Genomic DNA, 62,433 nt, shown 5'->3' with positions numbered 1-62,433 from the left:
GAAACTGAGGCTTTGGGAACTTATTAATAATGAGGAACCCAGGTCTGTCTGACTCCAAAACTAGGGCTTTTTCTTATGTTGTTGTTGTTCAGCTGCTTAGTTGTGTCCAACCCTTTGTGACCCCATAGACTACAACACATCAGGCTTCACCAACTTCTGGGGTTTGCTCAAACTCATGTCCATTGAGTCAGTGATGCTGTTCAACCATCTTATCCTCTGTTGTCCCCTTCTCCTGACCTTGATCTTTCCCAACATCAGCTCTTTGCATCAGGTAGCCAAGGTATTGGAGTTTCAACTTCAGCATCAGTCCTTCCAATGAATATTTAGGGTAGATTTCCTTCAAACAAGGATTGACTTGTTTGATCTCCCTGCTGTCCAAGGGACTCTCAAGAGTCTTCTCCAACACCACATACGTGGACATGACTAAATCACAAATATTTACTACACGTTTTCTTCCTCCTTCCTTTCTTTCTTTTCTCCCCAAGCTAGCCAGTATGGGTCCACCATCACCTCAAACTCAGTTGCTACAAAAATAAGCTCGACAGTTTCACCTTCACCCTCCTCTGCTAAGTGTCCTGCCTTTGTCAAGGGCTGTGGTCTCCTCCCTAACAGTGTTCCATCCTCTGTCCTTCTAAAATACATCTGGAATAAAATAAGTAAAATAAAATAAATCCAGGAAGGCTGCTGAGGGCAATGGCCACAGGTGGCAGATGGGTGGTGGAAGGCTGTTTTGTCTGCTCCCTGCTGGCAGGCGGTGACCTGGCCCATGTTCTTCTAGATCCTCCAAAACCACCACCATCTCCTCGCCTGCACAGTCCCATGTCTCTCAATGCTCTTTGCTGTTCAGCGTGTTCTTCTAATGTAACTGCAAGGAACTAAATGGAATCCATTCTGTTTCCACACAGCAGGAATAAATTAAATGAGTCCTCCAGATGGACTGGATGGACGAAGAGCATGAACTCCAGAGCCTCACCCGAGGCTCCCTTGGGAAGCAGAGGGGGCAGGACTAAACCTCCAAAAGAATGCTGCCTAAGCTGTGATTGAGTAATTAGCTCTCCAAACTCCTTTGTTTCTGGGGAAGCAGGGGAAACAATTAATCCCTCCATAGAGTCACACAGTGTGACTGGGCCTAGAGTAATTGAAATGTAATGGTGCAGCAAGCATAGTTATTCTACCAGAAGCACAGAAGAAAAACCACTGGGGTTTCACACAGTTACGTTTTCGGGACATAATAGAGGATGAGTAGAGAATGACTTCCTAAAACCTGAATAAGAGGATCAGAGAGGGAACCGACTCAGGAAGGACTCAGGATGTCCCGTGAGTAGATTTCTCAGGGTTGGAGAGCCATTCACGGAAGATATGTGGATGGGAAGTTATGTTGTTGATGGTTACCAAGGACATATAAACTGTCTGAATAATTTTTCATTGACTAGAGAAACTAGAATTCAGTTTTGGCAAGGCTGGGATGCGAAAGGCAGAACTAGGAAGTGGGTGCTCTGTGTGTCTCTGGAAAAAAAGAGAAAACTTGAGACTGCACTTAAGAGTCCCTCGCTTGAAGCAACATTTGTGTGCATAGCCCTCTGCCTGCTTGCAGATATGGTCTGCCTAAGTTTGGCGAGTCAGTTGTTAAATGCAACCATTATTAAAAATAAAAGTATAAAAATTTACAATTAAATGAATTCTGCTGAGACACAGGAGATAAGCATTCAAAATTCACCCTATCCCAATTAGTCTGCTACAGTTCATGACTGTCTTAATTCTCGAGGTTATTTACTTCTGCAGAGATGGTGTGATAGTGTACATTTCTCCTGAGTCCACTGCAAGGACATCACATCGGCAGCCTGAAGTCAGCCATGGTGGGGGAGTTTACATCAGGGCAAAAGCAAATGATACACATTAGGGCCTTTTGGCCCCCTACACCCTCAACTTCGCTCCCAAAACCACTCGTAAACATTTACCACCATAAATGTTCTCCAATACTGACAAGGTTTCAAGCAGGAGAAATGAAAAAGCCCAGGGTGTCCCTGAAGCAAAACCTTCAGAACAGAAACTCCCATCCTTTCTCATCCAGAGGTGATGAGTGCAGTGATCATTTATTTCGGGATTTAGGAACTTCCTGGGCTTCCCTGTTGAGTCACCCTGCCGAAAGTTGTTTCCGAAGTCTCTCTAAAATCTCTTACTGCTTCTTAATGAGCTTTTCTTGCCAGCACCTTGTTGTTCTCACCCTTCAAAGGAAAGCTAAGTCTGAGCATGGCTCCCTGGTTCCTGGAATGGGGAAGATGATGTCATTCAACACAACCTGCACAGCTGGCTGCCTCTGTACCTCACTTCCTTGCAGGGAGCTGAGCTGGAGGGTCTCAGACTGGGAGAGCCCTCCCCAAGTCACCCTATTCAATCCCCAGCCTAAGGGCAAAAATGTGCCAGGCCCAGCATCCTACAGTTCTATGAACAAATCATCCTACAGGTGCTGTTAAATGTCTCCAAATAAATGAGGAAGAGATGGTTCCTGCAGTTCTCTGCTCCCCTCACTTAGTCCCCTTACTCCCTCCCATTGTGTCCCCATCCATCCTCAAGAATCCCCATCTCCCCCCCAACCCCACCCCCACTCTAAGACATCTCTCCCTGGCTCCGTCTGTTCCACCATCATCTCTCCTTTCTTTTGTTTTTCTTCAGGAGAAAATGTGAATGCAGTCCCCCCCCAGCACAAATTATGCCATCGAGTTTCCCACATTTGAGTAAATCACAGGGGCAGCACATTCCGAGTGCAATGGGTGAGCCTTGCCCTGGGAAATCCACCTTCATGATCACGGTGTCGCCCCTGCCAGGTAAGTGTCATCTCTCCTTTCTCTTCCCAAACTCTATCAAGGCAGAACCAGAGACGCCATTACCCTTTTGCAAGCACCCAAGCCAACAACAAGGGTTTCCTAGTTATGTACAACCAAGGAAGGTTTCAGGGCTTCCTCTATCAACAAACTCTGAGGTCCATCCATTCCCCACAGTTCACATGGCCACAGGGTAGAAGCAGAAAGACTTCAGGAGCCCAGCTTCTCCGTAAGAGAAAAAGAGGCAAAAAAAAAAAAAAAAGACAAAGAAAAGGAAGGCACCTCTCAGAGGCAGGTGGCTGGGCAGAAGCAGGTAGAGCAGAGTGACCTTGCAGTACTAATTATTGTCCTCAGAAGACCCTCAACCCCTAAACCAGGCACAGGTCCAGTCGCGTGCCTGTTGCAATCATCCAGTGTGGAGTACAGCCACTTGGTCCATTAGAGGCAGCTGAATTGAGAATGTGATGCTTAGGGCTCACGAAGAGTAGCACTTGGACCAAGGGATAAAAACAATACGGGGACCCAATTTGAGTTCAACAGGAGAAAGATATCTCTGACAGGCAGAGGCCAAACGGACTGATTTGGGAGGTGCCACTGCAGGTATTCAAGAGATTCATTTTGATATTTGGCAAAACTAATACAATTTTGTGACGTTTAAAAATAAAATTAAAAAAAAAAAAAGAAGAGGTTGAAATATCTTTTGTCAGGAATGTAGAAGAAGGAATTCAAATGTCAGGGAAACAGCATGATGTCTGAGAGTCAAACACGCCTGTTATTACCTGTGACCTTGGTTAAGATACTTAATACCTCTGAGCCTCAGTTGCTTCATCTATATAATGGGATACTGCACCTCACAGGATTAAATAAGACGAAATATCAGAAAGCACCTGGCATTCAGAGGGCGCCTGATAAATGTCAATCCCCTTTTCATTAAAAAGGGGGCTAGGTTAGATGAGTTTAGTCTTTCTACCCCAGAGTAGGGCTTTGAAACCCTAGTTGTTGAAAAGGATGGCATACATCTGGGAGAGATCAGGAAGTCAGGATTTGGTAGGTGAGAGGAGAAGGAAGAAAGATGCTGAGAATGGTCAAGGAATATTCAGAGAGGTCATGCCTGCCAGTTCCTTGTTTTCTCTTTTGATTTCTGGAATAAAAGAGAAAAGCAGGATTCTGGATTGAAAATCAAGCCTGAGGAGTCTCCGTTTCTCTATCTGCCTAGGGAAAGGGTAGGATTAGACAGCCCCTTCCAGCTCTGACTGCTCGCGATCAAGGAAGGTAAGGGGGACATGTTGAGGAAATGATACTGGACAACAGGAAGCAACGACCCCTCCCCTACCCTTGAGCATAGCCCACCACCCTGACCCCATGCCCAAACTTCCGTGGAACCACAGCCACCTCAGTCTCGAATCTTCCATTTTCTTTATTGTGCTAACACTGCTGCCTCGGAGCTCAGCTCTCACACTCACAATTCAGTCCAGATCCCCACCCACCCAGCCCCCGGGGCTCTCTGCCTTGGCTGGGGACATCGGCCACCGGCCTCATGCGCTCTCGGACTTCCTCTTTCCCTCTTCACGAGCCTGGGGCTCCAAGGATGAGAAGAGGGCCCGAATGGCCTTTCTCTGCCGTCTCCCGCCCTCTCCCACGTTTAGAGGAGGAGGCTCAGCCGTTCGACTCAGTTCCCGAGGGAAACGTCCTCAGCCCCCAGCCGCCGCGCGGCCGGGAGCAGCCGAGGTCGGCGCCGGCCGGAGCGCGTCACCAGCTGCGAGCAGAGAGCCCCGCGCCCCACTCCCAGCCGGGGCGCAGCCCAGCGGCGCGCGCTCACACCAGCAGACCGTCCTTTCTCTGCAGCGGCCCCTCGGCGGCGCTGCTGGCGGGCTCGGCGCTCTTGACCTGGACGTAGACCGGGGAGGGGCCCGCTTCGCAGGCGGCGGCCGCGGGGTCGGGGCGGGCCGCCAGGGCCACGTCCTCCGGGCCGCCGCAGGGCGGAGGCGCGTACTTGCGGCGCAGGGAGCGGCTGACGTTCTGCATCGGGTACCCCAGGAGGTGGGTGACGCGGTTGCCGCGCCCGCTGGCCTTGCACCCGGGGGCCACGGCGTCCTCTCTGTGGAAAACAACAGGCGGGCGGGTGAGCGGGCTCCTCCGCGGCGCGGCGTGGGCACGGCCTGGGCAGAGCCGGGGGCTCTTGGCAGTCTCTCCTTTCCCGCGCCTCCCTCCGCCTCCCCTCGCCTCTCAGCCTCAGCCTCGACCTACTCTCCTCTCTGCCCCTTCCTGACCCGCGGCTCCGCAGCGTTCCCGGAGCCACCGTCCCCATCCTCCTCCGGACGGGGCTTCTCCACACGTGTCCGGACAGCCCACGGCAGGGCAGGCCGCCCCATCTAGGCGCCCTCCTGTCCCCTTCTGATGTTTTCGCAGAACCACCGGCTCTGATAGAAAGGGAACCTTGGAGACCCAGAAGGAGCTGCTTTCCCTGACCTTCTTTCCTTCCTTAACCCTGACCTTGCCCTCTCTCTTCCTCTTTTCTCATCTCTCCTCTCTTAATCTTCTCCATCTTTTCTCCATCCCCAGGGCATTGCAGTCATTAGCACTACTAGTCTTGTTCTATTTTTATTTCTAGTTTGTTTCTAATATAAGTTGTTAGCACTATTCTTAATATTAATGAACTCTTCTTAAATAGGCATGTCCAAGAATTCTCACCGGCGCGATGCAAGGGAAAAGTGAAAAAAATAAATACAGGCCCTGCCCTCCAGGAGCTTACAGTCTAGACAAGACAGAGAGGTGCAAAGACGCGAGGGAGATGGAGGGCAGGAGAGCAGAAGTGAAGACTGGCAGGGGAAGAGCAAAGAGAAAAGCCATGCGATGAGTGGCCGGTTGACATGCTCTGGTCCCAGCACTCCGTGGCGATGGTAGGCAGGGTGGGGGTGGGGGTCCCAGCCGGCCGGTGGTAGGCAGGGGTGAGAGGGAGCAGGGCGCCGGTCCCCTGCCGCGCAGCAGCATGCAGCATGCATCAGGTTTTACCTGATCTCATTAGACAAGTCGCCGCAGGCCCCTCCGCCGACCCCGCCGCCGACCCCGCCGCCGTAGCCGAAGGTACCGCGGGAGCCGCCGCCGACCCCGGCGCCCCCGCAGCAGCAGCAGACGAGCCCCCAGATGCCCACCAAGAGGCAGCCCAGCGCGAGCAAAGAGCCCAGCACTGCGCCGATGATGATTCCTATGCGCCGGGTGTCTGGGGAGAGAAGTAGAGACTAGTCAGGCTTTCTGCAGCCTGGCAGGTGCTTGGCTAACCCGGAGTGGCAAGCACAGGACTTCTGTATGAAAAAGGACGGGGGCCCCAGGGGATTTCACGGCCCTTGGACACACAGGGAGGAATATATGGGGAGAAGCAAGTTAACTCCTCATATTTGCATGTTTCTCCCAGGGCTTCCTGGCTGACCTTGGCAGAGCTATATGCATTGATGAGACCCATAAGGCTGATCCTGCTGAGACTCCAAAATACAGCCCAGGTTCCTCCCGTCCAACCCTCCCAGCCAAGGAGCCATTGCCTGCACCCACCTGAGACCTTCACCTCCACCACACACACGCTGTAGCCCACGTGGTTGGCCACTGTGCACTGATACAGCCCATCATCCTTGTAGGTGATGTCCTTCAACACTAGGTCACCGTTGTTCAGGCCTGAAACTGAAGGAGCATCAGAGGACAATGGTGAGGCCAAGGCGCTTGGTGTTTGAGAGCTTGACCCCAGCCTAGACCACTGCAGGATGGCCCATGGAAGGAGGGTGTATGTACACACACAAGTCCACCCCACTGTGTCCAGGTGAGTCACCTTCCCCTGCTGAAAGAGAGGCAAGGAAGGCCCCTTTCCCAGCAACAGGAAAGAAACCATGATTTCACTCTCTGACCTTGGGGAAATATGCCCCCTCCCTGAGCCTCGGTCTCCTCATTTGTGCAGTGAGGACCGGGTTAGACCAGAGGAATTCTAAGGCTCCTTCCAGCTCTGATCGTCTTTGATTGTGAGTACCAGTCAGCATCTCTCTGTGCCAGCAGCTTTACACACCTCATCCCGTGTAATTCTCACACGCCCTTGGAGGATGGCCCTTAGCATTCCCTTCTCATGTACCGTAGAATGAAACCACGGCACAGAGAGGCCAAGCCACTTGCCTGAGCCTTGCTGCCAGTCACAGTCCAGCCAGAATGCAAACCCAGCTCTATCTGAAACCATGCTCTTTCCGAATTAGTCATGCTGCTTTCGACTGACTCTCCCCTTTTGCCTTCTCTTCTTCCCTCTATAGCAGCTTCTGGAACAGGCTCCGAGGAGGACTCTCCCACAGCTGGTGCCGCTGATGACCTAGGGGAGCCCCAGCGGGACCCAGCGTCCCCATCTTCCCCTCTCCCAAGGCCCCCTCACCTTGACTGATGGAGCTGTGGAAGGACTCGTGGTAGGAGACCTCAGAGTGGAAGCTGTGCTGAGAATGATAAGACCCGGCCCGGTAGGGGTGAGTATGCCCGCTGATCTTGGCCCACTTGTAGGTGAGAGGTGGGCTGCCCCCATTGGCGAAGCACTTCAGCACCACATCATTGCCGTGTGTAAAGTGGCCCTCAGACCAGCACAAGGGCACCGCAGGCCGCGCTACAGGGAAGAGGGTAGTTGTGAGCCAGGGCCCAGCCAAGAGGCAGAGCCAGGCTCAGGGTGGCCAGGCCACCCTTGATTCTGAAGTCTGGGGAAGGGGATCCCAGAGGAGCCTGCTCACACCTTGGACGGTGATAATGACCCTCCGGGTGGCCACAGTGGTCTTCTTCACCCGGCACTCATAGGTGGCTGTGTCAGAGACTTGCAGGTTCGAGAGGGTAATGGAGGCATCGTACTGGCTGGGGTCTGAGGCTGCAAAGCGCACCCTCTGCTGCAGATGGGGGAGGTTGCCATGGTTGATCCTCTTGTCCTGGTAACTAAGGAACTGTGAAGAGAAGAAAACAGAGATGGTGAGACAGGCAGAGCCAAGGAAGGCCTTGTGGATTGGCTGTCTGGGGCAATTCACTGAACTTCCCTGAGACTCAGCTTTCTTGGATGAAAAACAGGAATGATAATGCCTGATCCACTGACTTTTAACAGAATGTGTGAGATCATATGAAATCAGGCACTCTCTGCCTAATAGCTACCTCCCAGGGGCATGTGAGGATTAAATGGGATGAGATGAATAAAGCCACAGGCGCACAGAGAAGCTGGATGGTACTCAATCAAAGGCTATCTGAGCTGGAAGTGTAAGGTCGGGCCAGGACAGTGCCTGTCTTCCTTTTGGAATGGGGTGGGAGGAGGTGGCCTGACTGACTGGCTTGATTGGAAATTACACAGCGCCTCCCCATTGCCCCATTCTCTCGAGAAGCCTTGGGGAAAGTTCAAGGGCTGGGTTTTCTTATTTGCCCTGCAATGGGCTAGCTGCCCAACAAGTAAATACTATGAAGTGTGGAGTAAGGAGAATCACGTACCCAGAGAGAATCACTTACCACATTCTCCCGATGTGAGGGTTCTGAGTTGACCTGCTTCCATTCAATGTCCAGCCCGTTAGGACCGTAGTCCTCAGGGTCCAGGATGTAGGGGCAGCCCAGCCTCGCATTGTCACCTTCCGCCAGGTACAGGATCTCCTGGCCATCCCCGTTGATCCGTACAGCAGACAGCAGCGCTAGGATACAGGCAGGGCAGATGGGATAAGGGGAGCGGGACCAGGGCTTGGGATCAGCTTCAGCTCCCTTCTCTCCACCATTCCTTGTCAGTGGCAGCCCGGACCTCAGTGCGGGTTTCTCGGGGAGTAGGGCCTGCTCTGAGTGTGCATGATTTGATCCATGCATATGTGTGCTGACTTGTGTTAGCATGTCTGTATTCTATAACTGTGTAGAATTGCTGCTATACTGTTTGTATATTGTATATATATAGTTGTTAAGAATGCTTGTATATGGGACTTCTCTGGTGGTCCAGTGGTTAAGAATTCGCCCTCCAATGCAGAGGATGTGAGTGCGATACCTGGTCAAGGAACTAAGATCCTACACGCTGTGAGGCAACTAAGCCCATGCACCACGACTATTGAGCCAACACACTCTAGAGCCTACGCGCCACAACTCGAGAAAGCCCATGTTCTGCAGTGAAGACCCGGCACAGTCAAAATGAAAATAATAAAATTTTAAAATAAAATATGAACGCTTGTATGTATGCATGATTATATACGCATGTGTGGATATGTCCACATATGTACATTGTGTGTTTATCAGTGTTTGTGGCTGCTTATGTGCACTGTAGGGAGATTTATGCACATGACTAGGTAGAGTGTCTGCTTCTATATTTACATGACAGGACCTGTGGGTGTGAGCGTGTGTGTGCCTGTGTGTGCAGGCATGTGGAGCACGTCGAGTTGTTAAATGCTCTGATGGAAGCGACTGGCTGGTTAAAAGCCACATCTGTCTGGACCAAGTGAAGTGGTCGAGTCCAGAGGCAGGAGGATGGACCCCATGACCTCTGGAGTCCTTTGTGTGTCTGTGCGTGACAGTGCATGTCTGTGGCTGTGTGCCCGTGTGACGGTGTGTGCCTGGCTGTGTAAGTGCTCTGAGTGATAGTGTGTGCCTGTGTGCAGCTGTGACCAGGAGCTTGGCTGCATCCGTGTGTGACAATGCATGATGGCGCTGAGACCAAGGCCGCAGTCGTCTGTAGTATAGGACGGGCGAGCCTTGCGTGAAGGCATGTGGCATTGTGTGCTCTGCGTCATGCCCCCTGTGTGATCCTGTGGCTCAGGTACAGCCACCTTCACATGCTCGCTCCACTTGGGGCCCCTCCCGCTGCTACCAGCCCTAGCCTCACTGAGTCAGCCCCGGGTGAGGAGCCAGGATCTGGAAGCTCAGGACTGATCTCTCCCTCCCTCCCCTGAAGCCCCAGGCAAGTGCTAGCCCCAACCGGTTGGACCTACAGAGGAACATGAAGTTGGGAGGTCGGTTCCCAAAGGGCAGGAAGGTGGCTGAGCGGGCAGCACGCCACCTCCCAGTCTCCAGCCTCCCCCTCGCCCCCGGCCCCTTGCCCAGCCTGGCTCACTCTGCAAGAATCAGCAAGTCCTTTGGCATCTCAGCCTCTGGTCTCGGTTGCTCATCCTGCTTTTCTTCTCTGGCTCTCTCCCGGGACCACCTGCACACTTAGAGAGCGTCTCACACACACACACGATTACACACTGTCACAGCCAGAGACATCAACACCCAGACACACTCTTACACGCCTTCAAAATGCAGATACCTACCTATGGAGTCCCACCTTCCTATACACACAGACACTGTCAGATCCACACAGACACACAGTCATACAGACACAACTACACACAAACACAGGTACATATTAATCCAGAAGATACACCCACTGCATACACTGGCAATCCCCCATGTGCATTCATTCAAGACTAAGCTACAGACGCTTAGCCTGGTTCTTAGAGAGCCAGCAGGCGCCCTTTCAACATCCGCAGCACCACAGGCATCACTGAACCTGCCCCTCAGGATCCCAGCTGGGCCATCAGCCATGCCCTGAACCCGCCCCCCACCCCTGCTCAAGCCTCCAGGGTAACCCAGAGCAGGCAGACTAGCTGCTGGGGCTCTAACGGGACTTGGTGATGCCTTCTCTAGCCCCAGGCCATGCTAACACCAGCCCACTCCTGAGATAAAGATCCTAACACCATCTGCCAGGCCCTGGGCTGGCACAAGGCAAGCCAGAGATGAGCCAGAACTCAGTAGAGTGCAGAGGCTCCACCCTGGGGAAGCAACAAGAGAATGCTCTCCACACCCTGGGAGCCAGCCGGGCGGGAGGGTAAGTATTCTGGGCAGGGGGCTTGGGAGGGAGGGATGGACTGAAAGAGAGTGTCTCCACCCTGCACTAGGCAGAGTGTCTGCCTTTGTCCCAGGCCAGGGAGCCTCACCCTAGCCTTTTAGTCTCCCTAAATCTCTCTCAACCTCCTCCCAGCCTTTCTGCACCCTCTTGCACTCCTGGGGAAGTCACTCCTGGTGTCTCACCTTTACTCCTCTTGCTGTTGTGCTAAGGAAGTACCTCCAGGGAGTGTGAGAGGAGAGAGAAGCTGGGGGGATGGAAGAAGACCAGAGTGGGAGAGCAAGAGTTGGGTGCAGAGACTTGGAGGAGGGGCAGGGAAATCACGACAGGCTTGCCAAGGAAGAGGGCAGATGCCTCAAAAGCCGTGCCTACTCTCAGCTTGTAAGTCCTTTGTGAATTTGTAAGCTGCTTCCAGAACCATGAACCCTCCTTCTGCAGATAAGGGAGGAGAAGGGAAGGGAGGGGAGAAACGGCAGCCCCCACAAAAGGTACACACGACACACAGAGAGGGGCCAGGTCCCCACAGCACAGCTTCCACAGTAAGCTCAGCCAGGCCAGCTCCCACCAGACAGAGAAGGTGTTGCAGGCTTGCTGCCAGAAAGGCGGTCACTCACATGCTCCTCCCTCCCTGAGCTCCTCCCCTGTGCTCCCTCAGCCTGCACCCTGACCCCCAAAAGCATCTCAGCCATGTCCACCGATGCCCACACAGATGGGCTCTTGCTAGGACTTGCCCCATCCTGGGCAGGCGGCCTCGATGTCCAGTCCGGAGCCCTGCCCTCCAGGCATGTCCCAGGGAGGGGGCTCTGGGAGTCACCTTCCCCGCCCTCCCCAGGCTCACCCTGGACAGGCTGGGTGCTACCCTGGAGCTCTCGCAGAGCAGGGGCCCAGTCCTGCTGGAAGCAGCCCATTCATTCTCCACCAGCCCAAGGCTCTGCCCTCTCCAGGCAAGTAGGGTGGGTGGGAGGCCCTCCCACTGGGGATAGCACACAAACCAATGAAAAAGGGATCTTTCCAGGCTCCTCCTCAGCCCCCACCCCCAGTTCCCATAGTAACTCCCTGCGAGCCCTATGCTCCCATTCACAGCATGTACAAACGTGTGTGAGCCCCACAGGTTCACGGACACAATGAAGAGCCATCCAAAAACACATTCCCTAAACCTTCAAGTGCAGGGCTCTTCTGGGGAGAGGTCCCCTTGGCAACATCCAAATCCCAGCCCAGCAGGGCAAGGGTGGGCAGCACCCTGCCAGGGAATCCGAGCCCACCTTCCAGGCTCCTCTGTGAGCCCCTCATTGCCTTTCTCCTGTGCATCCGGCATCAGGTGGGCATCCCACCCCTGCCCAGCCCCATACCTGGGCTCAGGCACGCGAGCAGAAGGTGGAATGCTCCTCGGACTCCCATGTCTCTAGGTTCGGTGCTTCCTCCGCCGGGGCTAGGATCCCTGGGGCCGGTGGCTGCAGGCCGGCGGCTGTGTGTGTGGGGGGACAGGTGGAGGGAAGGGGAGCGGAGGGCCCAGACGCTGCCCGGGGGTGGCAGGAAGGTGCAGCAAGTGCCCTGCTGGGCAGCAGCCGGAGTTATTTCTACAGGAGGGAGGGGGCCTGGTCCCCGCCTTGGGGAGGAGTCCCAGGAGCCCTAATTAGCAGGGTGACAAAGAGTGGCCTACCCAGGCATCACCCAGCCCTTCCCCAAGCTCTTCCCTATCCTGAGAGAGGCGCAGGGTGGCCAGCGGGACTTGTAATTAGGCACCTGTTAAACTTCCACTTCCTCCTGGCCGCATCCTCTGGGTGACAACAGTCGCCCAATTTTACGGCGTCCACGGAGCACCCCTCACCACTCATTTGTTGCCTCTTCCCTCGGGGAAATGGAGAAGAGGAAGGGGAAGCCAGACTGGGGGTGCAGGGGTGACCAGGAGCTGAAGGCTGGCGCTGACCCCAGGGCACTGTGTTTGACACGCAGGTTTCCAAATCCCACGCCCTCCTCATTTCCCTGACCCTGCAGACCCCCTCCCACCCAGGTCAAGACCTGTGGGAAAGGGCACCAGAGAAGGGGATGCTGGGACTGGAGGGGAGGCCCCAGATGAAAGGGACCCAGGACTTCAAAGGGCGTCAGTCCTCCTGAGCTGAAAGGAGGCGAGGAGGGGTCTGTGGGGAATTGGGGTCTTCCCCTGGCTGCCCCCTCTGGAGCTGTGCCCTGCGCCTATACCTGAGGCAGGGTCACCCCCAGGTGCAGGGGATCCTGCAGAACCGGGTGTGTTACAGGGGATCCAGCCTCCCACCTTCCACACACAACCAAAACCAGTTCAGTGACGCCTAAGAGGAGAGGGCCCAGCGGGTGTAGAGGGAGTGAGGTGAGTGGACGGGTGGGTGAAGGGCTGCTGGGGAAATGAGCGCCAGGAAGGCAGGGGAAGGGGCATGCCTTTGTTCATGTACACCCCTCACCAGAGTGTCTGTTGAGTAGTACCAAGCCCCTCTTCACACCCTTCTTTTAGGGATAGAATGGTGCTCTTGCTTCTGTGCACAGGGAGACCAAGGACCCTCCTGATGTGGACGGTCATCAGGGTGACTAAGCCCCCACCATTCCAGGCAGGTTGGAGCTGGGATGAGAAGTCCTGCTGGGCACGGGGAGAAAATGGAGGGCCAGCCCTTGCTCATTGGTCCGGGGGGTGGGGGGTCCCAGAACAGGCCTTGGGCCTCCCCTAGACTCCAGGACTGCCCCATACACAGTGGTAGGGGCCCAGCCATGAGTGGCTTTATTCAACAATTCAACCCTCTCCAAAGGCTTAAGAGTCCTGCCCCATCGCTGACAGGGACACAGGAAGGGGATGGGGAAGAGTCTTGGAGAGAGTCACGGGGCTCAGGACACTGCCAGGGCCCACCCCTCTGGGAAAAATAAGACAGAACAATAAGGAAATACAAGGAGTCTACGCTGGAATCTCTGCATTCCAGCCCCACAGCTGCACTCCCAACAATAACAGGGTGCTCCGGGGCCCACGACTTGTACACTGTAAATGTCCTTATTTGCTTATTCACTTTAAGGATTATAGGATTGGCCTGCACACTCTGGAGAACACAGATCATTATTCCCACTTTACAGATGGGGAAATAGAGGTCTGGAAAAACACGAAGATTCAGTCTAGGTGATGCTGCTACAGCCTAAGTGGAGAATAAGCAGGCATCCTGACTCTCAGTCCAGAGTGGACCAAGAAAAGGGCATAGCAACCCTGTGGGTTACCAGACCCACTCTTGGGGAAAGGCAATGATAGGTGGAGGGGTGAACAGGTGGGGCCAGGAAGAGGGAGTCTGAAAAGAGAGGAGTAAGATTGTGGTTTCTTTAGACTGAAATGTAGGGCTGGAGTTTAACTGGATTCGGAATTTTAGCTACTGTTAGAGTTGGAGAGAAAACTGGAACCGAGATTAAGATTGAGGTTAGGTGGAATGAGGAACAAGGCTCAGGTCAGATTTGAGGTTGGGAAGAGAGTTAACATTAGGATTAAGGATAGAACTACAGCTAGAACTGAGGCTAGGCTTCATGGCTGGGATTCGTGTTTTGATAAGGAACAGGGTTTTAGTGTCATCTACAGCTTTGCCTGGGAATGCAATCGAAGGCAGGCTTGAGATTGACTTAGGATTGAATTTAGAGCTGGGTTAGACTTGAGTTTGGGATTTGACTTAGAATAGGCATGGGAAATAGATGGGAAAACAGTGGAAACAGTGTCAGACTTTATTTTTCTGGGCTCCAAAATCACTGCGGATGGTGACTGCAGCCATGAAATTAAAAGACGCTTACTCCTTGGAAGGAAAGTTATGACCAACATAGATAGCATATTCAAAAGCAGAGACATTACTTTGCCAACAAAGGTCTGTCTAGTCAAGGCTATGGTTTTTCCAGTGGTCATGTATGGATGCAAGAGTTGGACTGTGAAGAAAGCTGAGCACCGAAGAATTGATGCTTTTGAACTGTGGTGTTGGAGAAGACTCTTGAGAGTCCCTTGGACTGCAAGGAGATCCAACCAGTCCATTCTGAAGGAGATCAGTCCTGGGTGTTCATTGGAAGGAATGATGCTAAAGCTGAAACTCCAGTACTTTGGCCACCTCATGCGAAGAGTTGACTCATTGGAAAACACTCTGATGCTGGGAGGGATTGGGGGCAGGAGGAGAAGGGGATGACAGATGATGAGATGGCTGGATGGCATCACTGACTTGATGGACTTGAGTTTGAGTGAACTCCGGGAGTTGGTGATGGACAGGGAGGCCTGGCATGCTGCAGTTCATGGGGTCACAAAGAGTCAGACAAGACTGAGCTACTGAACTGAACTGAACTGAACTGAGGCTGTGGTTAGAGTTAAAACTTCGGTTACAGTTACATGGACAGAGGGTTCATGGGGATCAAAAATGAGGTTATATTTATGATATAGAAAGACCTCAGCCTTCATTCATTAAGTCTGACTTTGGCTAGAATTTTCATTCCTTTCTTCTGGGAGAATACCAGTGGCATATGTTCATTGGGGTTTCAAAATTTTGGAAAGAGTTCTAAATACATGTATGCCCATCTGAAAGAAATAAAGCAACTGAATCCCATAAGAAATACAACCTCTTAAATTCTGCTCCATGACCTAAGCTCACCATCTGGTCAAGCTCCCAGAAGGGCATTTGGGGAGGGGATGCAGGAAGTTATATCAGTGAGTGGGTCTCTGACACCAAATGGAACTGGACAATGGGGTCCATCAGAGGCAGTTTTACTTGGGTGAAGGGGTTCCTGGTTTTGAAGTCGAGGAGATTGGCTCTGGGGGAGACCAAGGGCCTAGATGCTCCTGGGAGAACAGCCACTTTTGAGGTCTTCATGCAGGGGCTCCTCAAAGTCTCAAAAGGCAGGACACATTGTTGCTCCCCTTTGACCCACTGAGGGCTAATTGCCACCTCCTTGCAATCTGGGGCCCATAAAAGAAGCTGTCGGCATTCCTGCCTTGCGCCCTGAGCCCTGCAGGGGTTTTGGGGAGTGGTATTGGAGTGATGGCACTGGGGCATCTGCTCAATTTTCAAAGCACAATTCCAGCCCAGGGCCCCTCCCTCTGGGACCAGCTCCCAGCCCTCCTTTCTCTGTGACTTTCATCCCGGGGGAGAACGCCCCCTCCCCCAATTCTTCCCTCCCTTTTCCCCATCAGTCTTCACCCCAAACATCCCATTGCCCCACCCACTTCCTTTTCAGGTCCTTTAAAGGTCTGGGCAGATCCAGTCAAGTACTGGGATTCCCTGTGTGCCCCCATAGAGAGAGAGAGATTGGGAGAGGCAGTGGTTAGTAAAGGGGCAGGGAAACAGATGCCATCCAGGTGGCCCACCCAGAAGCTGAGAGAGGGACAGGAGGCAGAGGATCCAAGCTACAGTCTGGAACAGAGTGCACCAATTTCCAAAAGGGCCCCTTGTTTTCTTTGAGAAATCTGTAGCTCCCTGGGGGAGAATGGCCCCTCTATCGCGCGCGCACACACACACACACACACACACCGCCAGACTGGGTTGTATTTGCTTCTCTTCTAAGGCAGAAACAGAAACTCAAAGACAGAAACTTGGAAAGGCGTGAACAGGAGTACAGAGGCAGAGAGAAGAGGCAGACAAGGACCTAGAGAGGCCCAGAGGCTGCTTCTGAGAGGAGGGGCAGCCCAACCCCAGAACATCGTGGGGAGGGACAGGCACTCCCCCCATCTGCCTGGACCTATCCCCAAGCCCTCCTCCCAGGCCTCCGAGGCTCAGCTTCAAGCTCCCCATCTCCCCTCCAGGGCCCAGGTTCACCCCTGTGACATCCAGGGAGCAAACAGCAGCCCTGGGAGTGCTGAGCAGAGAAAACCTCCGAGGAAAGGGTCTGGTGGCAGGAGAGCCATGGGGCAGACAGTCTCATGCTGAGAGAGGGCAAACAGAGGTGCCTGGTACACGGTCACAGAGAAGCCCAGGAACCCCAGCTCTCAGCGAAGGTTTGGTATCGGAGATCCACCAGGTGAGGTCCTGCTTGGACAAGAAGAATGGAGGTGCTGGGTGGTAGAGTGCTGTGATGGGAACATTTCGAGTTCGGACAAGGAAGAGTTACAGTTTAGAAAAGGCTTCCCAGGTGGCTCAGTGGTAAAGATTCCACCTGCCAATGCAGGAGACGCCAGAGATGCACGTTCAATCCCTGGGTCGGGAAGATCCCCTGGAGGAGACATGGCAACCCAGTCCCAGTATTCTTGCCTGGAGAATCCCATGAACAGAGGAGCCTGGTGGGCTACAGTCCATGGGGTCACAAAGAGTTGGACACAACTGAGTGATTGAGAACACAGAGAGAAGGATAAGATCCACGAATGAGGTTCAGTTTCAGAAACAAGATTAGGGTTCAGGGACTGAGGCCCCGGTCAAGGCTAGTGGGCAAGAGTTTCTGAGATATGAGACCCAGGGTCTCCTTATGCCTCAGCTCAGGCTTCCCAAGGCTCAGTGATTCCTGCTCATCCACTTCAGAAGAACGGGGACCCTAGGAGGTAGCCTGGATACAACCAGATTTCTGCCAGCAGGAGACATCCTGGAGCTGACCTAGAGTCAGAAGAGCAGACAGCCCCGAAATTGTCCCCATCGCTGAAAGGAGTGGTCTAACCTACTTTATCAGCAGAATGTCTTAGCAAAGTGAGGCTGCTTAAACACTGTAAACTGAATTGTTATCAAGGGAACAGTGGAGGAAAGAATTCACTTTGAAAGACTATGTGAATCCCTGATGACAAACCTGAAGAAGAATTAAGAGACCTTAAGGATAAAAGAGAACTCACCTCAACGAGATCAACCATTTCCTGCAGAACCTTCATCCATTCAACAAACCAGCTGGGCCTAGTGTCTAGGCCCTGGGGAAGCAACGGTTAACAAAATTCTGTCTTCTGGAGCGCTCAGTCTGGAGGGGGAGACAGACAAGGGAAGGGGCACCAGCTCCTATCACAGGCTGATGACCTCCCATCATATGTGGCAAGACCCTCTGGCATGTTGGAAATGACCTTTAAACACCGATCTGAAGGATAACTAAGGATGTACTTGGTTTGTCTGAGAGTGGAAAGAGGTAGCTGGCAGAGTATTTCAGTCCTTGAAAAATAAACCAGAGCCCTGGCAGACACAGCAGAGGAGAGAGTGAAGTTGGAAAAGACAGCTGATGGTATTTTTGGACTGAGAAGACACGATACTTGAGAACTGAACCTCTAGGGACCTTCTACCCTATCTGCCCGAGTGCCCCCTGGGGTCAGAGCCAGACCCCTGGGATAAACCAGGCAATGAAGATGGATCATCCTGGACCGTGTATGTTTGCATGCGGGGAGAGAGACCTTGTGATGATTACCCTACGTGTCCAATAGGACTTTGATCTTCGGTATCAGTATTTATACTTCGGTAAAATATAATTTTACTTTACAGAAGTAAAATTTGCCTTGGGTTCTGCCACCGGGATTCCCCAACACATATGCCCAGGGGGAGCTGTGCTTTCCCTTGCCGCTGCTCCTGTGTGGTTTCCGGTCTTGCCTTGTTTTCCTGGAATTTGCCAGGGAAGCTGTGGGGAGCCTTCAGGTAGCAGAGCAAAGCTGGGTGTGTGTCTGCTGCAAGGCCTTGCCCACTAAGCCCTTCCGACCAGCCTGCACTCTGCCTTCCCTGTTTGCTTCCTGTTGCCTGGACACTGGGAAAGCAGAAGGTGGTGCCAGAGGGGGTGGGGCTCAGAGGCAACAGAGCTTGGCCAGGGCTGCCTGGGGCGGTGGGAGTGTGAGCTGTCAGGAGAGCAACATGCCCAGCCCAAGGGATAAGTGGAAGGTTTCCCAGTTTCTCCCCTTCCCTCCCTCTGACATGCTTCTCTCTCCCCCTACCAAATGCTCAGAAGAACACTGCGTTCCCGAACTGCACACACTTTCCCTAGGGGGTCAGGCTGCACAGTAGCTGGGGTAGGAGATATCTGAAGGGGCATCATGAAGAAAACGTGGATTTGTCTCATGTGGTCCCAAGAAGCAGAACTAGGGCCCCTGGAGGATGGTCAGGAAGACATGTAGTGACTCCATGTTAAGAACTTTCTGAGCATTGGGGGTGCTCTAAGACAGTTTGGGTTTTGCTTTATGAGGTAATGAGCAGCCTGTCTCTTAGGGTGTGCAAGCTCAGATGGTCCAACCATTTGATTAGTTTACAAAGAAGTTTCCAGGGTAAAAGAGTCTCGGATGTCGTTTCCAGCATTGACCTTCTATGATTTGGTGCTCACTCCCACTAGCTCCGGGGACAAAGCAGTCTTTCCCAGGATCTGTACAAAAAAGCTCATGAGCTCTGGGCAGTTTCTCCGACTCCCCACTCCCACTCCGCCCCTTGACTCCTCTTTCCAGGGACCCTATTCCTGTCACAGTCTCAAAGTCATCCAAGTGCAGGGAGGTGATGGCTACCCTGCTCCCAAGAGAATGTGGAGAATGTGGGAAGAAATGCAGGGCTGGGAGGTTGGGAGCTTAGAGGGTGAGGACAGCGGGAAGGTCTAAGCTATTTAAAGCCAGTCAAATCAAGAATAACTCAGTCTTTTCTGGGACTCTAGATTTCTGTGATGTTGGAAATGAATTTCTCCCAGGTAACCTTGGTGCGATTTGCCAGGATGTCTCTCAGAGGGTGGGAGAGGGAGCGAAAGGGGAGCAGGCCACCTCGGCAGCAGCCTAGAATGTGAGAGAGACGTCTGGTCGGGAGTGAGCCACCCCTCCCCACAGTCCGCTCCCAGGCGCCTAGATCCCCAGAAGCAGCAGTGCGGGGGACGAGTGAGGAACCAGAGCGAGGCGCTCCATGGACTCTACACCCAGACTTCTTGTCTGAGCCTCCAGCGTCTCCCCTCCACTGTCACCTCCACAGCTGCCACCCTTCCTCACCCCAAACGCCCTGACTGGCTTTGAAATATCCTGAGCCCCTTTCATCTGAGCTTAATCAAAGTACTTTTATTGAGACCAATTAATGCCCAGAGGTGGCTAGAGTCACCGACGGGGATACTGAGGCTTTCAGGGGGTACTGGAGGACATCCCAGGACCCCACTGAGTCAGGGACAGCCTGGCTCAGCCACCAGAGCTGGCTGCTAAGTCGTGCCCCATTGGTGCTGCCTCTGCGGCAGGGGCAGAGGCTCTGAGACCGCCTCCAAGCACCAGTGCAGTGTGACACAGGCGATAGGCACACGTGCCCAGGAGGCAGCTGCCTGCAGACCTGGCTCATTGCTCTGTGGTGGCGTCCAGCCAGTGGATTTTCCAGGCTGCACCAGCCCAGTCTGACGTTGCAAGAACCAGAACACCCAAGGTTCAGAAGAAAGGGAGTTGGTCCTCATAGTCCATCAGACACTCAAAGTCAATCAGGTACTCATACGACAAAGTTAATAGCTTGGGCACTTTTTTTTTTTTCTTGCAAGGTTCTAACATCTGTACATCAACAAAGACAATGCACCAATGAGCGCTTCTTACCTACCCCCAGATTTCCTCCACGCTGAACCACAGCTTGGAATTTCACAGCCTCCCAGAGACCCCTAAGCTGATATAGCAGCTTGGAGGGGTACACAGAGTTCATTTCTACCCCTGAGCCCTAGGAGGGAAAGTTGAAGCCACCCCTAGGAGAAAACACTGCCCACCCAAAAGTCCGGCCTCAAGTATCAAGTCTGTGGCTGGTTGTTCCTGAATGGGGCAGGTGGGAAGCCGTGGGAGAAGATCCATTATGCTTTCAAAACACTTTCAGTTTTCTCTCTTTATCTCCATGTCCCACCCCCGCCCCCCCTGCAGTCTGGGCTTACTACAGTCCCTTGCTGGCTCTTCCACCATATCACGCAGCCTGAGCCCTCCAGCCCCCATTTAACACCAGGGAACCTTTCCCTGTAATTATCTCCCTTGCCATTCCTCAGTGAGAAAGGGGGAGGATTTATAAAAGGTGACCAGATGCAGCCAGCTGGCCTCAGATGACAGCTGCCTACCTGGCTGTCAGGAATGCTCCACTTCTAGGGATTAGATTCCTGCTGATGACTCAGGCCAGTCCTGAAGCCGCAGAAGCCTGTGTGGGGCTTCTAAGTTATCCAGAGAGAAGAAATCAAACCTCTCTCACATCACGGGGCAGCTCAGAGAATCCCTAGAGGGGACAACTCTGAGGGGAGAACTCTTAAGATTTCCCCCCGAACTATCTTCATGTGATCAGAGGTGGCTATATTCTCCAATCTCCAAAGCCAAACCCAGGTCATGTAACTTCTAGCTGCCCACCCCAGGCCATGTCAAGACGATCTCACTTTTAGGCTTTGGGATCTGTCAGGCTCCAATTTGGGGCTTCCCTGGTGGCTCAGACGGTAAAGTATTTGCCTGCAATGCAGGAGACCTGGATTCGATCCCTGAGTTGGGAAGATCTCATGGAGAAGGGCATGGCAACCCATTCCAGTATTCTTGCCTGGAGAATCCCCATGGACAGAGGAGCCTGGCAGGCTACAGTCCATGGGGTTGCAAAGAGTCGGACACTACTGAGCCACTAAGCACAGCACAATACAGGCTCCATTTCATCTGCAAAGAGTTCTCAAGAAGTGTTGGTCTTGCTTTTAACCCACAAAATTGGACCATCTTTCTCTACCTGGCTCAGAAGTTAACAATGGGCATGGAAGCCCTTTTCTTCTTGACCTTCACTCCAAGGGAGCTTGTTCCTCGCAGCCCTGAGCTGGATGACATAGGTAAGAAGCTGGGCAAACTCCAGGCACCCAAGGCCCTTTCTAACTTTCCCGTGAAGAAGGTCCCCTGGAACAAGTAAGGACCCACTCCTTGGTCCCTGCAGGCTTTATTAACTGTGCAGTAAAAGTGCTGCACTCAGTATGTCAGCAAATTCGGAAAACTCAGCTGTGGCCACAGGACTGGAAAAGGGCAGTTCTCATTCCAATCCCAAAGAACAGTAACGCCAAAGAATGTTCAAACTACCATACAAATTTCACTCATTTCACATAGTGCCTAATGCATTTGAGCAAAGTGATGCTCAAAACCTTTCAAGCCAGGCTTCAGCAGTACATGAACTGAGAACTTCCAGATGTACAAGCTGGGTTTCAAAGAAGCAGAGGAACCAAAGACCAAATTGCCAACATTCACTGGATCATGGAAAAAGCAAGGGAGTTCTGGAAAAACATCTGCTTCATTGACTGCTAAAGCCTTTGACTGTGTGGATCACAACAAACAGTGGAAAATTATTAAAGAATTTTATCTGTCTCCTGAGAAACCTGTACGCAGGTCAGGAAGCAACAGTTAGAACCAGACATGAAACAACTGGTTCAAAATTGGGAAAGGCGTAGAACAAGGCTGTATATTGCCACTCTGCTTATTTAACTTATATGCAGAGTACATCATGCGAAATGCCTGGCTGGAATCAAGATTTCCAGGAGAAATATTAACAACCTTAGATAAGCAGATGATACCACTCTAATGGCAGAAAATGAAGAGGAACTAAAGAGCCTTTTGATGTGGGTGAAAGAGGAGGGTGAGAATGCTGGCTTGAAACTCAGCATTAAGAAAACTAAGATCATGGCATCCAGTCCCATCACTTCATGGCAAATAGAAGGAGAAAAGGTGGAAGCAGTGACAGATTTTTTTTTTCTTGGGCTCCAAAAATCACTGCGGATGTTGACTGCAGCCATAAAATTTAAAGATGCTTGCTCCTTTGAAGGAAAGCTATGACAAACCTAGACAGCATTTTAAAAAGCAGAAACATCACTTTGCCGACAAAGGTCCAGGTAGTCAAAGCTATGGGTTTTCCAGTAGTCATGTATGGATATTAGAGTTGGACCATAAAGGCTGAGCACCGAAGAACTGATGCTTTCAAATTGTGGTGCTGGAGAAGACTCTTGAGGGTCCCTTGGATGGCAAGGAAATCTGACTGCAGTCCAAACAACTGACTAATTAGAAAAGACCCTGATGCTGGGAAAGATTGGAGGAGGAGGGGGGCACAGAGGATGAGATGGTTGAATGGCATCACTGGCTCAGTTGACATGAATTTGAGCAGACTCTGTGAGATAGTGGAGGACAGAGGAGCCTGGAGTGCCGCAGTCCGTGGGGTCACAGAGAGCTGGCGACTGAACAACAACTAGGAACACTTAGAACCTAAGCACGTTGGCCGGCGTCTCAGCGGCTGCCGTGTTGTCTCTCCCATCCCAGGCTGGGTACCACGTCTTTACAAGACCCGTGGGGAGGACGAGACCAACTTCTTCAGGTACGAGGGATGCACTTAGGGGAAGTGAAAGGGAGCAGGGAAGGTGAGAAAGCCTCTTCCTCACACTGCTGGTGAGGCTGCCCATCTGATTTAGGGAGGAAGGGGACAGCAGTCTTCCCTAGTGGGGATGGTGAGGAAGGAGCCTGGGGAAGATGCAGAGGCAGAGGCAGAGGCAGCACAGGAAGCAGCTTGCCCACTCTCCCTGGGTCCTAGAAATGAAGGACTCTTGCCCAAGGCCCTCGTAACCTGGTGCTGTAAACACCTGGGATGCGCCCGGCAGCTGTCCTCTGCCTCCTCTCAGCACAGGACCCACCAAAGGAGACAAGACCGGGCTCTGGATTGGAGAAATGAAACTGAGGAGGGGGGAGGTTGCCATAGTGATGGGAGTTGGATAGAGGCCCTTTCCCCGCAAAGGCATACAAAAATGGGGAACTGGCTCCATCTCTGGAAGCTAGTACACAGCCCAAAATGGGAGCCTGATCATCAAGTCCTTCTAAATAGGCTGCTGCTGCTGCTGCTGCTAAGTCACTTCAGTCGTATCCGACTCTGTGCGACCCCATAGATGGCAGCCCAACAGGCTCCCCCATCCCCGGGATTCTCCAGGCAAGAACACTGGAGTGGGGTGCCATTTCCTTCTCCAATGCATGAAAGTGAGAAGGGAAAGTGAAGTCACTCAATCGTGTCCGACTCTAGCGACCCCATGGACTGCAGCCTACCAGGCTCCTCCGTCCATGGGATTTTCCAGGCAAGAGTACTGGAGTGGGGTGCCATCGCCTTCTCCACTAAATAGGCTGAGACTCTTCTAAAGATACAAGAAATCTGGTGGAAAGCAAGAGCAGACTGACTGACACAGATGAGATGCTTCTCTGGGATTGGAACCAGGTTCACTGTGTTCACTGGAAATTTACTTCACTAGAAATGTACCTAGCATCTGGCAGGTACTCAGAGATACTTGGGCAAGTGAATGAATGAATGAAGAATATTTTGAGGAAGAGTGAGGCAAGCTAACATTGAGAAAGATGGCTTTGGGAAGCCGCACTTGTTGGAGTGAGGGGGACTAAAGAGAGCCGGCCACTTGAGTGAGGGGACAGCTGTGTTAGGTAAGGGGACCGGGCAGGCAGGGTGGTGCCCGGATGGGAGATGGGGCTGGTGCCTGTGCGGTGACACTAAGAGTTGAAAGGGCTCTGGCGGGAGAGGGCTGAGACAGGAGGGTGAGCCCCAGGTCCAAACATCACCCTCTCAACACTCATGGTCTGAGTCACAGGCATGTGCCTGTAAGAGCTCTGGCGCCTCCTTCCCCAGCCCTCGCCCCAGCCCCTCCCTGAGACAGCATCTCTAGCTCCTTGCCATGAAATGCCTCTGCTCTGGGCATGGAGTGGGGACAGACATCAGACTGAGCTGAAAGTGGACTTGAGGACAGCATGCCAGAGGGTCACCAAAGAAGCCAGGAGACCGCAGGACAAAGGGACCACCTGGCTTAGGAGGGTTGAGCATGAGAGAGAATCCTTCCATTTCTGTCTGCGACCATCATACTGCCCACAGCCCAGGGCCCCCATAACCTATTTTGTTCCCCATTTAGTCCAGAGCAGCCACATTCCCCACAGCAAGAAAGCTGGACTATCCCTTGGAGAAGTAGAATAGATTTAATCTATAACTCAGAACTGTCTAGATTAGCAGCAGTTATGGACATCGAGAGCTGGGGAGGAACCTGCCCCCCTTGAAGGCATCTTGAGGGGCAGAGGGGTTCCCTCAGTTCACAGAAGTGTTGACTGGGATGTTAGCTTTGCGCTCAGCTTCAATGCAGTACTTCTCAGGAAGGCCGGTGGCTCTGCAGGGAAAACAAAGGGTGGGCGTAAGGGGTGGGAAGGGTGGAGGGGGGGGACCAAAGAGACAGCTGCTGCTGCTGCTAAGTCGCTTCAGTCGTGAACGACTCTGTGCGACCCCATAGACGGCAGCTCACCAGGCTCCCCCGTCCCTGGGATTCTCCAGGCAAGAACACTGGAGTGGGCTGCCATTTCCTTCTCCAATGCATGAAAGTGAGAAGGGAAAGTGAAGTCACTCAATCGTGTCCGACTCTAGCGACCCCATGGACTGCAGCCTACCAGGCTCCTCCGTCCATGGGATTTTCCAGGCAAGAGTACTGGAGTGGGGTGCCATTGCCTTCTTTGAAGAGACAGCAGAAGCAGGCTTAAAGAACCTAGGGACCTGTATTCCTGAGCCTGGTCCCACCACCCATTCCCCAAACACATCCCTGTCAAGGCTCCAGCATCCTGCTAAGGAGTTCCCCAGAGAGCCAAGCAAGGAAGTCCCAGTTTCAGAACATTCTACAGGAACCCCCTTCAGAGGGCAACAGCCCATGTGAGCCTGGTGTCGGGCAGGAGGCCCTCCCCACGCCCCTATCACCGTCCCTTTGTTCCCCTAACCCTGCGCCTTCCGGGCTGCCTCCCTGGGGAAGGGGAGAGCAACGGGGGAGGAAGGGACCCCAGTGCACCTCAGCTCCTCGAGCTTTTTCCTCTTGATGTCTTCAATGCGCTCACGCCGCTTCTGGGCCTCCTCCTTGAGGCGCCGGCCCTCGTCGAAGGTGGCGATCCGGGCCTGCACCTGCTTCTGCTGGTTCTCCCGCACCTGGCGCCGGAGCTCATTGGCATGCTGTAAGCGCCCTGTAGCCTTTTTCTCTTCCTCCAGCCGCTCCTTTTCAATCTGCTCTCGCTGGGCCCTGAAGGAGGGACATGGGCTGTCGAATGGGCTAGGCTGAGTTGGCCCAACCCAGGGAAGGGTCTGGGGAAGTTCCTGGTTGGGCTCCTCTAGCAACATGCTTCAGAGACCAAAGCCCTCCCTTTCTGTGGCTCAGAGATCAAGCCCAAAGGCTGTTCCCAGCCAGTCCCAGGTTCAGGGGCGTGTGACTCTATGCCATGGGCATGTTTAGAAGGGCCCCTTGCTTGGTCTAAGTCTCTGCTATTTTAATTTTTGAACAAAGGGCTCTATATTCTCATTTTTCACCGGGCCCTATAGATTTTGTAGCTGGCCCTACACCCAGGATTTCACCCACGGGAAACTATTTATTTATTTATTTTTGGCTTTGCTGGGTCTTCATTGCTTCTCGGGCTTTTCCTCTCTTTTCTCTAGTTGCAGCAAGCAGGGGCTACTCTTCGGCTGTGGTTCACAGGCTTCTCACTGCAGTGGTTTCTTTTGTTGCCGAGCACAGGCTCTAGGGCGGGCAGGCTCCAACAACCGCGGCACATGGGCTCAGTACTTGCAGCTCCCAGGCTCTAGAGCGTGGACTCAGTAGTTGCAGCACCTGGGCTTACCTGCCCCGCGGCATGTGGGATCTTCCCAGACCAGGAATCGAACCCGAATCTCCTGCATTGGCAGGTGACTCTTTACCGCTGAGCCTCCAGGGAAGCCCCACTGGAAGCCACTGTCCTACTCTGCTCTCTGGTAACAATGCCCAACTCCTCTCCAGCTTGTTCTGAGATAATCTTTTCCCCTCTCCCTTACTTCCCTGCCATTATCAGTAATAATGACATTATCAAAACCAACAAAGAGGATGCTTAGGAAGTTCAAAGAAGTAAAATCTGTGATCTTGGCTCTCCTTAATTGCTGGAAGAAGAAGGAACTTTGCCTGTTATCTCTTACTTCTCTTCCTGCTGCAATTCTAAACTTCTTCCAGGAGCCTCTTCCACAAGAAAACTTAATTGAACCCTGACACCCAAGGGAAAATGGCTAATGTAGACCAGATATGTTCAGGAAAAAAAAAAAAGCTCAAATGAAATGCATTCACATCTCAGAGGAAATGCAATCATCATAGGCCATCTTGAGCTAACATCTTATTTCTTTCTCAGTGTAATCAAAAATAAAATGTAAAATCATCTTACGCCAGGATGTCTCAACTGAGGTCACTCATACCCTAACCAAGAGCACCACTTCCCTGACTCATTTCCTTCAGTCGTCTTCCAAGCCCCGCCATGCATGGCGTGTCCTCTCAACTCTGAGCAACTCTTTTTTGTTTTTTTAATTTACTTATTTGTCTGTGCCAAGTCTTAGTTGTGTATACAAGATCTACACTCTGGCGTGCAGGGTCTAGTTCCAATCAGGAATCAAACCAGGGCCCCCTGCTTTGGGAATGTGGAGTCTTAGCCACTGGACCACCAGGGAAGTCCCCCAGCAACTCTTTTACACCATGCAGATACCTCCCAAATGTCTATACCTTCTACAGAGGCTTCTCAGTTTACCAAAAGAAAACTGCTGACACATCTGTGAAAGCAGAAAACTCTTCCCCTTGCCTTGCCATCATGTTCCTACATAGAAAACAGTTTTCTATCATTTCACATGATGTGAAACAGGGTGGAAATGGGGGACCTGTATGTGTCACCAGAGAGCCCCTGAGGTGGCATGCAATTGGAAACCTGAACAGGAAGGGTCTAGTTATTCCACAGGATTGGGGCTAGGATCCTGGAGCCTGGCTACATTACCATCATCTGGGGACTTTCAAAACTGTTGGTGCCTGGGCCTCACCCCAGACCTGTTCAGTGAGAGTCTCTGGCAGTGGTCCCTGGGCACCAGTACCTTTTGAAAGCTGCCAGGCATTTCCAAGAACCACTGAGTAGGGTAGGTCAGCTATTTATGCTTAGTCAACAGGCTGACAGTTAAAGGCTTCCCTCTATCCAGAAGCAGGAAGTCCATATATAGGCCATAGAGGAGGCCATGGTTTTGAAGTAGGAAAAGCTCAATTGCTGACCATGGCATAGACGCTCCTAGCACTTGGAGACACCCACCATGGTGATCACGTGGCCCTGGAGACACTAGGTCTGGATGCTAACCTAGAACAAATGGTGAGATTGAACTTCTCCAAAGGGCTGGTCTAGCTTTAATAACTGACTAGTCCATGTGCTCCAGGCAAACAAAGCAAAGAAGGGACAAATGGGTCAGTGGCAACAGGAGGGCTTTAATTTCTTTCCATTAACATGTGTTAGTGACTGCTAATCTGAGAAGAATTGATGCTTTTGAACTGTGGTGTTGGAAAAGACTCTTGAGAGTCCCTTGGACTGCAAGGAGATCCAACCAGTCCATTCTGAAGGAGATCAGCCCTGAGATTTCTTTGGAAGGAATGATGCTAAAGCTGAAACTCCAGTACTTTGGCCACCTCATGCGAGAGTTGACTCATTGGAAAAGACCCTGATGCTGGGAGGGATTGGGGGCAGGAGGAGAAGGGGACGACAGAGGATGAGATGGCTGGATGGCATCACTGACTCGATGGATGTGAGTCTGAGTGAACTCCGGGAGTTGGTGATGGACAGGGAGGCCTGGCGTGCTGCGATTCACGAGGTCGCAAACAACTGAGCAACTGAACTGAACTGAATCCAAGAAGGCAATGGCAACCCACTCCAGTACTCTTGCCTGGAGAATCCCATGGACAGAGGAGCCTGGTAGGCTGTAGTCCATGGGGTTGCTAAGAGTCGGACACGACTGAGTGACTTCGCTTTCACTTTTCGCTTTCATGCATTGGAGAAGGAAATGGCAACCCACTCCAGTTTTCTTGCCTGGCGAATCCCAGGGATAGGGGAGCCTAGTGGGCTGCCATCTATGGGGTCGCACAGAGTCGGACACAACTGAAGCAACTTAGCAACAGCAGCAGCAGTGACTGCTAAAGGCGACCCAGATGTCCAAGAGCACAGAGGCTGGGGAGGGCACATATCTAAAAGGCGACCTGGAGTCCAGGGGCAGAAGCTTTGGGGCCATTAAGGAAACTGCCATCTTTATCAGGTATCTGGAGAACATGGCATGACCCTTGAGGGCAAGGAGAGCTACAAAGCCAAAGGACATCACAGCCAATGGAGGTAGGCTAAGGGTCCACAGTCCCATACAAGTCCAAGAACTTGGCTCCAGCAAGGACAACGATTCCTATAGACTGTTCTGTCTCTGCCCAGGGATCCAGGGGCCTGGTCTGGCATGCAACTAACTGGGGCAGTAGCAAGAAGGACTAAGAGCATGTAGACCAAGAAAGCTGGGCTGCTCCACTCAATCTCTACCTGCTGCTACTGCTGCTAAGTCGCTTCAGTCGTGTCCGACTCTGTGCGACCCCATAGATGGAAGCCCACCAGGCTCCCCCGTCCTTGGGATTCTCCAGGCAAGAACACTGGAGTGGGTTGCCATTTCCTTCTCCAATCTCTACCTATCTGAGCATAATTTCGGGCTGCTCCACTCAATCTCTACCTATCTGAGCATAATTTCTGCAATTTGTACCCAATTCAAATTTCGTTTGTTTCCTTTATTTGTTTAATTTTTTTGGTTTAAGCTTGGCTGCACTTCACAGCATGCAGGATCTTAATTCCCCAACAAGGCACTGAAGTGCTGAGTCCTAACCACTGGACCACCAGGGAATTCCCCAGTTTGTCTCCTTTATTTATTATTATTATTATTATTATTATTTTTAATCTTATAGAGTCTGAAGCAGAGTAAAAAGAGAGTCTTTCCAAGTTAGGCCAAAACAGTTAGAGCTAGGAGAACACTGCAGGGGCCCAGTCTGGTGGTGGCAGATATAACTAGTAGAAAGTAGAGCCACTGAGACTGCTGGCTGCCTTGGGGGAGGAGGAGGGAGACAGAGACAGTGAGAGATGTGAACACTTAACTTCCACTTACAGCTGGAATCATCACTGAGCCAACAGAGAGAACAAAAGTAAAAGCATAATGAGCTGGCAAGACAGGAAAGATGCATGCATACAGGTGAGGTCCATCCAGATATGAGTCTGTAACATCCTTCCTACATGAATGGGCAAGGATGGTGTTTCATTCATCTCTAACATCAAGACCACAGCATCCAGCACAGAGCCTTGAATTTACGTGCTTAATATATATTTGTCAAATGAATGGCAAAGACCTCCCTTAAAGTCCTGCTCTGATGACTTGCAACCCAGAGCGTGTGAGTTCTTTCTCTGTCCTCAACCTCTCCTGCTGCAGTTTCAGCCCAAACTTGCTGAGGAACATGGAGACAGAGACGGCAGAAGGGCCCAGAGTTGTATCTTTATTCATACTTTTAATGCTCCTGGGTTCAGTTCAGTTCAGTCGCTCAGTCGTGTCCGACTCTTTGTGACCCCATGAATCGCGGCACGCCAAGCCTCCCTGTCTATCACCATCTCCCGGAGTTCACTGAAACTCACGTCCATCGAGTCAGTGATGCCATCCAGCCATCTATCTCATCCTCTGTCGGCCCTTTCTCCTCCTGCCCCCAATCCCTCCCAGAATCAGAGTATTTTCCAATGATTCAACTCTTCCCATGAGGTGGCCAAAATACTGGAGTTTCAGCTTTAGTATCATTCCTTCCAAAGAACACCCAGGGCTGATCTCCTTCAGAATGGACTGGTTGTATCTCCTTGCAGTCCAAGGGACTCTCAAGAGTCTTTTCCAACACCACAGTTCAAAAGCATCAATTCTTCAGTGCTCAGCCTTCTTCACAGTCCAACTCTCACATCCATACATGACCACAGGAAAAACCATACCCTTGACTAGACGGATCTTTGTTGGCAAAGTAATGTCTCTGCTTTTCAATAAGCTATCTAGGTTGGTCATAACTTTTCTTCCAAGGAGTAAGCGTCTTTTAATTTCATGGCTGCAATCACCATCTGCAGTGATTTTGGAGCCCAAAAAAATAAAGTCTGAAACTGTTTCCACAGTTTCCCCATCTATTTCCCATGAAGTGATGGGACCAGATGCCATGATCTTCATTTTCTGAATGTTGAGCTTTAAGCCAACTTTTTCACTCTCCTGTTTCACTTTCATCAAGAGGCTTTTGAGCTCCTCTTCACTTTCTGCCATAAGGCTGATGTCATCTGCATATCTGAGGCTATTCCAGCACAAGCTGGAATCAAGATTGCTGGAAGAAATATCAATAACCTCAGATATGCTCTTGGGTAAATAATCCCAACAGCCCCCAATTCCTTTAACACTTCCAGGTGCTATTAATATATTTCCATTCTCTAATAAAATTCTTGGCTCAAGTGTCTTTGAAATATTTCAATCACCCATCTAGGTAGAATGCCCCGCATGACCGCGGTCAAGGTGGCTGTGCATCTGTCTATGGACATGCCAGAAAGCACCTGTCCGCCCAGTACGGACCGTCCCTGCCACAGTACTCGGAAAGGAAGCCAGGGTCCCTGCCCCTCCTACCGGAGAATCCTCTCGAACTCATCCCGGTCCCGTTGCACCTGGACAGCCAGAGCGTGCTCCTTGAAAGCCACCTGTTCTAGTCGACTTTTCCGCAGCTTGGCCTCTGTTTCCATCTTCTTCTGTGCGTTTTCCTTTTCCTTTCTGCGCCACTCTCTGTCAGCAACCTCCTGATTGCGCTTGGCCCGCAGGGCATCCTGGGAAAGGAGAGGGTAGGGGAGGCCAGTGAGGGCGCAAACACCCTCAGGTCCCTTTAGGAAGACGCCTGCTCCAGCTGACCCAGCCTGCTTCGAGAAGCCTCCGGAATTTCTCTAGCAACAAGGTTATGCTACGAGAGAACAAACGGAAACCTGTCATAGAACTTTCAGGTCAGAAGACACCCTGAAGGGTCATCTTGTCCTTTCCCCCCACCACCACCAGCTTATCCCAGTTCTTTCCCTATACCTCAAACACCTCCAGGCAGTCCTGCGATTGCTTCTAATTTTAAAAACTGCTAATGATGGAGATGCCACAGTTTCCTCCTCCCGTGACACATTTCAATAGTTAAGGTTGAAAGTTCTTTATGTGGCAGCCAAAAACTTTCTCTTGGATGTTAGGCAGGTAATGCAGTCCTCAATGCTTGCTGCCATAGGTCTGGGAGCAGGCCCACCCCTCCATCCTCAAACTGCTGAAGTCGAGGCACCTTGCATCCTCTCTTCTTCCCTCACCCTCGAGGCCATTTTACAGGCTGTCAAAGGAGTAGTTAAGGGGGTGTGAGGGGCTGAGGGAAGCCAAGGTGGAACAGGTACCTGCTCTGCCTGGTAATCCTGGGCTTTCTCCTGCATGGCCCTCAGGCGGGCGATCTCCTTCTCTTTCTCCCTCCGGATTCTCTCCTGCTCAGCCTCAAACTCTGCTTCTCGGGCCTGCCAGGAAGAAAAGACCTCATAGAATGGCTCCCATCTGCCCCAGCCTTGCAGAAAGAAACTGAGCCCCTGTCTGTTCAGTATGCCCCCTACCCCTCCCTGACTCCGTTTTTTAAAATTTATTTATTTTTAATTGAAGGATAATTGCTTTTTAATTAAAGGATAATTGTGTGACTCCTTTTAATGTAGGGCAACATGACTAGCAATGCATAGCTATGAAACTAATCAGCATTTGTAAGAAGCTTCACTGCTTACAAAATGTCTTCTCCTGGTAATATCCCAGAGAGTTCTCACAATGGCTCATGAGATAGATATTCGATATGAAGAAACTAATGCTCATAAAATTCAAGGGTCCGGTCCAAGACTGCACAGCTTGTAAACCACCAGACAGATTCACCTACAGATGAGCCCAGACTTCATGCTCTGTCCTCTACTTCACAATTTCCAAGTTGCAAGGCCTCTGGGCCAAGTTTTTAGAAATAATAACTGTGGCTTCCTGCCTGGCTTATAAAGTACAGCAGGTGGAAGTTATCTCATTAGTCCTTGGGCAAATGGCCAGCCATGTGATGTCCGGTCCCCCAGTGGTTGGCAGTTACCTAAGGACTGAGCCATCAAAATTAGTTCCCTTTGCCACTTCTCTGAAAGAGCAGACATATCCCTAAAAGCTTTCCATATGCAGCTTCCCAACTACCATTCTGGGGTAGTCATAAGACGAATGGCTTCAGTTGGGTGGAAATGTGATCATCCCATAGAGAATCTTCCTTAGCCTTGTTCTACCTGTCTAGACTTCTGTGCACCGCAGTGAGTTATCTGCTGTGAAGTGTGCATGGCTGGATGTGTGTCAAGCTGGTCTCTTTGCTCAGCATTGCCGTGTATGGCAGGGCAGGGAACTCTGGAGGCTTCCATCAGCAATCTCTGCCTTCGGGGCAGCCTTTAGGGGCAGCCTCAGCTGTAAGAGTGGAGACTACGGTGAGGTCAGGGAGGAGCTTGTGATATCCCTGGAGACTTATGGTGGGTTGTGGTCATGCCCAAGTGCCCAATCCCTTTGCCAGTCTCCACCTCTCTCAGCTCCTTCTGCTAATGACCTTTCCAGGTATGAAGGTCATACATTGTCCTCTCCTGATCAGAAATCTAGGGCAGTTCCTCATCATTCCACACTTGCAAGGTCCAAGGCCTCCCCAACAACTGCTCTCAGCTCTCCATCATCTCACCACCTCATTTCCCATCACAACCACCAGAGACTCTCTGCTGCAGCCAATAGACCTGTTCACAACTCCTACACGTGATTGGCTTATTATCACCACCATTATCCACTCAGGAACAGTTGCTGACGTCCATATGAGGTACATGGTATTATTCTAGGTATGTTCAGCCTAGTCTGATAACTGGACACTCTGAGGCATTTAGGATCTTTTCCATCACTCAGTTACTAGGTTGCAAGAAGTGAGTGATTAGATGAGACAATACACACAAAGCACTTAGCAGAGAGCCCGTGCACAGACTAAGCACTTGATAAATGGTTAGCGGTATGACCGTTATTATGCAGAAACCCATGTTCCGAGTCTTGCATTCTCACTGTTCCCTGCATATACCTGGCATTCAGTGAAGAAGCCAGAACCAATAAACAAACTTTGTTGAGCTTCATTTTCTGTGGTTTGCATTTGGAGTATTGAGGTATATCAAAGATGCCTTTTCCAATTGTACCTACGCCCTCCCCCAGTAAGGCTTCCTTAGAGAAGTGTGGCGTCATCACAGAATCTCAAAGCTAGGAGGGAAGACAGGACTACCACATGAGGAATTGAGGAACTTTCCTCCCTTGTCTTCTGACAGAAATCCATGTTCACTCCATCTAGACCATGTCTAAAAGCTTTTCTTTGCCCTCCATTCCTCATAGACTCCAATCATGCCATCGCCCCAGAAAGAATCAACGCATTCACGAGCTGCATATCTCCCTGGAACTGTTCTCATGCATTGCTCTCTGCTCCACAGTGTGGTTGAAGGCTCTGCTTTCCAAATCTAACACCAAGTAAAGGATGCCCAAGATAGGAATCTTCACAAGAAATTTACAGGGTAGCTGACTCATAATTACTGGAGATATAATTATCCAGGTCATAAGGAATCCACAAAATCTTCACTTTCACCAATATTTTTAATTTTCTTCCCTGCCTGAACCTGACCCTCATCCCAACTTCCAATCAAAGGTGTTAACAAGGATAACACACTAATTAGGGTGTCCTTTGCAGGCTATTCTCTGGTAATGAACAAGGAGACTAGCCAGGTAGAAAGGGAAAAAGAAGGCAGGCCCTTGAACTAAGGATGCAAATTTTCAGGCTGATGACGTGGTTGCCTTATATTGAGTTCACTCAGGACTCACGTCTGCCCCTCCCTGAGACAGACAGTCCATTCCTGCTCAGAAGTCCCTGGCATCAGAAGGCAGGTCCCTACCATCTTCTTCTTGGTGAACTCCATCACCATCTGGTCGGCCAGCTTCTCCTGAGCCAGCAGCTCTGCTTTCTGCCTCTGGTTTTCATCGTTGATGCGTTTGATCTCAGCCTGCATCTTCAGCTTTTGCTGGTGCCTCTGTTCCAGGTCCTGCCACCAAAGGGAGAGAGCCTCAGAGGAAAAGAAGAAGAGAGACAGAAAGATATTGGCCTACCAGGATGGAGAGACACGGATGGAGGCAGGGAGAGAGATGCATGCTCTGCAGTCTAGCTCTCATTACTGGCCTTGATTCAAACTATTCTTTCTAGGATCATAAATGACCTTTCTAGGATCATAAATGTTCTAGCCAAACAGCCCTTGATGATCTTTATCCACCTTGACTTTGTGGCAGTCTTGACACTATTGATCTCTATTCAGTCTCAAGGAGTAAAGGCTCTTAAAATTCTACTCAGTGTCTCCCACATGTCAAGCAAAATCCTATCACTTGTTCATGTTTTCCTCTTGCCTTCAATTCCCTTCTCCTATTCTAACCCAAACTTTTGGTCTCTGTTCAATAATGATAATTAAAATAATAAAGTATGACACTAATTGAGTACCCTTTTTTGGCCATGCCACAGTATCTTAGTTTCCCGACCAGGGAGGGAAACCTTGCCCCCTGTAGTGGAAGTGCAGAGTCTTAACCACTGAACCACCAGGGAAGTCTCAGGGAAGTCTATTCTTATGAATAAAAAGTACTTTATATAACTTTATATAACCTACCTCTAATACCTAAGTGTACCCCCAAACCCTGAAAATTAGGTCTTGTTACTGGGTGTTCTTTAGAAGGACTGATGCTAAATCTGAAACTCCAATACTTTGGCCACCTTATGCGAAGAGTTGACTCATTGGAAAAGACCCTGATGCTGGGAGGGATTGGGGGCAGGAGGAGAAGGGGATGACAGAGGATGAGATGGCTGGATGACATCACCAACTCGATGGACATGAGTTTGAGTGAACTCCGGGAGTTGGTGATGGACAGGGTGGCCTGGCATGCTGCAATGCATGGGGTCGCAAAGAGTCAGACACAACTGAGCGACTGAACTGAACTGAACTGAACTGATCTTTCTCATGCAAATGGAAAAACTGAGGCCCAGAGTTTAAGTGACTTGCCCAGGACCATAGAACTAATAAACTCCAGAGCCCAGAATTTTGGAACCCGGTCTATCTTAATTAAAGTTCCAACTGTCTCTGGAACTCTGACTTGATTGCCCCAAGTTTTCATTCTCTCTGCATTTCTGAATTCCCTTTGCACCTAGGATGGTGATAGACCTCCTGGGATTTGATTAGATGCTGCTTTGTGGGGCCCACGCACTTCCTGAGTGTTCATTCTGTCCCAGCCAGAGGACAGGGACCACGTGTCACATGTCTTCTCTTTCCCAATACTGAGAGGAAAACAGCAAATACTCAATAATGAGGCAGGGAAGATGGGGAAGAAGGTGAGAGGCAAGTGAGAAAGGGAAAAAAAATCTCAGAAGCACAATGAGTAATGGAGATCAGAGTCCTCATCATCATGAGTGATAAGAGCCCTTCTAAGAAATGAGCTGGAGCCTTTGAAAGCTCCCAGCAGTCAGACCACTTCTGAGCACATCCCCAGGCCCTGATGCAGGGGGGCACTGGGATCGTGTGCTGGGTCCTCCCTATCCTCTCAAACTTGGACTCCTTGCTTCAAACTCTCATACCCATCAACTCACCCCACCTCCCACACTGCTCCCAGCCGCCTCCACTTCTTCGAAGACTAACCCCCACTAGTCTTCCCAGTTTCTGCCCTAACGCATCCCAGGCAACGCTGCTGGCCCTCCCCCAGCTTGGCTCGCTGCCCTGTTCAGGGCCCTTCCTCCAGGGAGCCTCCTGAACAGAAAAGCACAGTGCTGTCTGCCTCCTTCCAGGTCCGTGTGGTGCCTGAGTCATGACTGCCAGATTCCCTCAGTCTCCACGCACCAGCCTCCTGGCTCACTCCACAGTCCCTGTCCTCTGCTCCAACTCCCACAGCCTTTCTTCCTCATCTCCCTTTCTTCCTTTCCTTCTTACCTTTTTTTTCCCCATCAGTTTTAGGCCTGACATTGGTATTCAGAGTGAAAGCAAAAGTGTTAATCCTTCGTCTGACTCTTGCAATTCCATGGACTGCAGCCCACCAGGCTCCTCTGTCTATGGGACTATCCAGGCAAGGATCCTGGAGTGCGTTTCCATTCCCTTCTCCAGGGCATCTTCCCAACTCAGGGATCGAACCCATGTCCCTTAGGTCTACCTGCATTGGCAGGTGGGTTCTTTACCATCTGAAGGCAGTATTTAAACCCACTGACCCTCAAAGCTAGAAAAGCTGCTGACTTCTGATCTATGACATACATAGAATCATGTATTCATTTACTTACTTCTTTGCTTATTTACTTTTTTTGGTTTGTTTTTGTGGGATCATTTCATTTTCAAGAAACCGAAGAACTTTCCCTGTTTCTCATCTTTGAAGCCATTGCGAAGCAACCCCACACTGACTCCCGACACTCTCTCCATCTTGCTAGCAAGCTGGGAAAAACTGCCCCTGCACCACCAGGGGGCTTCACTGGTGGCTCAGCTGGTAAAGAATCCACCTGCAACGTGGGAGACCTGGGTTTGACCCCTGGGTTGGGAAGATGCCCTGGAGAAGGGAAAGGCTACCCACTCCAGTATTCTGGCCTGGAGAATTCCATGCACTGTTCGCAAAGAGTTAATGCCGTTCTAAACTGGTGAGGCAGAGGTTTCTATCTCTGCCCCATAATACTTCCTGGAGACTCAGGGAGTGCCTAGAAGGACAGGAAAAGGACAATGACATAACACCTGAGTAACTGTTGACTCAGTGACACCTGGAACTCTCTCAATGAGCCCGTGCGTGTGTTCTCAGTCGCTTTAGTTGTGTCCGACTCTGTGCAACCCTATAGACCGTAGCCTGCCGGGTTCCTCTGTCCATGGGATTCTCCAAGGCAAAAATACTGGAGTGGGTTGCCATGCCCTCCTCCAGGGGATTTTCCCAACCCGGGGATCGAACCTGTGGCATCACTTGCATCTTCTGCATCGCAGGCGGATTCTTTACCACTGAGCCACCTGGAAAGCCCCCTCAATGAGCCCACTGGAGAATTTGGATTCTCCAGTATTCTGCATGTCTACCCTAGACCCGTCCTTTCTGGCCCTTTCCTGAACCAGGAGCTTGGCCAGGTCTTGTCTGTCTTCTTGGCCTTGTTGGTCCCCTTCTCAAGCAGCTCACAAAGTTGCCTGCCCCTCATCTCCCCTAGCCATCCAGTGATCTGCCTCCCACTTCTCACACTGTACCTTAGCCTGCAGGTGCTCTGAGACGCCTTCATAATTATGAGGTCCCCAAGAGACCCATCTGGGCCCCCTGTCACTCCTCACCATCAAGTGCGCTGGGAGATGACAACTCAGCCATCATAAACACGGGGGAAGAGGAGAACAATAAAAGAATACATGGTCCGTGGGTTAAATGCACCATTAGGCAATAACCTGGCAAATCAGAATGTGGGGCATTCTTCAAATCAGCTGGCCTGAGTACTTCACAATATCAGTGTTATTAAAATTAATGAATGGATAAGGAAACTCTGCCAGATCAAAAGAGACTTAGGTGAATACAGTGTGTGAATCCTGAAGATTCAATCCCTGACTGAATCCTGGTTTGGAAGGGAGAAAACCATGGAAAATACATTTTTGGAACTGGGTAAATTTGAATATAGATTAAATATTAAATAATATTGTAGAATCGTCAGACTCAAAATTTTGATGGGGGGATGTGATAATGGTACTGTTGACAAGTAAGCCAATGTCTTTGTTCTTCAGAAATACAAGTTGAAGCATTCAGGCAAAGTGTCAAGATATGGGAAACTTACTTTCAAATAGCTTAATAATAGCAAAATATGTATATACATCTAAAAGAGACAAGCAGCTCCATGGAATTAACAATCATTAAATATAGGTGAAGCACTGATGGGTGTGGTACAGTTCTTTCAACATGTCTGTGTGTGCAAAATTTTTCAAAAGTAAAAAATTAAGGGGGAAAAGAATAAATGCTCCGGATGCTGGCCATGTACCTCCTCTCTGAGCCAGGGGCTTTCGTATATTGCAAAAGATCCAATAAGGCCAACAGAAGGGGATTTTTTTAAGCCTACTTGGTTTGAGTAGCTATGTTATTTATTTCTTATGCAATGGAGATGCCTACTAATTTTAGTTAGGCTAACAGGAAAAAAGTTTCGGCTTGTCCATACAATTAATGACACTGGGATGCAACATACCTTGGGTGAGGCAACAGCAGGCAGCCTGGAACTAAAAGACAGCTGCTGTTCATGTACAAAGTGTACAATATCCCAAGATAATTGAGGGAAGACAATAAAACATCCCTATGTTTATTTGTGCAAAGCATGCAGCAATATCTTTCCTTGGTGTGTCCATTCACACAGATATGTCAGTCCTGGACCCCAAGTCCCCGAAAGGCAGGGACAGTATCCAAATCACTGCTCATCTCCATGAGGCCTCAGCCAAACAAGTGTTTCATATGGCAATAAAAAGTTGACGGTGATGATGTTGTGAAACGAACATGTGTCTGACGGAACATCAGCCCACACGCTCCAACCCCACAGTGTCGGAGGGCTTTGTTGCTGTTGCTGGCAGAACTTGGCATGATCTGTGCAGCCCAGTTACCCTTAGATCCTCCTCTTGGAGCTTTTCCATGTATTCCAGCATCTGCTCCTTCTCCTGTTCCTGCTGTTCAGCAAGCAGCGATCGCTCCTCCTGGTTCTTTTCCATCTGTTCCACAATGTGCCGTCTTCCTCTGAGAAGAAACAGTGCCACGGTGTCTTAGAAACCAAGAGTCCAGGTCTCTGTTTTAACCTCCACCCAAATAACACCCACGATGGGAGGTATTGTAGGGACAACGTGATGAGTGCCCCCTAAATACCACTATGTTTCATGAGCGGGGTCAGTCCTTTCTCTTCCGAGCTCCTAATTCTGGGGCTCACCCTTTGTGAGATTCCCACCCTGCATTTGTTTGTCCAAGAGTGTGCCCATATCATAAGACACCTTCTCCTTTCAGTACCTGAGGTTTTCTGAAATCCTACCACCTCCCAAAACGTCCCAGAGTAATCAGAGGGAGCTACCTTCCCAAGCTGATTTCCCAGAGTTAAGAAGCCCACAGTAACTCCTTTCTCCGGAGCATCTGCTCTCAACCAGTGTATCTTGTCATCCCACTCCATCTACCATGCCTAGTTAGCTAACTGTCCTTCTTATATCCAATCTCATATTTTAAGACCATCGGCTGCTGGTGTACGGGGCTGAGTCTGAGGAATTCTCTACACTCAGCAGCACCCTTGCTCAACAATAGAAAGCAGAGAAGCCAGATTCTAGAGTCAGTGCAGCCAGTGACTCCCTCTGCGTTATTGGGATGTCAACAACCTTGGAAGCATCTAGATCCCATGGTCTCTGGGTAAAGGCTGGGAGAGTGGGAGAAGACGCAGAGGAGGACAAGTATCTACGGGAAGGGGTATGACACTGACATTCAGATAGCACTGTTGAATGGCTTCCTGACTCCAAATGAAACACACTAGAGCAACAAGCAGAAAGGGTTACATGGAAGCAGGTTTAGACTCAGTATAAGGACCAGGTCAAATCATTAGAGCTGCCTAAGAAGGCAGGGATTTCCCCTTTATTGAAACTGTTCATGCAAAAGACGAAGAGCCATTTAGCCATGAAATGAGCTTTTCATGGGAGCCTACTGTATGGACCAGGTACCTGCTAGCGGTCCACAGATGAATGGCCCGAGAGAACAGAATACAAATGGGGAGACAGAGCTGCCACTCAGCGTGGTACAAGGACTGTTTATGGGGGTAATTCTTGTATTATATGGTTGGCATTCTAAATCTGGGACACTATGATTCTATAATTTATCTGCTTTGGGACTTGTCCTCTCCTGCAAACTGGAGGGGATTGAATTTATTCATTCTAACTTGTATTAGGCATTTGCTGCAGGCCAAACATTCTGGTAGGTCAGAAGCCGAAGAAACAAGACAGGGACCCTGCCCTCAGGGAGCATACAGCCTGGTGAGGGTCAGGGAGCCACAGCGCAAGGAGGGGCGTGGCAGACCACTAACACAGTGTAGGGGGCCCAGAGCAGGGAGGCTCGAAGCTCGCCCAGTGGAGTCAGGGAAGTTTCTCAGGGGAGGGGATAGCAAGGCCACATTATGAAGGAAGAGAGAGCATTTTCCGGGGTGGGAGAAGAAAAAAGGAAAGAGAGGGTATTCAAAGCCGAGGGAACAACAAAAAATAATGAGATCATATGAAGACCTGGCATGCTGGGGGGACATGAAGGAAAGCCTCCTAGAATGGATGGCAAGAAATGATGCAAAATGAGGGTGAATAAGGGCCGTATTGTGAAACACCTGTTGTGATCTTAGAAACAAGCTTTAAGACGTTCTACAGTTGTTTGGGATTGGACATGTACACACCACTGTGTTTAAAATGGATACCCAACAAGGACCTCCCATATAGCACATGGAACTCTGCTGAGTGTTATGTGGCAGCCTGGATGCAAGGAGAGTTTAGGGGAGAATGGATACATGTACATGTATGACTGAGTCCCTTCGTAGTTCACCTGAAACTATCACAACATTGTTTGTTAATTGGCTATACTTCAATAAACAATAAAAATTAAAAAAAAAAAAAAGAAGTTCTGTGTCTTTCTGAATCATTCCATAAAAGTTTTGTGATAATAACAAAGGATGATAATGACCATTTCTCATGTCCTTCTTCTCTGCAAGGCTATATGGACCTAAAGACACATGGAAAAGACTTAGAGAGGGAAATGTCAAAACCACCTCTTTACCGGATTCTCTCCTCCCTCCTCTTTCTGTCTAGCTCCTCCTGCCTTTGAACAGATTTCTGCCGCTCCACCTCCATCATCTGATCCAACCGCTTCTCCTCTGCATCCAGTTCTTTTTGGATCAGCTGCTTCTCCAGAATTTGGGCATCCCGGATGGCATGACACTTGGCATTGAGGATGATCTGGAGAGTGGAATTGAACTTGTGGTACTAGGTCTGGGAGTAAGGATGGGGATGGTTGGGGGGTGGAGTGATGTACCACAGGGATGTGGAAGCTGGAGTGGGGAGAAATGGGAGCAGAATCCCATTAAGAGTGCTCACAAGCCCAGAAAAGCAATAGCATCTTTCAGGGTATTGGGTCTAGTGTTTGGGGCAGAGGTGGGGGGTCATGGATCACTCTTTGGGAATAAGATGAAAGCTATGGGTCTTCTCCTCCATAAAATTCACTTACATCTATACACACAAACTTTCCATAAAACTTTAGAAGTTCATGGTCCCCTTAGGGACCCCTGAACCTCAAATGAAGACCCCCCCCCCCATTCTACTCTTCAGGAAAATAAACATTCTTGCAGAGGCCAAGCCACTAGATTTTTAAGCTAGAAGAGCACAACCTGACACATAGGAGATGAAAAAATCACGAGCAATCAATAAGAGCTGTGGAGTAAAAGCTTTGGAAAATAAAAGGAAGCATTAAGGAGAGAAGATTTACCTGAGAAACAGAAACTCTGGATGAAGAGGCTGGGGAGTCAGCATTTTTCATTTGGCCAGGAAGTGAACCACATGCAAATGAGCAACACAATAGAATTCAAATGAGCCTCTGGTCTTTATGCTCTGGCTAAAGGAAGCACTTTGAGCACAACAAAAACAACCCCATTGTCTGCACCATCCTATGTGGCCAGAATTGAACTAGCAGGATAAAGATACAAGTAACATGTATTTTTCAACCCGCAGTTCGCAACAAAGTATCTCCCATATATTAGCATATTTCATCCTAATAATGCTGCTTAGTAGTTTCGCCACCCTCATTTCACAAACAAAGAAAGTTTGGCTCAGTGAGTGCAAGTGACTTGCTGAAGGTCACACAGCCCGCACTGCACTCCGTAGGTGCAGCTCTCCCCGACCCAGTCTACTCCATTCGCCTGCCAAGGCCAGCCCCTCACCTTTCAACCCTGCACCCCATCTCTAGCCCATGCTTTCAGGCATGTGAATAACAGATAAGAGGAGGGAGGGATTCCCTGGTGGGCCAGTGCTCAGGACTCTGTTCTTCCACTGCACGCGGCATGAATTCAGTCCCTGGTTAGAGAACTAAGATCCTGCACACTGAGAGGCAAGGTCAAAAAAGAGAGATAGATGAGTGGAGGGAAGGAGAATGGAGAGCCCACCTTTTTCATATCCTTCAGCTCTTCCTCCTGCTCCATCCGCAGCTGGTTGGCTCTCTGCAGAAGGTTCTGGGCCCTCTCCTTGGCTACCTCCTCCAGGTCGCTGAGCTTCCTGTTGTTCCTCCAAACCATTTCCTTCTGTTTCATGATCTTCTTGCGTGTGGTCACTGTGTCCTACGGGAGCCACGCTGGAATCAGCGGGGACTTACTCTAGTGCTCCGTGCCCTGGGCACTAGCTTGGCTGCCGTAGGTGACCTCAGATGAGTTTCACATCACCCCATCACACTGTCATAGCCCAGAGGTTCCCCAGCCTGGCGTCCTCACCCCTCCCCTGGCCCCACAGTTGCTCCCACCAGATCTTTATTCTGTAACACATCTTTAGCACTTTCACACCTTACTTCAGTGTCCCCTAACTAAAGCTCCCAGTCTTGTGGGAGGCCGGCCTCTCCCCAGCCCTTTTCTTCAACCCCCACTCTGCAAAGATGGGGTCGGGGGTAGGTACCACAATGGCTTCCTTCTCCTTCTTGAAGGCCTGCTCCCTGGCCTCGAGTTCTTCTTTGGTTAGGACATGGGATGCCCATTTAATCCGCTCAAATTCCTCAGGGCTCATGATAAGGGACTGCCCGGAAGGGTCCTTGGTGGGAATGCTGACACAAAGAATGAATAAAATTAGGCAGGGGGTGTGGCGGGGGAGCTCTTAGCACTACTCTGCAGGCTGCTCTGCTCTCTACCCCACCCCCATCACTGCCCATCCTGCCTCAGAGAATCGGGCAGGAGAGACAGCGGTCTCAGCCAAGGGCAGAGTAGCATCACCGGCTTAAAAAAGGAACATTTTAAGGACTTTGTCTAAAATGTCCAGCTCACACGTTACCTCCTCTGCACCCGCCCCCATGTACCCATACACACCCACCTCCTCCCCTCCGCTGTCCCTGCCTGTGTTGTGGGCAATGTCTGTTTGCCTTGCTAGATCACAAGCTCCTGTGGGATTCAGGCTCTGTCGTAACCCCATGGGCAGCCCGGTCTCTGGCCCAGCACTGGGCACAGAGTGAGGACTCAAAATAAAGCTGCCGCGTTGAACTTTTAAAACAGATGATTCCTCGAGAATGACATAAAAAGGGCAAGGGCACGCCCGGCGAGGATGAAGTGGAGGCCAGTGAGAAACGAAACCATCCCTGTGCCTCCAGCCCAGAGGGAAGCTTTGAACCCTAAATATTAATTAAAATCAACAATAGCCAGAGACATGTCTACAGACTTTTCTAGCTGCCCAACGCATTCAACAAACCAATAGGTAATTATAATGATTACAAACAGATGACATACATTGGAGATGGAGCAGGGGAGTGGGCATCAAGCTGCTTCTGGGTGAGGCGTCTAACAGGCACATGGCAGACAGACGCAGATGGTCTGAGGCAGGAAGTGAAACCTCATCCCATAAAACCGGCTGGGGAGAGGTGTCCAGGAGGTGGACACATGAGTAAGTGGGCTTGAGGCTTAGCCAAGACCTTGTGTTCCCCTGGGTGCTGTGGCCCCAAACAGCCTGTGATCTGGAGTGACCAGGAATGATGTGAATCTGAGACAGCATCTCGAGCTTTTCTCAGAACCCTGACAAGTTACCCGAGACTTCACCTCCAACGTGTTTTTAGGACTGGACCAGTCCAAGAAGGAGCCCTTGGGACTTCTCTGGTCGTCCAGTGATTAAGAATCTGCTTTGGCTTAGTAACAACCTAGAGGGGTGGGACGGGGAGGGAGGTGAGAGGGATGTTTAAGTGGGAGAGGCCATACGTAAACCTATAGCTGATTCATGTGGATGTTTGGTAGAAACCAATGCAATACTGTAAAGCAATTATCCTTCAATCAACAATAAATTAAAAAAAAAATAAAAAAAGACTCTGCCTTGCAATGCAGGGGACGCTGGTTCCTTCCCTGGCTGGGAACTATGATCCCACATTTGGCAGGGGAACTAAGCCAGCACACCACAACTACTGAGCCTGCGCACGCTGGAACCTGACATCCCTCAGGACTCAAGGAAGATCCCGTGTGCCGCTACTAACGCCCGACACAGCTAGATACACAAATAAATAAATAAAGGGAAGGAGCCCTTTCTTGGGCCACAGGCGTGTCTGCAGGGCCGCTACCGCATCTGGCCCTTCAACGCCAGAGCTGATTAGACGGTGCTCTTGGACCTGTGGACCAGCCGTGCCTCCCCAGATCGCGACACAGGATACATTTTCTGGGATTTCAAGTTTTTAGTGAGTGGAGCCATAGTTGGAAGAACAGTTTAGAGAATGGAGCACCAGCAGAAGAGCTAAACCTCTGAGTGGCAGGGTTGGCTCCCTTCGTGTGACTGAGCTGGGCCTAACCCCACATGAGGGGCCCAAGCAAGCGGGCTGCTCCAATCAGGAAGCCGTGCTGAGCTAATCCCAAAGGAACCCCAGAGCTTTGGGGAATTTCCTCTTCTGGCCTCAGAGCCTGGGAAGAAGCCCTGGGACTAATTAGGCATCTGGTCAGTTTTTCCTTTGCTTCAGATTCTTGATTCGGCCAGAAGGAAGTGACTCATCTGGACATTTCCCCGACCAAGTGCACTATTCGGGGCTCAGAAGGGACCCCCCACCCAAGCATCTACCCTCTACCAGCCCCATAGAACCCACAGTAGCCAGTAGCTGGGAATCAAGGGCAGTGGCAGTAATAGATACAAGGCGGGGAGAAGCAGGTCAAAATGGAGAAGAAACAGGAACCAAGAAACCAAAGGCAGGAAATGGATAGGAAAGAGGTGGGGTCCACAGTGACAGGACGAGACCAGGTGGGCCCCCCGTCCCCCCACACAGGTCCTCACAGAAGGGCTCCGTGCCCTGGGTACTCACATTAGCTCCCGGACCATGTCCCGGGTGATGAGCTGGATGGTCTCCGGCTTGTGGTCCAAGCCCAGCGCCGTGAGTGTTTTCCGAATGGCATGCTTATCTCGGAGCAGCACAATGGGGCTGTCACTCCGGGTCAGGGGCTGGGGGGTCAGGAAGGGCAGCTTAGAAGCTGGTCACCCCACTTCTTGCTGGTTACCGGAGGGTGGCATCTCCACCCCATCCAGCGTCAGGGGAAATCAGCTGGAGCCCAGACTGCAGGAGCACCCAGAGTAGCCAGGGCACTGAGCAAGCAGTGTGGCGGCCAGATGTGCTCTGTAGCGACCGGCTCTTCTGAAAGCAAGGCTTCTCTATAACTCGTGCAGATACTCCCAGAGGGATAGAGGCCCAGGGAGAGGTTTGCTAGTGTGTGTCCATTCCTAACCTGAAACCATCAGGAATGAAAATTTGGGGTCTCTTCGTTCTTCTCCCTCCATCATTTACAAAACAAAAACTAATTAGCTCTCTTGGACCGCATCGAGGGTCTTTAGCATACAGTTCCTTAGGGACACATTCAATCTATGATATTTGTTATTTTTAATCCTTTCTAATTCATTTACTTTGATTCCCCCCCACCAAAAAGCCCTATGGGGTAAGTTAGAAATATGGTCCAGTGGATCTGTCTTTAAATCTAATATGGTGAGGCAGTCAGCGAGTTAGAATTCAGCAAAGAAAACACAAATTAGATACATGAGTTTTTTTCAACTTTCTGACCGTGAAGGAGTTAGATAACAAGAAAATGAAATCATTTGTTTCAGGGAATTGTTAACACAGGAGAGGATTTCATTTATCAGGAACACAGTGTCTGCGATCCTGAGCGGAGGCAGGGGCATGGCTTAGGTGGAGGTCCGTCCTGTCTGGAGGCCGGCACAGTGCACACCCGTTCCCGGAAAGCTGCTGCCACCTGGCGCCCATCTCTGCCTCCAAGCAGCTCAACTCAGTCAGGTCACAGGCCACTTCTGCCCTCTGCTGCCGGCTGGGAGGCTTCCGAGACTCTGGTCCAACAATAAGCCCAAAAGACTGAGCCAGGAACAGGCTGCGTGTCAGCCGCCCCCTCTGGCAAGCCGGCAGGACTAAATCTGGAGAAGTCGGCCATTTCCAAACCTGTCTTCACTTTAGCTAGAAGAGTCCCCATGGACTCAAGACAAATCAACAACATGACTGTAAGCGAAATTGAATTGCTTTGATTCTTTCCCTTGTCAATAGGAAACAGCTTCTAAAGGCAGAAAGACACTCATCTGGAACAATCTGGAAAGTCCTTTTTAATTCACAGTGAGAAGAGTGAAGGGTAAGGGTAGACATCAGAAAGACCCTGATGCTGGGAAAGATTGAGGCCAGGAGGAGGAGGCAACAGAGGATGAGATGGTTGGATGGCATCACTGACTCAATGGACATGAGTTTGAGCAAACGCCCGGAGATAGTAAGGGACAAGGAAGCCTGGTGTGCTGCAGTCCGTGGGGTCACAAAGAATTGGACATAACTTAGCAACTGAACTGCAACAAAGGGGAGACATCACCTCTTCTCTCCCTGGTCCGCCTACAGCCAGTGGTGTTCACGCCAGTGCTTAGACCACTACTGGTGTCTTTCTTCTTTTTCCCTTCCCTCTATTTTTTTCTCTCTTTTTTCTCCCTTCCAGTTGTATTGGGACAAAGTTGACCTACTGTTTCAGTTCAGTTCAGTCGCTCAGTCGTGTCCGACTCTTTGCGACCCCATGAACCACAGCATGCCAGGCCTCCCTGTCCATCACCAACTCCCAGAGTTCTGTCCATTGAGTCGGTGATGCCATCCAGCCATCTCATCCTCTGTCGTCCCCTTCTCCTCCTGCCCCCAGTCCCTCCCAACATCAGGGTCTTTTCCAATGAGTCGACTCTTCGCATGAGGTGGCCAAAGTATTGGAGTTTCAGCTTTAGCATCAGTCCTTCCAAAGAACACCCAGGACTGATCTCCTTTAGGATGGACTGGTTGGATCTCCTTGCAGTCCAAGGGACTCTCAAGAGTCTTCTCCAACACCACAGTTCAAAAGCATCAATTCTTCAGCGCTCAGCTTTCTTTACAGTCCATCTCTCACATCCATACATAACCACTGGAAAAACCATAGCCTTGACTAGACGACCCTACTGTTTAGGTTTAAGGTATAGCATAACTATTTGATTTGCCATAATGAAGTGATAATCATAGTAAGTTTAGAGAACAGCCATCATATCAATACAAAATTTTAAAAAACAGACAAAATTTTTCTGTGCTGAGAACTCTTAGGATTTACTCTCTTAACGGCTCCAGTGTTTTTCTTTCTCAATCTCTCACCGTTCTCTCTACATCTCATTCTCTTTCTCTCCTCCCTTCCCACCTTCTGAATGTCATGTGTAACCAAGATCACTCCAAGTAACTTTCTGGCTCTCCTTCTCTAGTCATCAGCCTCTTAGACTGGCTGATATTTGCAAATAAATATTTACTTGCTCATTTTCCAAAGCAAAGTAATTGTTTTAGCTGAGCAACTGGGAAAGAAGGATGATTTGTGTTCTACTCTGCACTGTTCTTGGATGGAGGGGGGATTATGTTGAACAACAATTATGTCGTTCTATATCTGGAAGCCTGGGCCACTGGCACTCAAACGTTTCCATCACAGGGCGTTCGCTGAGCAAAGAGCAGACACTGAGGGTTCAGCAGTTGAGCCTCCCTTCAGCATTATAACAGATCTTCAAATGCTGCACAGATGTAAAGATCTCAAGGGCGGAGGAAGCCAGGTGGCCTGTTTACATGGGCCCCACAAAGTGTCTGAGCTTGTCCACTGGAGCCGCAGAAACCCCCACTGCCCTCAGTCTGAGAGTTCTCTGGGAGAGAGGGTGACCTGTCCAGAGCTAGCTTTGTTCAGGTCACCGCCTCCTGGTGACAGCTCCCTGGAGGGACTGAGGGACGGTTACCTTGATAGCTCCAAAAAGGCTCTCATCCACCTCGGAGCTCAGGGCTTTGGTCCGATAGCGAGGCCTATTCCTTGACCTGTTGGAAGCAGTAGAGGCAGAGCTCAGCACGCCAGCTGTGCTTAATGGCTGCAGGGAGAGGCAGAAATTTGGGCTCATCAGTACCGACCGCCATCTGCACCCCAGGCAAGGTAGACGCTTCGCCAGCCCGTGCCGAGGGAAAGTTGGGTGGGTGTATGGGAAAGCACCTGGGTAAATCCTGAAACACAGGAGATGCCCTACAGGAGCAGTGGCTTCCCTGGACACCAGCCCAGCAAGAAGGAGGACTTCTGAGGTTTCTGAGCTGAAGAAGTCCAAGCCCTTGCACAGCAGGGAAGGAAGGCGGGCAGGAGGATGATTCAGTGTCAGCCCAGTTCTCGTTTCCCACAAGCAGTCTCTTGTGAGGCCACATGGGCTGTCCTCTCCAGAAATGCACAGTGTCGTCACCTCCAACCTCGTCATCTGAACAGCAAGCCCCCTTCACAGCTGATGCTACCATCTGACCTCCTCCATGTCCCCACCATCTCACAAGGTTACGGTTGGGACCCGAGGACACTAATGCTGAAAAGTACCTTGCACACAGCCGGCAGGTGGTTGATGCCTGATAAACTTCAGTGAATGAACGACTGCCAGCTACAATCAGGCAAACAGGTTCACCCTGAAGCTGTGTCCACCATGAGGCTCTTTCACTCTCAGGACTGCTTGAACGTGCATATGCGTGCATGCATGCTCAGACACTTCACTCATATTCGACTCTTTGCGACCCCATGGACTGTAGCCCGCCAGGCTACACTCGATTTTCCCAGCAAGAATACTGGAGTGGGTTGCCATGCCCTCCTCCAGGGGAACCTCCTGACGCAGTGATCGAACCCACGTCTCCCGCATTGCAAGCAGATTCTTTACCACTGAGCTACTGGGGGAACCCCTTGAACATGCATGAGTCAGTTTTTAGCCATCCAGTACTCTTCTAGGTTGGATCCTTGTCTCTCCCATCTAATGAGCTGAAGGAGACAGGGATCATCTCCGAGCGTAGAAGCTGAAAACCTCAGACAGCTGCCTTCCAAGCCTGGGCAAAGGACCTAGGTGAGCCATCAGATCTCCCAAGCCTGACAATGAATAGAAAACTAATGATGTAAGAAGGGGAACATGGAAACCCCTTCTGACAAAGGCAGCAGTGGCAGTCACTCCCTGTGTCTGGGGCAATGCTGACAAGGGCACCAAGAGCAGCTGCCGTGATTAAGTGCCAGCTCCAGGGGTGGCATCAAGGGTCTTTGCCAGGCCAGTGCCGGGTTGTGATCTGGGCCTCAGTTCTGGCTGCAGTTCCTGTGTGTTTTCATTCTCCAAGCCTAGCTGCCCAGCCTTGGCGTGAACTCTGGGCACTCTCCAAAATCCTCTCCATACATTCCCTTCTCCCTAAATTGGAGTTCTGGCTCTGTTGTTTATAACCAAGAACCCTGACTAACACAACCTCCATTCCCCAAGGTCAGTCCCGCTTCAGCTCAGCCTAAAGAGAAGTCTGTCTCCAGGGGGCGGTTTCTGTGAGGACTCCAGGGTTACCCTAAATCTCATTCCTGAGGAGCCCCCATCTCCTGCAGTTCTCGGAGCTGGAAGACCCTGGTGCAAAGAGCTGGACACGTCAGGTCAACCAAGCCTGGGAATGAGCAGCCGTCAAGGGGACAGGGTGGACAGGGAAATGACCGTGCATTCCAGGTCACTAAACACTGGACGATATGTTTTGAATGCTCTCTCTAATCTGCCATGACCACAGAGAACTCCCTGCAGCACCTGTTCCACCTGTGGCAGGTTTTCGCACCAAATCGGGCAATTATTCCCCGGCTGGCTCCATTCCATACAACAAGCATGGCTGTGTGTGCCCTTCCCTCCCAGCCTGGCACAGCCAGCAAAAGGCTCACAGAGGGCGCCTTGCTTTACAGCCTCTGTCAGCCCCAATACAGCAGAGCAGAAAAGCCTGAATTCGTGAAAAGTAAATACAGGAGCCCCAAGGATGTCTAATAACAGACTCTGAAGGGTTATTACATGGAGAGTGGGGAGCAACAGCTCCCCTTTCCACCAAAAATAGAATAAGAAGGAATGACTAGAATCCACAACAGGTGGGACTGAGGCAAAGCTTTAGGAATAACCTGAAAAGATGAGGGCATCGGATCACAAGAGATGGTGTCAGTTCCAAGGGGAAAGGTGCAGAGTCTGGATGTAGCAGGACCTCAATATGCATTTGCTGAAGAACGAATGAACGAAACCAAGCAAGATGACCTCTTGGGGTCTGCAGACCAGACTGAGACAGAAGCCTTTCCAGAATACACCACCACTCCACATTTTCCACATCACGTATGTGGTCTGCGCTGGGGAAAATAACGTATGTGAAAGGCTTTGGAGCACAGATGGAAAGCATTATTGCTGTTTTGCGTTTGTTTTCCTGCTTCTTTCCAAGGGCTCCTGCAGCCTTCCCCTCAGGCTCGGGTGCCCACCAGACTGTAGGATCCTCCCGCACTGGGACTGTGTCACCTCCCTCCAACGCCCTTGGCACCCAGGTCAAGAGGAAGTCACACAAGAAATACTCGACTGCCTGAGCCTCGAAGTCAGAACAGAGGAAGGAAAACAGATGATGACCACAGAAAAGCAGCCGCTGGGCAGAGCAGAAGGAAGCGTTGAGCTCTGGGGTTGGGTGGCTGAGAAACCTCACTGGGGAAATGCTGACTTTGAAGCCACAAGCCTTACACCAGGGTTAGAATAACCAGTTTTGCCAAAAGCAACAAGAAGGATTAGGGAGGTCACTGTGTAAAAGTACTAGAAAAAATGAAGGAACAAGCAGAAATGGAAAGTTAGATTCCTCTGGGCCAGAGGCAGTAGCCAAGAGGTTCTTCCAGGAGGTGAAGGGCTGGTTTTATTTCTTGCATGACTTAACAAATTATAAATATCCCCAAGAAGCTGAGCTGTGCCTAGAGTGCTCATCTTCCTTGAGGGAAGGCATCTCTGGTAGGGAAGGAAAGACCTTTGAGGAGACAAGGATGATTGGGGAAGAAGAGGATTGGGACAGAAAAAGATGCCAGCCCTAACCTTTATATTTTCCTTTTGGTGACCTAGCTGCCTCCTTATCTCTTCAAATAGCATCCCATCCTATGTCTGTAAGAATTCAGCCCCTGCTGGGGGCTCCAGGAGAGATTCTGATGCAGAAATATTAACTGGTTAACCAGAATATGATTTTCACATCATTATAGATGCAGGGTGATCTCCTTAATGTATCAAGTTTAAAAAAAAGTAGACTATATGAAATATGCAAGTATTGCAATAAAAACACTCCTATGAAACCGAAATGTGTCACTGAAAGAAGTTCACAAAATGTTTAACAGTAATTTCAGGTGAGCATTAGCATCTTAAGGTATTTCTCATTTTGAATAATGATCTGCATTGAAAAGGTAACTCTCTTTATGGCTGAGATAGGGGAAGGGAGCACTATTTTTACAAAACAAAGCAGTGGACCTGGTGCCCTGACTCTGAACACAGAGAGTGCAGCCCTTAAAAAGCTACAGTGCCAGATGTCCTGAAATCTGGGATGTTCAGCTCAATTCCAACAAGACAGAGCTGGATCGGGGCTGGAACAGAGCGGTGTGGAGTTTCCCTGATGTAACTGTAACACCTGTCAACTGAACAAAGACGAAGACCTGTCCTTTCCCGGGTGTGCTCTCCACTCAGGGATCTTGTTTCTTTCACACATAGGTTCACCACCGGCTTCACGCTCTTGACCTGATTCTACCTCCTTTTCTGTAGACTTTGGTTACAAAGAAGGTGGGGATGCCCATGTACCAGGCATCTTGCCTTTCACTCAGGTCCTCCCTCTCAAATACAACCAGGTTGGCCATCTGTGGGGTACCATTTGAAGATGACATCCTACTCAACACCGAGGCCCTGGCCCTCCTTCTGGGGGATGTTATTTATTGTTTTTGTAAGGGTCCTAGTGGTGTGCCTAATTGTGACCCTGTCTCCAAACATCACCTGTCCCCACTCCTCCCAACAGCCTGAAAAGCTAGTAAGTAGCACCACACACACACACACACACACCCCTAGCCTGCCAAAGGTCAGAGATCACTAACTTGACCCACTACTTCTCAAAGGTGCCCATATGCCCTGTCCTGTCCAAGGGACTTCAGAAGGGCTCAGTCAACAAACCAAAGCCCCACCCTGACTGACCTTTGGATGGGGAATCCCTGATCTGGGTGAGCTGAAGGCCACAAGTCTAAACAGGTGCAACTCACTGATTCATTTGACTTGGAGATAAGACATTTTCAAAAGAGGAGAAAAAGGGAACTAACACTTCCTGTGAGCCCTTAGATGTCAAGTGCAGTGCTAGGACCTCACAGACATAGCACCGGGCCCACAAACCTATGTGCAAAAGAGACACAAGATCCGGGGTGGAGATAAATATGGAGATCCAGGGATAAATATGCACCATAAAAAGCATAAGTGAAAGGAGACTCCTGCTGCAACATTGCAGAGAGTCCTCAGAAGTTGGGAACTGCTCTCCTCCAGAGATTTGTTGCTTTTATCATTAACAAAGCTCTTCTAGAAACTCCAGCTTGGGGACCCTGAATTTGAACCACACTTAGTCCCAGAAAAGCAGAGTGACCTCTGAGCATGAAGTGTGTCCACAAGTACACTGAAGGAGCTACCTTTGCCATAGGGTGTGCACCCAGAAATTCTAAGGTTATTTCCAGTAACCCAAGGCTCCAACACCTACCCTCTGCCCCACCTCACTTATCCCTCAGGGACCACACCATCCTCCCTGGATCCCAGACACTACTTTCTTACCTTCTCCCAGGCATGCTGTCCTTTCAAACCCTCATGTCATCCTGTCCACCCCAGGGAACTGCAGGCCTGCTAGACCAGTCTCAATCCCTCCAACTGGGGTCTCCTGCATTGCAGGTGGATTCTTTACTAACTGAACTATCAGGGAAGCCGCAATCCCTTTCCAGCGACTTTCAAATCTGGTACCCTATTCATTCGTTCACTTATTCGTTTGCAAATGTTTGTTGAGTATCTATGAGTGACCCAGACCCCCAGTAACAAGAGAAAACTGAGGTTCGGGGACATTAGGTGACTTACACATTGTGGCACTACTAGTCAGACGTGGTGCCCTGACTTTGAACACAGAGAGTGCAGCCCTTTCAAAACTGCAGTGCCACGTGTCCTGAGATCCTGAGTGTTCAGCTCAAATCCATCAAGACAGAGCTGGAACGCGGCTGGAACAGGGTGGGCACAGGGCGGTGTGGAGTTTCCCTGACTTAACTGTAACACCTGTCAACTGAACAAAGACGAAGGCTTGTCCTTTTCCTGGGTGTGCTCTCCACCCGGGGATCTGGTGTCTCTTTTGCACATAGGTCCATATAGGCAGAACATAACCTGTTCTCTGGCCTCCTCACCAGTGGTTTTTCCACGTCACATCCCACAATCCCCAGCCAGATGGGAGGGGGATGAGGATTGGGACAGCACTTTTCCAGCTCCTCGGCTCAGCCCCAGATTATATTTTCAGTCGCGATCGACCCCACTCCTTATTTCTCTCTTGGATCCCCCTCCGGACTTCCCTAACCTCTTCTACGGCTGTCATCCCTGTTCCTGGACCTTCTGACCCCCATACCCAACTTCTTTCCCCCCACCAGATCCTCATTTTCCCCGCCCAGAACCCCAACACAATTGAAAACACGTGAGGTCCCCATCCGAGGTTCTCCACACCCGGGACCTCACCATCTCAGCCGCACGCCCCAACTCGGCGCCTCCACCGCGTCTGCAGCCCACAACACCACTTCCGCGCAGGGTGTTGACGCGTTACCATAGTAACCAAGAACGCGCGCTCCTCAGCCCAGGCCCCGCCCCCGGCCCGGCCCGGCCCCGCCTCTCCGTTCCAGTTTGGCGGAGGGGCGAGCGCAGTGGCTTCAGGAGTCCGAGCCTCTGCCTGTGTCCATTCCCGCCGGCGCTGAAGCACGGAACCCTATCTCTGAAAGAATGACCCTCTCTGGAGCGCCCCGATCTTCTTCACTTTGCTTTGGCTGAACTCTTAGATCAAGATCCAAATTGTCAAGGTCCTAGCATGGGTCCGGGTCTAACTGCTGCCAGCCCCTCCAGGAGCCAGGCCAAAGTTCAAGATTTTCCCCCTACTCCCCATTTAGGTTACCATGGTTACCGTTGCCCCAGTGTGAGGAGCCAAGCCAAACCCTGGTGAGAATTTAGTCTGCAGAGAAGCAAGCAGGATCCCCCGAAACAACTTTCAAAACAGCAGACTCTGGTTTGACCAAAGAAAGGACTTCCAGCAGTGAGGATATGTATGTAGTTTAAGGAGCAGTTCCTTAAAATGTTGACTTCACACCTCCAGCTCAGAATTACCTGGAAGAGTTTATTCAAATAAAATGTAGATTCTACCAGACTATCTGAAATCGAAATCTATGGACCTGGCTCTAGGGAACGCACCTTTTAACGCTTCCCGGTTTGTATGTACTATTCTGGAAAGCTTTTTAGGAGTTTTACGATTTTCGCAGTTTGGTTTGGCACCTCTGCCTCCCAATCTGCCTGCAGTGCAGGAGACCCCTGTTCCTTTCCTGGGTCGGGAAGATTACCTGGAGATGGAAACAGCAACCCACTCCAGTATTCTTGCCTAGAGAATCCCATGGACAGAGGAGCCTGGCAGGCTACAGTGCATAGAGTCGCAAGAGTCGGACAGGATTTAGAGACTAAACTCTACCCCCTCCCAACCTGCAGGGAGAGAATTGAACTGGTCCCCCCAGCCATACCTGCTCCAAGCCTCAAAAAAACCTTTCCACTCGACCAAGTACTGATAAACTGAACTCCTGGACCGAAAAGAAGCGGTGACTGCAGTCCTATGAGCCACTTCCCCACCCCTAGACATCTCTCCACAGCCCACCTTTCTGGAGTTTGCTCCACCCTGACTTTTGTGTTGCAGAGCCAGTCACTGCCTCCTGTGACATACTCGGGCTGAAGGATTGGCCGTGGAGTTAGGGCTGCAGAGGGCTGTTTACAAGCTTCAGGGGAGTGGGGGAAGGGAAGCCAGGTCACCCCCAGCTGTTTTAAAAGGACTCAACTCTGGCAAGCTTCACATTTCCTCCCCAGATTTCCCAGCCTTAGCTCCTTTGGGATCCTCCGGACAAATTGAGGGAGTGGGGCAGGCTGAAAGTGTTGGAGGTGAGATCAGAGGGAGGGGGAAGCAAGAGTAGCTATCCTTCCAGGGACAATCCTCCCAGCTCGAGGGGTGGTGGGGGAAGGGTCTGGGCTTTCCTACTGCGGGCACCCTTCCTTCCCCAGCCTCTTCCCTGGAGCCCAGAGAGGAAGGAAAATGAAGTAAGCAGTCCCCTGAGGGCTGGATACTTCCTCTACATTTTCCACCCAGTTCTCACAGCCGCATCTGTGTGGAGGGAGTTATTATCCCCATCGCCAAAGAGGAGACTAAGGCCAAGAGAGTTTACTGTCCGAACTCAAAAGTTCTCAACCCAGGCTGCCTCTCTGAGGAAAATGTGTGAGGTTGACTCAGGAAGAAGGGGTCGAAGGAATGCAGGGTAAAGGAATTGCCTCCCAGGCTTTTGTCCCTGGTGGCTCAGACGGCAAAGAGTCTACCTGCAATGCAGGAGATGCTGGTTGGATCCCTGGGTCGAGAAGATCCCCTGGAGGAGAAATGGCAACCCACTCCAGTATTCTTGCCTGGAGAATCCCATGGACAGAGGAGCTTGGTAGGCTACAGTCCATGGAGTCACAAAGAGTCGGACACGACTGAAGCAACTTAGCATGAATACAGCTTCAAAAGAAAGTTGAGGGAATTCCCTGGTGTTCCAGTGATTAGGACTCGGAGTTTCCACCGAAGGGGTATGGGTTCGATTACTGGTCTGGGAACTAAGATCCTGCATGCCACACAGCCCAGTCAAAAAAAAATTGCTTGAAAAATGGACAGAGGATCAGAATCAATGTTTTTCCAGAGAAAACATACAACAGCCAACAGGTACATGGAAAGGTGCTCAATATCACTCTCAGGAAAATGCAAGTCAAAACCACAATGAGACATCACCTCACACATGTTACAATGGCTATTATCAAAAAGACAAAAGCTAGTTAAGCAATTATCCTTCAATAAAAAATAATTAAGAAAAAAAGACAAGAGACAATAAGTGTTGCTGGGGATGTAGAGAAAAGGGAATCCTTGTTCACTGTTGGTGGGAATGGAAATTGGTACAGCCTCTTTGGAAAACAGTATAGAGGTTCCTCAAATAATTAAAAATGGAACTACCATATGATCCAACAGTTCTGCTTATGAGTATTTATCCAAAGGAAATGAAAACACTGCTTAAAAGGATATATTAACCCCATGTTCACCACAGCAATAGCCAAGACATGGAAGCAACCTAAATATCCATCAATGTATAAAGAAAATATGGTGTGTGTATATATACAATGGAATATTATTCAATTGTTTTTTTAAAAAAGACTGAAATCTTGCCATTTGCAACAACATAGGTCATCCTTGAGGGCATCATGCTAAGTGAAATAAGTCAAATAGAGAAAAACAAATACAATATGGTATCACTTATATGTGGAATCTAAAAAAATAGAGAACTCATAGGTACAGAGAACAGACTGGTAAATGCCAGAGGCAGAATAGGGGGTAAAAAAATACAAACTTCCAGTTATAAGTCCTGGGACTTCCTTGGCTGTCCAGTGGTCAAGACTCCACATTTCCACTGCAGGGGGCATGGAGTCCATCCCTGATTGGGAAACTAAGATCCCATTCACCATGCAGCATGGCCAAAAAAATAATAAAAGTCCTGGAGATATAAGGTACAGCATGGTGTCTATCGTTAGTGATAGTGTACATTTGAAAGTTGCAGATCTTAAAAGTTCTCATCCTAGGAAAAAAATTATAACTGTATGTGGTGATGAATTATTGTGGTGATAATTTCACGATAAATGCAAATACAGAATCACTGTAGTGTACTCCTGAAACTAATACAATGTTATATGTTAATTATATCTCAGTAAAAGAAATTAATGGATTTATGAGACAAAAGTCATAAAAATGAACCATGAAATCAGTAAAAATTATTTTGAAACTGAGAAGCAAATTGAAACAAAAATTTTCAGATTATCAAAAAAGGTAATCCGATAAATGTTAGTCGCTCAGTTGTCCAACTCTTTGTGACCCCACGGACTGTGTAGCCCACCAGGCTCCTCTGTCCATGGGATTCTCCAGGCAAGAATACTGGAGTGGGTAGCCACTCTCTTCTCCAGGGAATCTTTCCAACCCAGGAATTAAACCTGGGTCTCCTCCATTGCAGGCAGATTCTTCACTTTCTGAGTCACCTGGGAAGCCCCAATTCAATAAGAAGAATAGAAAAAATTTTGAACAGAATAAACAAGTGCTTGGATTGTTTAATAATCCAATTAACCAGAAGGGAAAATCACATGAATATATTGGTGAAGTGTTAAATTTCTTGTTGGTTTGACATAAAAGATTGACACTGATGGTGACTGCGTAAAATTCACATTAGTCCACTCCAGCACTCTTGCCTGGAAAATCGCATGGACGGAGGAGCCTGGTAGGCTGCAGTCCATGGGGCCGCTAAGAGTCGGACTGAGCGACTTCACTTTCACTTTTCACTTTCATGCACTGGAGAAGGAAATGGCAACCCACTCCAGTGTTCTTGCCTGGAGAATCCCAGGGACAGAGCAGCCTGGTGGGCTGCCATCTATGGGGTGACACAGAGTCGGACACAACTGAGGTGACTTAGCAGCAGCAGCACACTAAAATGAGGTATGACAGTCTGGTCAGTGAGTGCCATCAACTCAAAGAATATTTAAGATTATGTACCCAACCATCCCCTCAAATCCTACAGCTCACATAAGAAATTTCACAGATTTCTCAAATTTGACAGCAATCAAAAAACTGATACAACAAGAAACTGAAATGAATGAAACATTCCAATCTGTCAATAATAAAAGGGCTGATCAGAATCATGCCAGAGGAAAAACTGGTAGTTCTTGGCTGAGCTACCAGGGAAGCCCATTCTCTATAAAAAGTAATATTAATATTATAAAGCCACTGACATGTGGAGAGACAAAAAATAAGCAGCCAAAAAAAGGTAAAGGCGGAAACTCTTTTACACTTGTTTCAGGCAGCGAATTTGTTGACTTAAGTGTGCCACATGAGAATTGTGAGTTAAGTTTTCCTGGGGACAAAGTGAGGACTGCACCCCAGGAGACAGCACCTCAGAGAGCTCCGAGAGACTGCTCCAAAGAGGAAGAGGGGAAGGTCATACGTATGTGATCTTGGTAAAGGAGGCACACAGGCAATCAAGCCCGTTTATTTTTTTTTTTTTAATTTTATTTTTAACTTTACAATATTGTATTGGTTTTGCCATATATAAACATGAATCTGCCACAGGTATACAAGTTTATTTTTTAGAAAGGTTCTGAGAGTCTCCTGAAGCTTCTGCTCGTCACAAGAAACAGTCGTCACTATGAAGGATTGTAGTGTTTTTCTAGATACGAGGAGATGGAAGAATTGGACTCAAGACCAATTTAGTCTACAGACCTGTCCTGCCAGTTTTCCAGAAGCATTAGAGGGCCTCATTTCTGCTCTCCGCCCTGAACTCCTTCAGGGGGGCGTTGAGGGTCAGTAGCTGCAGCGGCACGTGATTCAATCCTTGCAGAGGTGGATGGTGGGCACCCATGGCAAGAGTCCATTTGTGGTTGAGAAATTCATACGGATCTTATGTTATTATTATGTATCTTATTCTTATGTATTCTTAACCTTATGCATCTTATTCTTCCAGATGTCATGATGCTTACGGTATTTGCCAGATTTTTTTTAATGGATAATTTGTTGTGACTTACTATTCTAATTATGTGTTTGCTGCTGCTGCTAAGTCACTTCAGTCATGTCCAACTCTGTGTGACCCCATAGACGGCAGCCCACCGGGCTCCCCCGTCCCTGGGATTCTCCAGGCAAGAACACGAGTGGGTTGCCATTTCCTTCTCCAATGCATGAAAGTAAAAAGTGAAACTCATAGCGACCCCATGGACTGCAGCCTACCAGGCTCCTCCGTTCATGGGATTTGCCAGGCAAGAGTACTGGAGTGGGCTGCCATCACCTCCTCCCAATTAAGTGTTTACTCCTCTAATTAATTTTGTATCATTTTTCTTAAAAGGGGCTTCCCAGACTTCAGGCCTCACAAAACCCAGCAGTTCTGCCCCTGATAAGTAGGAAGCAACCTTTCCCTTGTCAGCAAAACTTGGCTTAAGTGCCCAGCCATGTCTGATGGGACTGGGGCAGGCGCCCTTGCTCTCACCTCCCAACCTCAGCTGCTCTGCCAGCTCCTCCCTCACTGCCCTCTTCCACCTTCTCCCCTGTGCCCTTCCTTTTCTTCCTCTCTTCTCCACTTGCTGCGCATCTTTGGGATTTCCCTCCTTCTACTCCGACCCCCAACCTCTCTATTCACTCTCCTCCTCTGCTCTGCCCCATCCAGCATTCTCACGCCCAGAAAGCTGAGGGGTGAGAACAATGGGGGACAGCTGGCTGCAGTCGCCTGAGGAAGAGGGCAGGTCTGGATTCTCTGCTCAACCCTAGCCACACCTCTGGCTGCCTGACCCTTCCTACCAAGTCGCCACTCCCAGTGAAGTCTCAGAGTAAACCCTGGATTGTTGGCCAGGAGCCCAGAGCTGAGAGATTTGCTGGGTGCCTCGGGGCTGGGAGCAAAGCCCAAGGCCTGGGCTGGCTCCCATAGCTCCTCCCCACCCCACAGGGCCTTGGGGTGCTGAGTTAGGCAAGCCCCATCCGGCTGGTCTCCTGAGATGCTCCCCATGTTGGCTGAGGCAAGAGGGATAAGAATTTTGACTCTGTGATGAATCAGCACATTTAAATGGGAGGAGCCTGGGAGACAGGACCCAGGGGAGCCATTTGGTTAAAATGAAAAGTCTGGCCTTTCAGTGGACCATGTCTCCTGCCTAAGAGCATGAGAAAGGAGACTCTGATTCTTTCTCTGTCTCTTTGAAATGCATTTAGGAACCTGTATTTCTGAGCACAGGGATCAGAGTTGCAGACCCTAGACATGGGATAGTGGGGAGCAGGGCCACACATGTCCAATGGGCAAAAAAGATGGGGCTTCTGCATTCCTGTAGAAGCTTTTGTGTTCAGTGGATGGAGTTGTGGGTTAGTGAGGGTCTGCTACACTCCTGTTCTCTCTGAACTCCTTTGCTATATGCACACATTCTGGCATTTCTCCAGGACCCCACTTCCCTCCTCTGGGCCTGCCTCCTGTGGCAGCTTCTTCTCCATTCTTAGGGGTAACACCTGCCTGTGAAGGGAATTCTAGGAAGCCCACTCAGGTCTTGCTAAAGCAAAACTGTTTCCTAGGCTGTTGAGAGCCCACCGTTCTATCTAGGGCAGCCTGGAGGGAGCTCTCCCCATGACCCATGCTCCCGAGGCAGCACAGTGAAGAAGGATAGGAGTGACTAAGTTTTGGGAGCCAGACCAACAGAGTTTGACCCCCAGCACAGCCGCTTATAGCCGAGAGGCCTTAGGTGACCTGCCCAACCACCGGAGTCTTGTTCCCTCATCTTTGAGATGGATAATAGCCCAGAAGAGGGGCTGTGAAAGGCAAACCAGGTTTAAACCTCAGTTTGCATACTGCCTGGTGTCTTTCTTCCCTTTCCCTTCCCACAAAGCAGGGGGATATTGGGGGAGGAGGGAATGCCTTTTGTCTTCAGTGTCGTATAAACATGACCAGGAATCAGACTGTAAATCCTAAGTTGCAAGGAAGCCTGAGAGATTGTTTCACAACCCCCTTCCTGGAATATTTGAACTCTCAGACTGCCTCAAGTCTTTCTAAAACAAAGTATGGCTTAAAACACAAATAAATACTTAAATGCATGAATTATTTTCCACCAGGAATTTACTGCCTTCCTGCTTTCTTCAAAACTCTCTTTCTCTTTCCCATTCTTAAAAACTGTAGAGCCTTCCTGCTACAGCCTGAGAGACCAAGCAAGGGGCAGGGATAGGAGGAGAGAGAGTTTGACAAGAAGAAATCTGGGGCCAAGGAGAAAGACTATGAGCACCAAGGCAAGAGTGGGGTGCAGTGAAACTGGGGTAAGAAGATGGTTAGGGTGAGAATGGAAGTGAGAACTGCCGGGTGATGCCTGTGGCTGGTTGGAGTCCCTGGGTCTAGAAGAGGGGAGGGAAAGATGAGAGCGTACAGGCCAGTAGGGCAATATCACCCTCTGATATTGGTGCCCTCCCCACTATGGGTGGAACAGTGCCAGAGAGAGCCTCATGCTGGTCATACCTCCCGATTCCCTTAACCTCCCTACCTGGCCTCGTTCCCCCTGGGCAGATAACTCTCAGGCCAAGAAGAAAGTCATCAATAAATCTGCAGCCTTCCCAGCTTCAAAAATCTCATCTCCACCTTCCTGCCTGCCCCACGTTCTTGGGTCAGCATTGCCCTGGTGCCCTGGACACGCCTCCACACGCCTGGCACCGGCTTCCCCTCCTACGTGACCAGCACAGGCCCGGACTGGGTGGCGGACGCTGAGATAAGGCCAAGGGGGGAAAACCGCCAAAGCCAGGAAGTTACACAGCCTGGTTCCCCTGGCAACCCAGCCACAGTCGCCAAACAGTACAGGGTGGGGGGTTGGAGACAACTCCAGTTCAAGGCACAGCCAGAGCTGGCTCAGACCTCAATTTTCTTGTTGGAGAAACTTCTCTCTCTGAATCTCCTAGGACAGTGCCGCTGCCTAAGAATTACAGGGGGATCCAGTTTAAAATGTAAATTCAGAGCACCACCCCCATAATCACCACAGATTCCTGGCCTAACAGAACTAACTAGAATTTGCATTTCCAACCAGTTCCCCAGGGGATTTCAGTTCTTAGAGGGTGGCATGGTTGGGGAAGA

General features: G+C 50.3%; 2 protein-coding genes, 1 long non-coding RNA gene and 1 other non-coding gene across 8 annotated transcripts; 1 reads left to right on the top strand and 3 right to left on the bottom strand.

Moving 5' to 3' along the window:
* Nucleotides 1-2,670: 2,670 nt before the first annotated feature.
* On the bottom strand, nucleotides 2,671-2,833 carry LOC112585889. The gene has a single exon (XR_003110462.1). It is a non-coding gene; the product is annotated as a U1 spliceosomal RNA (small nuclear RNA).
* A 1,804-nt stretch (nucleotides 2,834-4,637) lies between these two features.
* Nucleotides 4,638-12,237, bottom strand: VSIG8 (V-set and immunoglobulin domain containing 8). Its single transcript, XM_025287553.2, has 7 exons — nucleotides 12,009-12,237; nucleotides 8,316-8,491; nucleotides 7,567-7,768; nucleotides 7,222-7,443; nucleotides 6,369-6,494; nucleotides 5,835-6,042; nucleotides 4,638-4,920 (listed from the first exon to the last, which is right to left on the bottom strand). The coding sequence occupies exons 1-7, from the start codon at nucleotides 12,055-12,057 to the stop codon at nucleotides 4,638-4,640; spliced, it is 1,266 nt and encodes a 421-aa protein (XP_025143338.1). The 5' UTR covers nucleotides 12,058-12,237.
* On the top strand, nucleotides 6,013-8,871 carry LOC102410623. 2 transcript variants are annotated; one of them, XR_327758.4, is made up of 4 exons: nucleotides 6,013-6,630; nucleotides 6,766-6,826; nucleotides 7,106-7,309; nucleotides 8,812-8,871. It is a non-coding gene; the product is annotated as an uncharacterized LOC102410623 (long non-coding RNA). The 2 variants fall into 2 exon arrangements; XR_006551568.1 differs by lacking the exon at nucleotides 8,812-8,871 and having other exon boundaries at nucleotides 7,106-8,760.
* A 12,246-nt stretch (nucleotides 12,238-24,483) lies between the features above and the next one.
* CFAP45 (cilia and flagella associated protein 45) lies at nucleotides 24,484-55,245 on the bottom strand. 4 transcript variants are annotated; one of them, XM_025287549.2, is made up of 13 exons: nucleotides 54,236-55,242; nucleotides 48,443-48,518; nucleotides 45,489-45,625; nucleotides 43,130-43,274; nucleotides 42,631-42,801; nucleotides 41,958-41,986; nucleotides 41,253-41,431; nucleotides 39,077-39,206; nucleotides 34,367-34,513; nucleotides 31,808-31,921; nucleotides 31,023-31,216; nucleotides 25,351-25,575; nucleotides 24,484-24,687 (listed from the first exon to the last, which is right to left on the bottom strand). In XM_025287549.2, the coding sequence occupies exons 4-13, from the start codon at nucleotides 43,206-43,208 to the stop codon at nucleotides 24,609-24,611; spliced, it is 1,347 nt and encodes a 448-aa protein (XP_025143334.2). In that variant the 5' UTR covers nucleotides 43,209-43,274; nucleotides 45,489-45,625; nucleotides 48,443-48,518; nucleotides 54,236-55,242; the 3' UTR covers nucleotides 24,484-24,608. The 4 variants fall into 4 exon arrangements, with proteins under 4 accessions (XP_025143334.2, XP_044800091.1, XP_025143333.2 ...); XM_044944156.1 differs by lacking the exon at nucleotides 41,253-41,431 and having other exon boundaries at nucleotides 48,443-48,568; nucleotides 54,236-55,245; XM_025287548.2 differs by lacking the exon at nucleotides 41,958-41,986 and having other exon boundaries at nucleotides 54,236-55,240.
* Nucleotides 55,246-62,433: the final 7,188 nt, after the last annotated feature.

The sequence above is a fragment of the Bubalus bubalis genome, chromosome 6 (genome assembly GCF_019923935.1).
Source record: "Bubalus bubalis isolate 160015118507 breed Murrah chromosome 6, NDDB_SH_1, whole genome shotgun sequence".
NCBI classification, from domain to species: domain Eukaryota; kingdom Metazoa; phylum Chordata; class Mammalia; order Artiodactyla; family Bovidae; genus Bubalus; species Bubalus bubalis.
Note: the sequence above shows the minus strand (reverse complement) of the source record. Positions and strands in the feature narration are given on the sequence as shown.

Coding starts and splice junctions, on each gene's coding strand:
- VSIG8 (XM_025287553.2), bottom strand. CDS start 12,057: ATGGGAGTCCGAGGAGCATTCCACCTTCTGCTCGCGTGCCTGAGCCCA. Junction 7,769..8,315: donor CCTCACATCGGGAGAATGTG/GTAAGTGATTCT, acceptor TTCTCTTCACAG/TTCCTTAGTTACCAGGACAA. Junction 6,043..6,368: donor GGTGGAGGTGAAGGTCTCAG/GTGGGTGCAGGC, acceptor TTCTCTCCCCAG/ACACCCGGCGCATAGGAATC.
- CFAP45 (XM_025287547.2), bottom strand. Junction 45,626..48,442: donor GCCTTTTTGGAGCTATCAAG/GTAACCGTCCCT, acceptor CTGACCCCCCAG/CCCCTGACCCGGAGTGACAG. Junction 42,802..43,129: donor AGGAGAAGGAAGCCATTGTG/GTACCTACCCCC, acceptor TGGCTCCCGTAG/GACACAGTGACCACACGCAA.